Genomic DNA, 72089 nt, shown 5'->3' with positions numbered 1-72089 from the left:
GGTAGGAAAGCTCTGCAGGAGGATCTGGATAGGCTGCACCGATGGGCTGAGGTCAACTGCATGAAGTTCAACAAGGCCAAGTGCCGGGTCCTGCACCTGGGGCGCAATAACCCCAAGCAGAGCTACAGGCTGGGAGAGGAATGGTTGGAGAGCTGCCAGGCAGAGAAGGACCTGGGAGTGATGGTGGATAGTCGGCTGAATATGAGCCAGCAGTGTGCTCAGGTGGCCAAGAAGGCCAACGGCATCCTGGCTTGTATCAGAAACAGTGTGACCAGCAGGGCTAGGGAGGTGATCGTCCCCCTGTACTCAGCTCTGGTGAGGCCGCACCTCGAGTACTGTGTTCAGTTTTGGGCCCCTCGCTACAAGAAGGACATGGAGATGCTTGAGCGGGTACAGAGAAGGGCAACAAAGCTGGTGAGGGGCCTGGAGAACAAGTCCTACGAGGAGCGGCTGAGGGAGCTGGGCTTGTTCAGCCTGGAGAAGAGGAGGCTCAGGGGTGACCTTATCGCTCTCTATGGGTACCTCAAGGGAGGCTGTAGCGAGGTGGGGGTTGGTTTGTTCTCCCACGTGCCTGGTGACAGGACGAGGGGGAATGGGCTTAAGTTGAGCCAGGGGAGTTTTAGGTTAGATGTTAGGAAGAACTTCTTCACTGAAAGGGTTGTGAGGCACTGGAACAGGCTGCCCAGGGAAGTGGTGGAGTCACCATCCCTGGTGACATCCCTGGACAACATAGTACCATCTGCCTATGGCTTTAATTTGTACTTGAGCTGGTTCTGCCTGCTAGTAGCACACTTCAGTTTTTAGTAGTCCAGAAAACCTAAAAGCCTAATTACCGGGGAATCCACAATCATTTTTGCATGCTATTCTCATTACCAATACATGATAATTCTGTAGTGTTGGACAGGCTTTATTTCTGAAGTTTTTTTATAAGGTAATCTCTACCTTGTTTCTCTCCCCATAGTTTAACAGCACAGTCAAGGAGCTCTACTTTCACTTCACCAAGATAGGGGAAAATCAATTTGGTTGCTTCCATAAAAGAAGGATGTGCTAGTGCCATGGTAGTAAAATCAACAGGAAGCTTTGTATCAGCTCCAGCAGGGTCTGGATCCTACATCTTAACCAATCTGCATTTTACCTCTGTCTAAGTTCTTAAACATCCTTGACAGAATTGCATGGTAACTAGCAAAGCCCTAGAGTAGCATTTAAAAGAAGTAAGATTTGATTATATTTTGTTCAGTGAAAACTATGCAGCCTTCTTACAACTCAAATACGAGTTAATGTCACTTCATGGAAAAAGAAGGAAACCAGATCATTCGAATTACAAGATTGTTGATGGATTAATTTGTGACAGAAGAAAGTGAAAGTGAGGTGGTGACAAGGGGATTAGTTAACAAGATGCAGTAAGAATGTTAGAAGAGCTGCTCTTGCTTTCCAAATACACTAAACTTTTTGAAGATATTGCTAGCGTGACAGATAAAGGGAATGTAGCTGCATTATATATTTAAATTTTGCAAAGGCATTTGAAAAGATGCTGCATAAATGGCTTATTTTGAAAATAAAAGCCAATGTGATGAAGGGGAAGCCATAAAATGAATTAAAATGTAAGACGAAAGGAGGGGGAGGAAAAGAATGATGAATATAATACACTTAAAATGGAAGTTATTCTCCTGAGAAGTATCACATAGAGCTCTGCAGGCTTAAACCATGGCAGATGCACCTTGTTATTTAATCTGTGTCATGTTTTGCTTATAGACTCGTATTTGACTGAATTGATAAAAATAATTTACAGGAACGCTTATGTTAAAATATAGATATATTTTTACCTTATTCATGGAATTTGTACTGTATTTATATCATGAAGTTCCTTCCTTGATGTCACAAAGATGTAAACAGATTAAAAACAGCCTTATTATTACAAAACTTAATTGTTACAGAAATCATTTTCTCCTTTAGGCAAGGAAATGGCTTTTCTGTATGTAGTACCTGTGTTAGAGCTCATTTTACAGTGAACACCTGGAACCTTGAGAAAAACTACCTAGTGCAGTCTACAATACAGAGGAGTTTCTTTTTATTATTTTTTTTGTGTGTGTGAAACACTGGCTCATTATGTTTACTTGCTATTGTGTTACTAGATATCCATGCACAGAAGTTATACGGTCCCATTAACCTTGTTCCTGCAATTTTACAGTTACTCCTGTCCCATTATTATGGGCAAGGAACAGAGACAGGGAGAAACTTAAAGGGTTTATGCCCTTAAAAATCAGAAGATGCAGCACTGCAAAATTTAAGTCATCACCTAATGGCATTCTTGGCTATTAACCCTCCCTCTGTAAGACTCATGAATTTAAACTGGTTTGCCTTTTTGCAAAGAAAATAACAGAAAGAGCAAGTACCTCACCGCAGAGTAAATTGAAGTCTAAAGTTCTCAGACACAGGTAGGAGATCTACTCAGGTTCTGCCTGTGCTGTACCTAGACCGAGAATTGTCAGCATAGTTCTGCAGGTTTTCATTTGAGTTTCTAAATCATAACAAACTTGGCTTTCCAGTGCAGTGTAAATTTTCTTATTGGGCCTTGTCCTTTACAAACATTTTAGTAATAATAAAAGGAGTATTTCTCTAATCCAGCAATTTTTATTTTGGATGTGGAAGGACTTAGGCTAGCTCTCTGCCATGAAAAAGCAGAACAGGCATCTGAATCCAATTTTTCCCACACCCAAATGAAGTATTCTTATCATTTACGTAGTCTTGTTTTGGATGCACAAGTCCAAATACTGTGCAAGAAACATCTATTTCAGATGTGTGCAGTGTTAGCTCTAATCCTAAGCAACTTGACTGTTCTGGGGAAGACTTAATTCTGCAACTTAAAACTTAACTCTGGAAGACTGCAGGACAACAGAGCAAAACTTCAGACCCTCAGTGGAGGAGATGGCAGGAAACTGTGTTGTGGTGTTGTGGTTTCTATCATCATAGGCTTTCCCATTAAAAAAGGCTTTTTGGGGAGCTTTTTTTTTTAAAAAAAAAAAAAAACTCCTTTTTTATTTCTTTTTGGACTGCTGGACTGCTGGCTCTTCATTTCACACTATTGGCTATAGCATACATTTTAATTGCCTATTGCTCCCTTGGCTTCATCAGGCTTATCAAAGTCCTTTTGTAACAAACCGCAGATGTGCACTACAAGATGGAATGTATATCAATTTCATCAGTTTTTCTTTTGGAACACATACTAGGTATGGAATGGCATTGTTTTTAGGGAAAGTGTTAATTACTTAATAATAATATAAATCAGATTGGCTAATTTTCACATTAGTATACATGCAAAATTGTTGATGCTGGCTTATTGCTACCAGGAGGTGTTAGCTGTCGGATCCTATTGATTTCAGCTTAGATGTCTTAATTAGTCAATCTTATTGATTTCAATAAGGATGCCATGAAAAGTAATTACTCTACTTTCAGCTTTGTCATTTTTCTATTTTAACATCTCTTCTCTTTATTTATTTATTTTTTGAATTGCTAACAGCACTAATATCCAGAAGGCAGCCAAATTACATGGTTTAAGAATCAGACTAGACTCCTAAGACCGCTTATCATTGTTTTGACAGTTTGTGAAACAGACCACCAGAGCTACACTCAAAACCGTCAAAAAAAGTTGTGTTTCAATACTGTTTCTTCCCCAAGGCCTGATTATGGCTTGGTATCCTTAACTTACTTATTGAATTTTCCCTCAAGTAGTCTATGTGGCTGAAAATTGTTGAGCTGCTCTGTTCCATCATTTTAGCAAGAAGTGCTTGTTCTAGTATAGTACAGCAAGGACAACAAAGCTCTACCAGTGTTATGTCACTTCATCCATTTTTCACCTCTTTTCACTTCTGCATTTCATCTCTGGCAAGATCTTCTCTATGCCTTCGTATGATCAAGGTCAAGAAAGTTAGTTTTTGGTGCACTGAATATGGATCAAAGAGTCTTTTTATCTAAAAAGCTTGCATTTGGTTAAAATCAATATACATGTTTCATAAAACATTTTGGTTTAGTCTCAAGTACTGTTTAGGTCATTCTTTAATTTAAAATTAATCATATTTTGCAGACAGAAGAGCCCAAGTAAAAATATGAATTAATGGAAAAACACTAAACACTAGTTGCACTCAAATGTAGGTAGATTTATCAAAACTGTAAGAAAAGTTCTCCAGAACTAGGACAGCAAAAAAACATTTCTTTTGTTGTATTTATTTAAATAATATTAAAAAAAAAAAAAAAAAAAAAAGTACCAAAGATCAAAAGATCACTAGGAAGCCTTTTTAATGTACAGAAGTATAGCAGAAAATTTTGACCACACAATGGCCCTAACTGTGTGACTCTGAAGGCCTTTGCATGTCAGGTTAACACCTTCTTTCAGTTTCTCTGTTTTACTGAGCCTGCCCAAAATAATTCCAATTAAGGCCAGCTGTATATCAGTGGCTTTCAGATGTCAATACCAAAAGTAAACCCTGAGTTTTAGGAGTTGGATAGATTAGGGGTTAGTTTTGGAAGAAGAACTGCACAGAATTTATGAATATATATTACACATAAAAAGCAGCAGCCTGATTTCATGAAATTTGATGGCAAACAAAAGAGTCCTATTTCAGGGCAAATTTTAGACTTAAAAAGGAAAAGTTCCGTACTTCTTTGCACTTTACCTTTTTCCCCTCGTAATGTTGGGACTGGGGAAAATGAAACAGAATATTAAAAAGGGCATGCAGGAACCTAAGATTTTATTTATTTATTTATATATTTTCTTGACAATTTGGCTCACTGCAACAGACTGTTCTCTGCATATCCATGAGATTCCTTGGTTGTTGTTTGATTAATCCTTTCAATCTCACCGAAATATAAGCCCAACTCTTCCTGTTAGTCCAGAATTAGCACTGACAAGCTGCAAGGATTCTGCACTTACTCCTATTGTATTGTTACATGCCTGTTTTGAGAAGCAAGTGTTGAAATAGTCCAAAGAGATTCCCTGTAACATATATACAGGACATTGTGATTTTGTGCACATTCCTTGTTTTCAGGGAAAAGTAATAAGGTTCTTCAGATAATTTCAACAGAAAAGGAATGAGTTGATGGTAGTACATGGGCTATGTTACAACAAGAAAAGAAGAAGCACTGTATTAAAATCTTCTCAATTTAGACTATATTATGCTACTTTAAGAAGATAATACTTGTTTTTCATCATGGTAGTGAAAACATATTAAAGATTCTGGGAATGATAGACTCTACAGTATCTGCCAAGAGAATTACCATCCTGTAAGGGATGTTAGACCATCTTTATATCAGCAGTAATTCTTTGACTATGCAAAACTATGCCATGCCTGTTAAAATAAATGCTGACTTTTCATAAAAACAAGATCCATTTTTGAAGGTGTTAAGTTTATTGCATTAATGTTGAAGCATCACCTACATTTCAGCATTTGAATGTGATGTATTATATGGATTATATGGATTTGAAGGGTGGACCATTCAATAGACAAGGAATTGGCTTGAAGGCCACACCCAGAGAGTGGTGGTAAATTGCTCTATGTCCAGGTGGAGGCTGCTGATGAGTAGTGCTCATCAGGCATCTGTCTTGGGACAAGTAAAGTTTAATATTTTCATCAACAACATAGTAGGATTGAGTGCACCCTCATCAAGTTTGCAGACCACTGTAGTGGGTTTACGTGGCAAGGTTTTGGTAGCAGGGGGCTATAGGGGTGGTTTCTGTGAGAAAGATCTAGAAGCTGCCCCATGTTTGGGAAAGGCCCCATTGTTTTCCAGGTCTGAGCCAATAAGCGATGTTGTTTTGTGCCTTTGTGAGAGCATATTTAAGACAGGGAAAAAACACTGCGCCAGACAGCAGCCGGGAGAGTCAAGGGAGTGAGGAACAGCACCAAGGTCAGAGTAGAAGGAGGGGGAAAGGTGCTCCAGGCGCCGGAGCAGAAGTCCCCTGCGGCCTGTGGTGAGGACCATGGTGAAGCAGGATGTCCCCCTGCAGCCCATGGAGTACCACGGTGGAGCAGGGTTCCACGCTGCAGCCCGTGGAGGAGACCACGGTGGAGCAGGTGGCCCTGCACCGACGGAGGCTGCCGCCTGTGGAAGACCCCTGCCGGAGCAGATTCCGGGCCGGACCTGTAGCCCGTGGAGAGGAGCCCACGCAGGAGCAGGTGACCTGGCAGGAGCTGCTGCCCGTAGGGGAGCCAGGTTGGAGCAGTTTTCTCCTGAGGGATGGACCCCGTGGTACGGACCCATATCTGGAGCAGTTCTGGAAGAGCTGCTGCCTGTGGGAAGCCCACGCCGGATCAGTTCATCAAGGACTGCATCCCGTGGGTGGGACCCCACAGCACAGGGGACGAGAGTGACCGAGAAGGAGCGGCAGAGAAGAAGTGCTGTAGACTGACCATAACCCCCATTCCCCGTTCCCCTGCGCCGCTCGGGGGGAGGAGGTGGAAGAGGGTGGATGGGGGGGGAAGGTGCTTTTGTTTTTTTTTTCCTTTGTTTTCTCACTTCTCTCGCTTGTTAGTTGTAGGCAATAAATCTTACTATCTCCTTATGCCGAGTCTGTTTTGCCCGTTACAATAATTATTGCGTGATTTTCTCGTCCTTATCTCAATCCTTGAGCCCTTTTCACATATTTTCTCCCCATTCCTCTTTGAGGAGGGAGAGTGAGAGAGCGGCTGTGGTGGAGCTCGGCTGCCCACTCGAGCGGAACCACGACAACCACACCAAGATGAATAGTGTAGTCGACACAACAGAAGGAAGGGATGCCATCCAAAGGAACCTGCACAAGCTAGATAAGTGGGCCCATGTGAACCTAATGAGGTTCAAAAAGTCTCAGTGCAAGGTGCTGCACCTAGGTTAGGGTAATCTCAAACATGAGTACAGACTGGGAGAATTCATTGAGAGCAGCCCTGCAGAGAAGGACTTGTGGGTTCTAGTAGACAAAATGCTTGACATGAGCCAGCAATGTGCACTTACAGCCCAGAAGGCCAACTGCATCCTGGGCTGCATTAACAGAGGAGTGGCCAGCAGGCCAAGGGAGGTTACTGTTCCCCTCTACTCTGCCCTTGTGAGGCCCCATTTGAAGTATTGCATACAGGTCCGGGGCTCCCAGCACAAGAAGGATGTGGGGTTGTTGGAATGGTTCCAAAGGATGGCTATGAAGTTGATAAAAGGGCTGGAACACCTCTCCTGTGAAGAAAGACTGAGAGAGCTGGGGATGTTTAGCCTGGAGAAGGCTTTAGGAGACCTCGTTTCAGCTTTTCAATACTTAAAAAGTAAATATATAAAAAAAAAAAGAAAAAAAAAAAAGTGAACAACTTTTTGCTTAGGCAGATGATGAAAGGAAAAGGGGAAAACTATAAGACGGGAGATTTAGATTAGTGGTTAGGAGGAAATTCTTCACTCAGAGGGTAGTGAGGCACTGGCACAGGTTACCCAGAGAAGCTGTGGATGTCTCATCCCTGCAGGTGTTCAACACCAGTTTAAATGATGCCCTGAGCAGCCTGATCAGGCCATGGCATAGGGGTGTGGAACTAGATGGTCTTTGAGGTCCCTTCAAATTCACGCCATTCTATCATATGTTATCATATGATATATTATATCATATCATATATTATATATCATATCATATCATATATTATAATATCATATAGTATATCATATAGCATTACAATACTATTTTATTATAAAATCACCCAATTCTTCATATAGCACATTAGCTTACTTCAGTATGTCCTTTTCCCTCTTGAAATTACATGGCTTTTGTTTTCCAGACCTTTTTAGCACCTGCTGCTTGCTTTGAGATAGGCAGGACTGATACAAGAAGTACCAGTACCTCAGTATCTCAGAAGATACAGGGAAAGTAAAACCACCCAAACAAAAAACAACACCAAGAACACCTCTGGGAAATCCATTCTGACAGAAATGTATAGGAACTCATTTTGTATGGGTTCTTACATTTTTATAATATACATGTTTATTTAGTGGAACTTTCTCTAAAGGCTGTTTATGAATTTTCACGTTTTTGACTGGGATAGAGTTCATAGACTGGGATAATCTTCACAGAGGTTCATATGATGCTGTGTTTTGGATTTTTTTTTCTTTGATAATAAACTAATGCTTTTATTTGCTGCAGAGCAGTGCTTACACAGAGCCAAGTACTTTTCATCTTCTTGTGCTGTCCTGCCAGTGAGGAGAGGAGGCTGGGGATACACAGGAAACTGGGGGGGGAGAGGGGGGGACAGAGCCAGGACAGCTGACTCACACTGGTCAAAGAGATATTCCCTACCACATGACATCATCCTCAACAATAAAAGCTGGTGTAAACACGGGAGAAGGGGTGGAGGGTAGGGTGGGGGAGAATGGGATGGACATTCAGAATGATGGATTTTTTTTTCCCAAGAAACCATTACATGGCTGATGAGCCCTACTTTCCTGGAAGTGGCTGAACACCTGCCTGCCAACGGAAGTAGCAAATGAATTCCTGGTTTTGCTTTGCTTTAGTATGGCTTTTGCTTTACATGGTGAACTATCTTTATCTCAGCCCGTGAGTTCTTACTTTTACTTTTCCCATTCTCTCTCCTGTCCCACCTGGGAAGAGAGAGTGAGCAGCTGTGTGGTGCTTACCTGCCTACCAAGCTTAAACCAAAACATATATCTTGCTATACTTGTACTCTGTTCAGCTTCTTCTTCCTTGAAATGTCAGATCTTTCCATCTCTCTCTGCGCTTTGAATGTTCAGATTTCTCTACAGACTCAAAGTTGTGGAAGCTGTTTATGAACTTCAATGATACAATAAAGCAATTTTCTGTGACCTATGTGGCTACCATTTTAATACTATTGATATCTATTTTTAAATGACGTGCTTGAGTTAAGTGTAATATGGTCACTTAGATGTTTGCAGATATTGTGACAATTCTATTTATAGTGTGGAAGATCCAATAAACAATAGAATATTTTTTGATGGTGGTTTGGTTTGTTTTTGGCGTTTTAGTGGTGGTTTTATCTTGCTAGGCAGCTGAACTCCATCACAACCACTCTCTCAGAAGAGGAGGGAAAGAAGAAAAGGAAAGAAAAAACTCATGGGTTGAGATAAGGATAATTTAATTAAGGGAAAAATATTGTTAAGGGAAAAATTATTATTAAGGGAAAAAAATATTAAGGATAAAATATTATTAATTAAATAATTTGACTAAAGGGGAAAAGGGAAGAAAACAAAAACAAAACAAAACAACACACACACACACAAAAAAAAAAGTCCACGTGGAAATGCAGAGAGAAATTACTCTCTACTTCCCTACTTCCCTCCAACTAGCAATGCTTAACCGTGTCCTTGAAGTAGGGCCTCAACATGCATAGCTGTTGTTCAAGAGAGCAGACATTTTCATGACAAGAGCCCACCCCTCTGCTCTCCTTCCCTTTTTCCACCTTTTATTGCTGAGTGTGACACCATATGGTATGGAATATCCCTTTGATTGGTTTAGGTCAGCTGCCTGGTGATGTTCCTTCTTCACCTCTTGCCCACCCCCAGCCTGCTGTCTCTTGGGGATGGAGGGAGAGGGAGGGTTAGAGGGAGTCCTGATGCAGTGCCAGTACTGTTCAGCAGTAGACAAAACACTGGTGTGATACCAATTCTGTTCTAGCTCCAAGTGCAGAGCACAGCACTATATGGGCTGCTGCAGGTAAAGTTAACTCCATCCTAGCCAGACCCAGTATGCTTCTGAATACCAAGAATGTTGTTTTATATCTGTGTCTACAGTGAACACTTAGAGAAATGGAACATGCTTTATTGCAAAATGACTAGGCTGGAAATAACTTTCTGTGTGTTGGAAATAGCTTTCCATGTCTTAACTCCTGAGTTCTTTTAGGATTGTCCTCACAAGCTTGAGTATAGTGAACTGGGTGTGATATTCTAAACTATAGAATATCACTATATCACTATAGTGTGTGAACTGGGGTGATATTCTATAGCAAGATAAACTTTTATAATTTTACGAAAAAATAAATAAATTAGTGTCTTCATGTGCTACAATAAGCTGGAGTTTCCACAGAATAACAGGACATATGTTTTATCCTGGATTTCTAAGCATGAGTGTACATAAAATAGGAAAGCATACTGGTCCAGGAGGGAAGAGTCAGTTTCACTAACGTTGCTGACACAGTTAAAATAGTTCAATGTTCATTGTATAATTGATAACGGACCAAGATGTTGAATCTGGTAAGAGTTCCTAAAATATTCACAGAATCACAGAATTTCTAGGTTGGAAGAGACCTCAAGGTCATCGAGTCCAACCTCCAACCTAACGCTAACAGCCCTCCACTAAACCATATCCCTAAGCTCTACATCTAAACGTCTTTTGAAGACTTCCAGGGATGGTGACTCCACCACTTCCCTGGGCAGCCTGTTCCAGTGCCTCACAACCCTTTCAGTGAAGAAGTTCTTCCTAACATCTAGCCTAAAACTCCCCTGGCTCAACTTAAACCCATTCCCCCTCGTCCTGTCACCAGGCACGTGGGAGAACAGGCCAACCCCCACCTCGCTACAGCCTCCCTTGAGGTACCTATAAAGAGCGATAAGGTCGCCCCTGAGCCTCCTCTTCTCCAGGCTGAACAAGCCCAGCTCCCTCAGCCGCTCCTCGTAGGACTTGTTCTCCAGGCCCCTCACCAGCTTCGTCGCCCTTCTCTGCACCCGCTCAAGCATCTCCATGTCCTTCTTGTAGCGAGGGGCCCAAAACTGAACACAGTACTCGAGGTGCGGCCTCACCAGAGCTGAGTACAGGGGGACGATCACCTCCCTAGCCCTGCTGGTCACGCTGTTCCTGATACAAGCCAGGATGCCGTTGGCTTTCTTGGCCACCTGAGCACACTGCTGGCTCATATTCAGCCGACTATCCACCATCACTCCCAGGTCCTTCTCTGCCTGGCAGCTTTCCAACCATTCCTCTCCCAGTCTGTAGCTCTGCTTGGGGTTATTGCGCCCCAGGTGCAGGACCCGGCACTTGGCCTTGTTGAACTTCATGCAGTTGACCTCAGCCCATCGGTGCAGCCTATCCAGATCCTCCTGCAGAGCCTTCCTACCCTCAAGCAGATCGACACACGCACCTAACTTGGTGTCATCTGCGAACTTACTGAGGGTGCACTCGATGCCCTCGTCCAGATCATCGATGAAGATATTAAAGAGGACCGGCCCCAGCACCGAGCCCTGGGGGACGCCACTAGTGACTGGCCTCCAACTGGACTTGGCTCCATTCACCACGACTCTTTGGGCCCAGCTATCCAGCCAGTTTCTAACCCAACGAAGCGTGCGCCAGTCCAAGCCAAGAGCAGCCAGTTTCTTGAGGAGAATGCTGTGGGAGACGGTGTCAAAAGCCTTGCTGAAGTCAAGGTAGACCACATCCACAGCCTTTCCCTCATCCACCCAGCGCGTCACTTTGTCATAGAAGGAGATCAGGTTCATCAGGCATGACCTGCCTTTCATAAAGCCATGCTGACTGGGCCTGATCGCCTGCTTCCCCTTCAAGTGCTGCATGATGACTCTCAGGAGGATCTGCTCCATGAGCTTCCCTGGCACTGAGGTCAAACTGACAGGCCTGTAGTTTCCCGGGTCTGCCCTCCGGCCCTTCTTGTAGATGGGCGTCACGTTTGCTAGCCGCCAGTCGATTGGGACCTCCCCCGATAGCCAGGACTGTTGATAAATGATGGACAGTGGCTTGGCCAGCTCCTCTGCCAGTTCCCTCAGTACCCTTGGGTGGATCCCATCCGGCCCCATCGACTTGTGCACATCTAAGTGCCGTAGCAGGTCACCAACCAGTTCTTCATGGATAATGAGGGCCACTTCCTGCTCCCCATCCCCTTCCACCAGCTCAGGGTACTGAGTATCCAGAGAACATCCGGTATTGCCGCTAAAGACTGAGGCAAAGAGGGCATTGAGCACCTCCGCCTTATCCTCATCTCTTGTAACTAAGTTTCCCCCCGCATCCAGTAAAGGATGGAGATTCTCCTTAGTCCTCCTTTTTGTGTTGATGTATTTATAGAAACGTTTTTTGTTATCTTTAACGGCAGTAGCCAGATTGAGCTCCAGATGAGCTTTGGCCTTCCTAATTTTGTCCCTGCACAGCCTCACTACTTCTTTAAAGTCCTCCTTAGTGGCCTGCCCACTTTTCCAAAGCTTATAAACCCTCTTTTTCCTCCTAAGATCAAGCCACAATTCTCTGTTGAGCCAGGCCGGTCTTCTTCCCCGCCAGCTCGTCTTTGGGCACGTGGGAACAGACCGTTCCTGCGCCATTAAGACTTCCCTCTTGAAGAGCGCCCAGCCTTCCTGGACCCCTCTGCCCTTCAGAACCGCCTCCCAAGGGACTCCACCAACCAGTGTCCTGAGCAGTTCAAAGTCAGCCCTCCGAAAGTCCAATACAGCGGTTTTACTGGTCCCCTTCCTGGCCTCGCCAAGAATAGTGAACTCCACCATTGCGTGGTCACTCTGCCCGAGACAGCTCCCGATGATCACGTCCTCCACCAGTCCTTCTCTGTTTGTGAAGAGAAGGTCTAGCGGGGCACCTCCCCTGGTAGGCTCACTAACCAGCTGCGTCAGGAAGCTATCTTCCACGCTCTCCAGAAACCTCCTAGACTGCTTTCTCAGGGCTGTGTTGTGCTTCCAGGATATGTCGGGGAAGTTGAAGTCCCCCACGAGTACAAGAGCTGATGATTTTGCAACCTCTGTCAGCTGCCTGTAGAATTCCTCATCCGTCTCCTCATCCTGGTTCGGCGGTCTATAGCAGACCCCGACCAGGACACTAGCCTTATTGTCCCTGCCGATCCTAACCCAAAGGGACTCGACCTTGTCATTCCCAACCTCGAGTTCTACAACCTCGAAAGACTCTCTAATATAGAGAGCCACACCACCACCCCTTCTATGCTGCCTGTCCCTTCTATAGAGCTTATAGCCAGGCATTGCAGCACTCCAGTCATGAGACTGGTCCCACCACGTCTCCGTGATGGCAACCAAGTCGTAGCCTGCCTGCCGCACGATGGCTTCCAGCTCCTCCTGTTTGTTACCCATGCTGCGTGCATTGGTGTAGATGCACTTCAGCTGGGCCATTGCCTTATCCTCCGGCCTTGCCATTGTTCCCCCTGGCACAGCCCCAACAATCCTAGCCTCAGCCCCATCCCCCTTCCTACCTAGTTTAAAGCCCTCTCAATGAGCCCTGCCAGTTCCTGGCCCAGGATCCTTTTTCCCCTAAAAGATAGGGACCCGTCTGCGGCCATCAGGCCAGGTGCTGAGTAAAGTGCCCCATGATCAAAAAACCCAAAATTTCTGCGTTGGCACCAGCCCCGGAGCCACGTGTTTAACAGGTGGGCTTTCCGTGTCCTCTCTGAACCCCTCCCTGCCACCATAGGGATGGACGAAAACACCACCTGCACTCCCGCTCCATCCACTAACCGACCCATTCCCCTAAAGTCCCTTTTGATAGCCTTGAGGCTTCTCTCTTCGATGTTATCACTGCCCGCCTGGACTATCAAAAGGGGGTAATAATCAGAGGGGCGTACCAGGTTAGGAAGCTTCCTGGCAACGTCCCTGACCCTGGCCCCAGGGAGACAGCAGACTTCCCTACGGGTAGGGTCAGGCTGACAAATAGGGCCCTCTGTTCCCCTAAGAATCGAGTCACCAACAACAATAACCCTCCTGTTTTTCTTTGTGGAGGCAGTCCTGAGGCGCGGAGTCGACCTCCTCGCCCCAGGCATCCTCCTGGGAACATTTGCTACCTCTTCCTCACACACCGGCCTCTCAATCTCTAGGGCCTCAAACCTGTTGTGTAAGGGCACCTGGGAAGGTGGGGCCGGAAGGGGAGGGCATCGCCTGCGATGTCGAGCAGGGACCTGTCTCCATTCCTCCTCAGCTCCCAGATCCCCTCCCTCTGCCCGACGGGGACAGGGCGGGGGGTCCGCCCCCATTTGAGGAGTCTCACCTCGGCACCTCCCCTTGAGGCCCTGCAGGGAGTTACTCCAGAAGTCTATCTCCCGCTCACACTCCCTGATGGCCCTCAACCTCTCCACCTCCTCCTTGAGCTCCGCCACCATGCGGACCAGGTCATCCACCTGCTCGCACCTCACGCACGCAGTTTCTCTGCCTCCCGCCGATGGCAGCAACAGGCTCAGACACTCCTTGCATCCGCTGACCTGAACTGCTGCATCTTTTAACGGGTAGTCGGTCTGCGTGTGTACCGACTTTCTGGAGAGCGCGCCGTGCCTGGTGGCGACCATTATCGCCTAGTTACGGCTGTTGTTAACGAGGTGTTGTTTGTGTGTAGGGGGAGCGCTCTGCCCTTCCTGCGCGCCCTGCCTGCGCGAACTGCCGCGCCACTCCCTCTGACGCGCCACGCCCTGTTTGCCCGTCCTGTTCGCCGCGCTCCTGGTCGCTCGCGCTCCCTAGGGGCAGCTTTTGAACGGCTGGGGAGGGGGCGCTGCTGGCTCCGCCTTCGCCTCGTCAGCCTCCCTCACGAGGGCTGCCGGGTCCTGGCGGCTCCCTCAAGTAGGCTCGATGCCGGACAAAATTAGCCCTGCCTGGCCCGATCCCCCGCTCCGCTGCAGAACGCGTCTGCCCCGGAGCCGATCGCCTCGGCAAATGGCGATATTTATATTGTGACAGTCTTTACATTAATATAACAGTTGATTCATGTAATATAAAAATACAAATATAATTCATGTGTGTGAACCATAATACATATACTTTATTTAATTAAACTGACAAATTTACACATTTAAGACAAGTAAATGTCTAAAAATGTTGCAAAAGAACCTCTTCTATCAAAAAAAAAAAATCTGAAAGTTCTGAACATCAATATACATCAGAGTTCAATTATTTCAAGTAATATGAAGTTGTTTTTATTTCTATTTTAGATTGCTTTTGTCCCACTAAAATGAATTGGAGTTTTGGGTTATTTTGTGTGCAGATGCATATGAGAGTTATGTGTTAGAAATACGGCATATTGGTTCCTTATTCATCTCCTATATAAATCTGTGGCCTGTTGAGGTCTTATGAAACATTTGGGTTGTAACTTAAAAAGTTAGGTTATTGATATCCATCTAACACCCTATTATTTATAAATAAAATATCAAACCAGCAATTTTTAAAATCTCCATTTAATCTTGTTAATGACATATAAAATCAAAACCAAGGATAGTCAGAAGTAACACAAAACTAATGAGCAATGTCAGAGCAAAAATACTCTTTGCCTGGAGGCAGGGGTTCTATGTGTCCTGCAGGTCCTAGTCTTTCCTAATTATTTTTATTGCAAGCAGGGAAGACAGTGCTTGATTTAGGGCTATTCTGGGTGCTGGGCTGTAGCATGGTTCAACACTTCTCAGCCACTGCATTGCCACAGCTTCCCCAGTTGCTGGCCAGCAAGGATGGTGGCCAAGGAGCATGCTAATTCCTAGAGATGAGATGGAATGGGGGAGAGAAATGGGAAAGTGAAGCCTGTAAGTTGAGATAAAGACAGTTTATTAAGACAGGAAAATAACAATACCAATAGTACTACTACTAATAATGTGTACAAAACAAATGTTGCACAATGCAATTGCTCACCAACTGCTGACTGATGCCCAGCCTAACCCCAAGCAGCCGGCTCCCCCACCCCAGCTAGCCACCCATATATATTGTTTAGCATATATATTGTTTAGCAGTAGATGGTATGGAATACTCCTTTGACCAGTTTGGGTCAGCAGTCCTGGGTCTATCCCCTCCCAGCTCCTGCTGCACCTCCAGCCTGCCTGCTGGCAGGACAGTATGAGAAGCTGGAAAGTCTTTGGTTTGGTGTAAACACTGCTCTGCAACAATTAAAACATCAGCATGTTATCTGCACCCTTCTCATCCTAATCCAAAACATAGCACCCTACTAGCTACTAGGAGGAAAATTAGCTCTGTCCTAACTGAAACCAGGACAGATGTGATTTCACTTTATGTTATGTGTCTTGTAATATAATGAAGAGACCATTGAACTGGTTCACAATTGTGCATTTAATTTCTGGTTTTGTATGTTTGCTCTGGAGAGCTCAGAACTGGACACAGTACTCAGGTACAGCCTCAACAATGATAAGCAGAGTGGAAGGATCACCTCTTTTAACTTGTGGATTATACTTCTTATCTATGTAGATAAGAATACTGACAGACTTCTTAGTATCAAGGGCACATTGCTGACCCATGTTCATCTTGGTGTCTGCTAGGACTCCCAGGTCCTTTTCTGTGGAGTTGCTTTCCAGTTGGGTGGACCCCAGCATATACTGGTGCCTGAAATTTTTCCTCCCCAGGTGCAGGACTTTACACTTTCCCTTCTTTAGCTTCATGAGGTCCTGGTCAGCCCAATTCTCCAGACTCTCAAGGTTTCTCTGGACGGTAAGGTCTCTCTGGATGGCAACATGAACCTATGGTGAGTCAGCCACTTCCCTCAGTTTCATGTCAGCTCTGAATTCACTGAGGGTGCACTCTACCTTATTGCCCAGATTGTTAATGAAGATGTTAAACAGGAATGGACCCAGTATTGACCCCCGGGGGGGTCAATAAACCCTGCCTATTGCTGGTTTACAACTAGACTTTTCGCCAAAGATCACTACCTGGGTCCGGCTGTTCTGCTAGTTTTCAATCCACCTCACTGTCTGCTCATCCAGCTCATACTTCAACTTCCATATGAGGATCTTATGGGAGACAGTGTCAAAGATCTTACCGATGTCCAGGAAGACAATATCCACTGCTTCCCCCTTATCCATCAGATTGATGGTTTCATTATAGAAGCTTCTGTTTATCAAGGAGAAATACACATACCATCTCTGTCAGTTTTATCCTAACAAAGTTACATAAGACTCGTGGAAAGAAAAACAGATTCTCTTGGTTATAGTTAAAGTATCTTGCATGTCAGTACATCAAGCTGATCAACCTCAATGTTTCTATTTTGCAGATTACATAATCCTTATTCAGATTGATCACCTCACTGAGCAACACTTGTAGACTAGGGTTGTGTAGTCTTTTAGGTATGTATGGGCAGACAATCTTCTAGAGATAGAGGAAAGGTGGAAAAGAGACATGAGCTATATGTAACCTATGCTGATTCCCAAAGCACATCCAGGTCCTGTGAACCCTAGGGCATCAGACTTTTTCACCAGGTGAGAGAGAGGCCAAGATCTAGAGTGCAGTCTCAAAAAGAAGACCACAGGCTCACAGTGAAGCTCACACTGAAGCTGGCAGAATGCATGATACCAAATAGAATATCATATACATCCAGCTCTATTGCAATGGCCCTTGAATATCTGGCTGGAAATAAACATATTTTCAAGGCACAGAAAATTTGACCAAGCCAACGTGGGTTCATAAGGGGTAGGTCCTGTTTAACAACTTTGATTTCCTTTTATGATAAGATCAACCATCTACTTGATCAAGGGAAGCCAGCAGATGTGATCTTTTTGGATTTCAATAAAGCTTTTGACAGAGTTTCCCATAGGATCCTACTGGACAAAATGTCTAGCATACAGCTGGACAAAAACATATGATGGGTGAACAATTGGCTGACAGGTAGGGCTCAAATGGCTGTGGTAAATGGGGTTGCATCAGACTGGCAGCCAGTCACCAGTGGGGTCCTCCAATGCTCCATTTTAAGGCCAGTTCTCTTCAGTGTTTTTATAAATGATCTGGAAGTTCTTTTAAGTATGTTTGAAGTTGTAAGTTTTAAGAAGTTGTTTTAAGTAAGTTTGCTGATGATACTAAAGTGGGAGTTGTTGACTCTGTTGAGGGTGGAAAGGCCTTGCAGAGAGATCTGGACAGATTGGAGAGCTGGGCAATCACCAAGCGCATGAAGTTTAACAAGAGTAGTCCAGGTCCTGCACCTGGGAAGAGGCAACCCTGGCTTTACGTACAGACTGGGGATGAGATGCTGAAGAGCAGTCCAGCAAGAGAGGAATCTGGGGGTTTTGGTTGATAGCAAGCTGAACATGAGCCAGCAGTGTGCTATGGCAGCCAGGAGGGCCAATCGTATCCTGGGGTGTGTCAAGCATGGCATTGCTAGTTGGTCAAGGGAAGTGACTGTCCCGCTCTACTCTGCGCTGGTGCGGCCTCACCTCGTGTGCAGTTCTGGGCACCACAGTACAAAAAAGATGTGAAACTATTGGAGAGTGTCCAGAGGAGGGCTACAAAGATGGTGAAGGGCCTACAAGGGAAGACATATGAGGAGCATATGAGGAGCACTCACAAGCAGGAGTGTAGGGGCAGGCGCCGATCTATTCTCTTTAGTGATCAGTGATAGGACCCAAGGGAATGGAGTCAAGCTGCAACAGGGGAGGTTCAGTCTGGATATCACGCGCGCACTGGAACAGGGTCCCCCAGGACGTAGTCATGGCACCAAGCCTGTTGCAGTTTAAAAAACGTTTGGAATGTGCTTTTAGTTCTGTGGTCTGAATTTTTGGGTAGACCTGTGTGCTGCCAGGAGTTGGGCTCAATCATCCTTATGGATCCCTTTCAACTCAGGATATTCTATGTTTCTATGATTCTGAGCTTGCAGGGTTGCAAGTGAGATGTTAGTTCTGAGGCAGTACTACTATGTCATTGTACCTGCCCTAGAGACAAACTGGCTCCAGATAACTCCCTCTCCTGATGAGATTCTATTGCCACGAGTGAGAAAATCACCACAGTACAGGTGATTCATGGACTGATTGAGCACTTACTCTTTCATTTTTTTCATAGACAAATTTTGCTCAAATAAGTTATATCAGCTGCTCTGACTCCTCTTTACATGGTAAACAAAAGTACACAAAGATAATAAACAAATAAATAAATAAATAAATGAAATAAACCAACTCATCCAACTCAAATCTAAATCCAGAATGGCTCAGTTTTCATGAAACTTCAAGTCATATTTTGAATATGTTTTTAGATACAGAATGAGTCCTTTCATCAAAACTAAAAATTAACCTTTCTCTCTGAGAAAAGATCAGGGGAAGATGCCACGTAATTATGGAAATGCCTCCTGGGTTAGTCCCTTGATGTCTTTTGTCTAGTTACATGAACAAGTGTCTCCTTAACTCCACTGGCCACTCATTGGATGCCACTACTGCTGTCTCCCTGAAAACTGAGGTTTTATAGACTAGTTTAATTGTACCACACTTTTTTACCATTGCAGGCACCAATACAAACCTATCCTCTGGGAAAGATGAATAAGCACTGGAAAGGAAAGGATCTGTGCCAAACATTATTGTTTTTTTGTGGCACAGATGAATACTTGTAAAGAAGCAGTGTCCAAATAAAGTGTTTTAAGATCCATTAGCTACCACAGGAAATTTAATAAATAAATAAATAAATAAATAAATAAATAAATAAATAAATAAAAAAGTAGTGAAAGAAGGGATTCTTTCAGTCAGAATGTACATAGGCCAACCAGTCAACTGAATACTTGTCAGAGCAATTTTGGCAGGGAGCCTCTAAATTATCTTACTGTTCCATTGCTAACTCATCTTTCAAGTACTCTGGGGTTAGCAAATACTTATGAAGTTCATATACTATTGTCTGCTATTTTGCTATTGCTAACATGAGCTAGGACATTTGAACAAGTAGCTCACTGGGGATTATTGTTCTCATTTTGTGCTAGGTTTTGGTTTCTGCCTATTTGCATTGGTGCCCTGAAGCATTTTTTAGTTTTGTTGCCTGTAAAAAATCAGCTGCAGCAATACATTTACTTGATTACTCTCATACAACAAATTTGAATTTATTCTGCAGTCACTTGTTTATTTTTGATAGTGGTGTTCAATTATGCAATGACAATTATCAGGACACCAGAACAAGACTGTGTTCCCTAACAGGGAGGTCGAATGATATTTCAGCTGGTAAGTAGTAGAAGCTCAATTAGTACATGAGTCATTTAAAACGAAATTGAACACAGCAGTCGATAACATTCTTTTGGGAATAATCTTGCACTTGCAGAAGGATCTGTCTACTTAGCAAGGTAGCCTCAGGGCTGCTCTAACCTATGCCTGAGGGCTGGCCATGCAGCAGCAGCCCAGAATGAAGGCTTAGGCAAGAGTTCCTCTTCCTTTGTATTCCTTCCCTTCCTCTTTTCCTCCTTTCCTCTGTCTCTCTCTACCCTCCTCCGTCTCCCACCCAAAAAATACACTTAACCATACCTGCACATCTGGTTTATCTATCAGCATTTTGTTCTTCAGCCACTCCTTTTCCATTCGGCTGTTTAAATTGAATACCATGGGATTGTGGAACTGAAATTGTTCATCTTAATATCATAACAAAGGTTTCCTTCCTTGTTTGTTTGCTTCTTTTTTTTTTTTTTGTTTCCTTTTTTTTCCTCCCCACAACATCTGGAACAGAGAACTACTGTAATTCAAATGTTAACAGCAAGCAGGGATAGACCACAGCCATCAGACTTTGAAATCAGTGTCGCAGGCCACTACTTCCCATTTCTAACAATTTAGGATGAAACCTTCTCCCCACTTAAGTCTCACTCACAGATTTTACCACATTGTTTCCAGATAAAGATATTGCTGTCATCATGTTTTGCATTCTTTATCAGCTTGACTATAAGTTAGTATAACAGTTACAGTATTCATTTATTGTCAATTTTAAAATTTACTTGCTTTCTCCATCATGTCTGCCTCTGTAATCATTTGGATCAGTTAAGAAGTCAGACTCAGGGAAGTGGCAAAGAATCCTCTGAAGAAACCACTGAAAAGTAGGTCTATAAAGGGATCCAACATAATGCCATGTCTACCCTGTGCAATAACACGTGAAGAATACAAAGTTAGTAGAGAAATATCTGGAAATGCTGTCTTAGGTCTGATGGCAGTTTGTACAGAAATGTCTGGAAATGTTAGTTTAGGTCTGATGTCAGTTTAGCCTTATCAGCCTCATTAAATCACTAAGCTTATTGTTATACCAACAAAAGTATAATTATTGCAATATGACAGCTGTCAGTGAGAGCCCAGAGGTAGTTAGAGGCCATACAATCATGATGAAGAACACAGGACCAAAGAGGGACACAGGTCCCAACTCTAACCATCAAGATTCTGCTCTTCCTAACACCAAAGTCCCCTAGAAAAGCTCCTAAAGTCTAACTTGTATCCATACGCAGATGCATCATAGCCTCAATAACTTGGAACTTGATCAAGCTTTCCTATGGAGATCCACAGCTTGCTCAGGAAAAAGGCTCAATAAGGACACATCTTTTTCTGCCTTCTTTTTACGGTGGTTATCACTCATTCAAATTTCTACATGGGAGGTATCTGGAGTAGGAATATTTAACTTTCTACCTCACTGCCCACTAGTCAAATCTTCTGACTTACTTTAGGGGCTCTGTCCCTACCCTGCTTAGGGACATACCTTAAATTATATTGGCTATATGGTGAGACCCTTGTGTTAGCCAGTAAAACATGAAGAGGAGAGGTTTCATTCCTGTTCTTCAATGGACCTTTGCTCAAAGGACCTATCTCCACTCAGGATGCATCCTTCTTCAGCACTGGGCATTTGATGTAGGTCAGCCCCTTGAGCCACAAAGAGATTGTGTAGACACAAAATTGGGCTAGGGCTTCCATGAGGAAAAATATATCACTGCTTCTATAAAGATCTCAGTGATTTATGTACTGCCAGTGTATAAACCTTTTTGTCCCTATATGAACTGTAAATGGTAGACATATTTTTTTCAGATATGACAGTCTTGTGCAGTAGGTTACTTTTTCCCATTAAAACACATGCCATTAAATCCATTATCCTTTTAAGTTTCACTGTCAGTGCAATCTGTCTCTTTGCTTTGCTACAGTTAATGCCACTATTAATTAATCTTATCCTTAATTCATTCCTCGTGTATTTTTTAAAGCAAATGTAGAGCTTGTAATGAGCTGTACTGACAGGTTTGGAGATCAAAAGCACAGATCCTCAGAGATACATAGGCACATAATTACTATTTAGGTACCCAACTTCCATTGATTTCAGCAGTAGTTAGGTGCCAAAGAATCTTTGAAGATTAGTGCCAAAGTTCACATTTTCATATTAGCTTTATTGCAAAGTTCTCATCATTAGATTCATTTTGAGGGGTCCTATGTCTAAAGGTGTTATAAACTAGAGCAGTTTTCATAGCTGATTCAGTCACTGACCTTGCTGCGAGGATGTGAGTGTAACTCCATTTGCTACTGTAGCTTTGTGGAGAAAAGTGTCCACCCAGCTGATGGCTGAGCAGTCCATTCCACCAACATGTCATATGAAACTAAAAAGAACAACTTACTTCCTTCAAAGCTTTCTCAACAATTTCCAGTGATAAAAGTCATAATTTTCCATCTGTGATTTTCTTTTTGTGTTCAAAATAATGAGGAGATGGGGCAGTCTTTGCCATTTACACAAGACACTTGGCTCAGTCTGCATCTTGTCTTCCCACATGGGCTTCTGTGGCTAGGAGAGAGCAGCTGTTCTGCTGAAAGTTGCTGTGGTTTTGTAGTTTGTGTAGTGTTTTTGTTTTGTTATGTTTTGTTTAAATACTGTGGCTGAAATAGCAGTAATTTGCATGATGAGTTGCAGTACTGCAGTATCACCAGTTCTGCAGGGTGACATGCAGTGGCATGCAGACTGTCCCTACACAGCACAATGTGATGGAATGTACCTTTTAGCCCATGAGTAGCTCCAGTGAGGTCAACCATATCACTGAAGTTAAGCATTGCCTAACTGCTGTACTGGATCGGGTCAGAGTGCTAAGCATTATTCCAGATTATATCTCAAATATCTTAGCAGCCTGATGAGCTCTACATTACGCCCTGTGGGTGTGTGCTTCCTTGTATAGACTAGGCTACATTAGTGAGTGATACCCAGATACTCTAAATTTCTGTATGAAGGGAGATAATAAGACCCCTGTTATCTCTTTTCAAACTTGATTACTTATATAACAGAATTTGATAAAACTCCAACATAGACTTGCTAAGCTCTTTAGCTATTTTTTTCTTCTCATAACACCATAATATTTTGGATAGTGTCATAATATTTCCTTGTAACATTTTTCATATGAAAAATAAATAGCTAATTCATGAGTAAGGACTATTTAAATGGAGCAGGAACTTTAGTGGAGGCTGAGCTGTTATTCCACAGGAAAAGAAACAGAGAATAGTTTCATTCCAGTTACAGGGTGATGCAGCCCTACAGAGATGCTGGAGCAGGCAATCTGATGCTTCCTTCTCACATTAGGGGTCATCTGCACCACTTAGCCTCATTACCGCAGAGGACACTAGTCACGTGGGACTGACTGAGCACTCTCAGTTGTATTCCTCATCATCTGAAATGAAAGAATATTAAAGGAGCTTGACACTCTACTTTAAAGGTCAACAAATAATTCTCAGTGTCTCCATATATAAAGCAAATGACAGCGGACAACGGGCACAGCTTTGTTTCACATGGTGGTTGTAGTTTAAAGCAAAGTGACAGGAAATAATGAGGTTTAAATTGGTGAATTGGCTTGTGCATTCTGGGGATTAACCTGTAATGCACATTGCACCCAAATTACAGAACTTCAGAGAACAGCCTGTGGCACACATACTGATTGTAATGACACTTTATTTACAGAAATATTGTTATTCCTCATTACTGTCACATAGTCATGTCATAATCTTAAATAGAAATCTTAAACTACCTAGTAATAAAATTGAGTTGTATTAGAAAAAGAGCACTACTGAAAACTGATTTTAGTAAGGTGAGCAGTAGAGAAAGTGAAAAGTATCAACTAAGGATCTAGTCCAAATCTTACATTTTTGGTTATTTTAGCATTAGTATTCATGAACAAAATAAAGTTCAAAGAGACAAAGAATAACTCATGAATTTTGCTTTTTAAATAAAGGAATAGCATGAAATAACTTCTCTGCTTACATCCTTCCAAACACTCCCTATACTAGTCCAGATGTAGAATGCACAGAGAAGAATGGCAGGATATAGACCTTTGTGTCACCATATGTCTCCCTGTGACATGAGGAACTACCATGCAACTGCTAACATGTTCAGAGGTCATAAATAGTAGGCAATGAGTTCAGAAGCAGTAAGTAACAGAAATGACAGGATGTGCTGCATCCCTCTAAATCTGCTGCTTTCTCTTGCACTTCCTAGTTATTCTAGTAGGTGTTGTTTGTTTGTTTGTTTGTTTGTTTGTTTTCCCAGAGAATCTCAGTCTGAACTCACATGAAACCAGACTAACAGTGTGACAACACAAGTACTGCAAGCTTGATGGATTCAAGGATTCTCAAGCACGAGATTCAATATAAATTAAGCTGTAAATAAATAAGGACTCTTACTCTGGGAAAGATAAGATTCAGGTGAAAGAGGAGACAGAGTAATGCAATTAATAGTTATTACACTAAAGGACCTTTATCACCAGCAAATGATATTATTAGGGCTGAAGACAGTAATTTGAGCAAATTAGTTCCATTAACGTGCTTTAGTTGAAGTAGGTCCCATGAGTCTATTTAGTGTGCTGTTGAAGGTATATTCTTTAGGTCTGAGAGTTACTATTTTTTTGTGGTTCTTTTTTTGTTCTTTTTTTAGCCTTCTAATGTCTTCATTCCTCACACCGCCACCAGGCAGAACATGAAGATTAAATTTGAAATAGAACAGTCAATTCCAAGTATTTAAAACCTGGAAGCAGCATTCAAAATACCAGAAAGATTGACTTGTATATGTATATGTGTATATATAATTTATATATATATATATAATAATCAATAAACTAAATTATTTCCAGATCAAAATAATATGCCTTCTGATTTTCCTGTGTGTAAGTTTCATTTTTTGAGGAGGTTCTCTGGAACCACAATGCCTCAAAGCTCACTCTAACTGCAAAACAAATAAAAAAATAAAAAAATAAAAAAATCCTTTCCATATATTCATATACCTCTAGAAGCTGAGACATTGAAAAAGGCAATAGTTCTTATTTCCTTGGCTGATTGTCCTTCTGTACTCATCAAACCTTCATGAATTTATCTTCTCTGTTTTCCCTTGAGACTTACAACACTTCATTTTTCTAAGGCATTTTTCCCCACAATTCCCCTATCTTCTAAGTGTAAATTTCAATTTAAACAGGTGTTTTCTTCTGTAAGTTAAAAACTGAAAACTCCAGCAGTGCTTTTCTCACAATCAAGATGTAGATTCCTCTTCTTCCCTCCTAAAGGACTCCATTCCTATTTTCATTTTCAAACTATTTGTTGGTTAATAAGCACCACCTCAGGCTGTCAGTCTCTGAACAGGCACAGTGTCACAGGGATGGAATATCTGTTTCTGTGTATTTACTCACAGGATTAAATTTTAATTAACCTGCAAAAAAATGAGTTGAAATAGATGACAGATCGTTCTACAGTTAAATCATGAATTTGCTGTTGAGATGAAAATTGATATTAGTTCATATTGCAAAAGAAAATGTACTTCACAGTAAATAAATTAAATATTTATAATATATAATATAATTTTGCTATTCTATAATACACCAGTCTGCATATTTTAGAGTATTGTTCCCTTATACTGTATTTCTGATCAAGACTAATCCTCATTAAAACAAACAAACAAACAAAAAAACTAATATAACAATGAAAAAAATTATATGGAAAATTCTTGTCCTCTGTTACAATTATTATCTCCTTCACTTTTTGGCAACCACAGCAAATTAGTCTTGGGTCATGGTAAGCTTAATTATATCTTGGAACAGATGATGTTGGAAATATATTGAATAAACTCTATTGAGATTGCCTTTGCCTCTTAATGCAAAATTTCTATGTTCACATGTTTACATTATTTAAATTACAAAAGGCAGGCATCTGAAAAATGGGATATTTTGTTAGGCAGTCATATTCATAAAAATTCATTCAGTTGTGAGGGGGTCAAAAAACGGTGAAAAACAAACAAACAAGCAAAAAAAACTTGCTCTTCAAAATGTAACATAAGCTGCACTATTTCATTTAAGCAGGAAAATGCATATATGATATCAAAACTAGGCTTCTATAAATTTGGCATACATTTAGCTAGACAGTATTTTTAACTCGAACTATTGTGTTTTATTCCAAACAGGTAGAGAATGAGGACTATTCTGAGGCAACAAAAGGGACCTGCCGATCAAGTGGTTTGCCTTTGGCCAGTACCACTTATGGATGTAAGAGGTCAGCAGATTGCCAACTTCAGTGCTTCTCTTTTCTCCACTGTTGTATCAAAGTGTTGACTTTGTACGCAACTAAACTAAAAATTGGCCATGTATTTATCTCACATTTGTTGGCCTGTGAGAAATATAAAATAAAGTATAAGTTAGCATATTGAATCAGCTGCTATCATGATTACTTTGCGTGATTACTTTATCAGCAGTCCTGGCGATCGGGGGAGGTCCCAGTTGACTGGCGGCTAGCAAATGTGACGCCCATCTACAAGAAGGGCCGGAGGGCAGACCCGGGAAACTACAGGCCTGTCAGTTTGACCTCAGTGCCAGGGAAGCTCATCGAGCAGATCCTCCTGAGAGTCATCACGCAGCACTAGCAGGGCAAGCAGGCGATCAGGCCCAGTCAGCATGGGTTTATGAAAGGCAGATCACACAGAATCACACAGAATTTTCTAGGTTGGAAGAGACCTCAAGATCATTGAGTCCAACCTCCGACCTAACGCTAACAGTCCCCACTAAACCATTTCCCTAAGCTCTACATCTAAACGTCTTTTGAAGACTTCCATGGATGGTGACTCCACCACTTCCCTGGGCAGCCTGTTCCAGTGCCTCACAACCCTTTCAGCCAGTTTCTTGAGGAGAATGCTGTGGGAGACGGGATCCTGCTTGACGAACCTGATCTCCTTCTATGACAAAGTGACGCGCTGGGTGGATGAGGGAAAGGCTGTGGATGTGGTCTACCTTGACTTCAGCAAGGCTTTTGACACCATCTCCCACAGCATTCTCCTCAAGAAACTGGCTGCTCTTGGCTTGGACTGGCGCATGCTTCATTGGGTTAGAAACTGGCTGGATAGCCGGGCCCAAAGAGTCGTGGTGAATGGAGCCAAGTCCAGTTGGAGGCCAGTCACTAGTGGCGTCCCCCTGGGCTCGGTGCTGGGGCCGGTCCTCTTTAATATCTTCATTGATGATCTGGACGAGGGCATTGAGTGCACCCTCAGTAAGTTCGCAGATGACACCAAGCTATGCGTGTGTGTCGATCTGCTTGAGGGTAGGAAAGCTCTGCAGGAGGATCTGGATAGGCTGCACCGATGGGCTGAGGTCAACTGCATGAAGTTCAACAAGGCCAAGTGCCGGGTCCTGCACCTGGGGCGCAATAACCCCAAGCAGAGCTACAAGCTGGGAGAGGAATGGTTGGAGAGCTGCCAGGCAGAGAAGGACCTGGGAGTGATGGTGGATAGTCGGCTGAATATGAGCCAGCAGTGTGCTCAGGTGGCCAAGAAGGCCAACGGCATCCTGGCTTGTATCAGAAACTGTGTGACCAGCAGGGCTAGGGAGGTGATCGTCCCCCTGTACTCAGCTCTGGTGAGGCCGCACCTCGAGTACTGTGTTCAGTTTTGGGCCCCTCGCTACAAGAAGGACGTCGAGGTGCTTGAGCGGGTACAGAGAAGGGCAACAAAGCTGGTGAGGGGCCTGGAGAACAAGTCCTACGAGGAGCGGCTGAGGGAGCTGGGCTTGTTCAGCCTGGAGAAGAGGAGGCTCAGGGATGACCTTATCACTCTCTATGGGTACCTCAAGGGAGGCTGTAGCGAGGTGGGGGTTGGTTTGTTCTCCCACGTGCCTGGTGACAGGACGAGGGGGAATGGGCTTAAGTTGAGCCAGGGGAGTTTTAGGTTAGATGTAAGGAAGAACTTCTTTACTGAAAGGGTTGTGAGGCATTGGAACAGGCTGCCCAGGGAAGTGGTGGAGTCACCATCCATGGAAGTCTTCAAAAGACGTTTAGATGTAGAGCTTAGGGAAATGGTTTAGTGGGGACTGTTAGCGTTAGGTCAGAGGTTGGACTCGATGATCTTGAGGTCTCTTCCAACCTAGAAATTCTGTGATTCTGTGACTGTGAGTCCTGACTATCATCAGTGTTGTGCTTTGTGTCTTGCGATGTTCCCAAAATGAGGAAACTTGTAGAGTTGCTCCATCAGGGCATATAGTTCAGGCCTATATAACTGGCAGGTTCACCTGTGCCACAAGCATGTGTCATGGTAAAAGTGATTGATGACTTCTATGGGTTAGATGGAGAGTCTCATTTCATTCCTATGGTGTTAGTACCCATTGATAAGAAATATGTTTAAATAATGCTTAGAGAAAGGATCTTTGAACATTGATGCAGAATGCACACATGCCTTCCTGTACAATCACCCCACAGGGGGCCAACAAGTTGTCTGAGGGTATGCTAAATTGCTGGGATATGCTTCCAGACCTGCTTAAATAAATAAATAAATAAATGGATAAATAAATAGAAATAATCTGTTCCAAATTAATCTGATGTTTGCAACGAACAAGTGACACACTCGACCACAGACAAACAAACTGTCTTGAGCAAGATTGTCTAAGCTCTCATCTCTATTACAGAGGTTCTGATGATATCTTCACGAAATCAATGATGTTACCAGATTTGTGAAAGCCTTATTTTATTCATTTTTTTCACTATTTTCCTTGAAAGACTGTAATACCTCTTATTCTAGTAAAATTTTTTTTTTCTGTAAACAGTCATAACCTCATTTTATTTCATAAGGTAATTTCATTGAGAGTACTCTCTTGTTACAGTAAGATTTGTTACAAAGAGACCAGACAGTGTTATTCAGACACAAGTAGAATGAGTGGATGTCTAAAATGTAAAAATGTGAATGTCTAGGCTTTTTTTTTTTTTTTTTTCTCAGAGCACAGAGCTTAAGCTCCAGATTAAACTACCCCTTGATCAGCACTTGCTACTGTTCACCCTGTGGACTTTTAACTCATTGTGTTAACTCATTGTCACACTAGTGACAATCAACTTCTCTAAAGGTAAAAGTGGTGTTAAGCCCAGAATCACCAATGGTTGCAATGAAGAACTGCTGTGTAGGTCATACCACCATGGTGTAACCTGGAGCAGCTGTTACATCAGGCACCCTCACTCCTCTTTGTAATCAAGTTTAGATTTTGACTTTCTAGAAGGCTCATTATTGACAAGTAGACTTTAGAATTCATTAAAATGTTTGGATTTACTACAGGACAGTAAGGAACCAGATGGAAGTAGTGATAAACACCAGCTTTGATGAGAGCTTTATTCCCTTTTTGTATTACAAAACTGACAGAAGAGAAGGAAACCTGTTAACAAAATGACTTAAAATTGCTGTAAAAAAGAATGTACTACTTTCTTTCTTTCTTTAGGAACATGAAGAGAAAGATGAAACCTACTGTCATGAAAAAATGAAAAATGTAGGCATTTGCAAAACAATATAGAAGATGTATGAAATAATTCATGGAAAAGGTGGTGTTAAAAATTTGCCACAAATATGAGCAGATGAGAACCTCTCCTATGAAGAAAGGCTGTGAGACTTTTGGTTATTTAGCCTAGAGAAGAGAATGTTCCAGTGAGAACTTACAGCAGCCTTCAAGTATTTTAAGGGGACCTACAGAAAAGATGGAGAGGAACTCTATCAGGGAATGTTGAGATAGAATATGGGGGAATGGTTTTAAACTAAGGTGGTCTGTTTTGATTAGATGTTAGGAGGAAGTTCTTTATTTAGAGGGTGGTGAGGCACTGGAACAGGTTGCCCAGAGAAGCTGTGGATGCCCCATCCCTTGAAGTGTTCATGGTCAGGTTGGATGATGCCCTGGGCAAACTGATCTTGTTGGAGGTGTCCCTGTCCATTGGAAGGGGGATGGAATTAGGTCCCTTCCAACCCAAATCATTCTATGATTCTATGATGCTATTATTTTGTGATTCTAAGTGACACAAATATTGGAGGTGAGCAATTAGAAATAGTCTGTTGGAAAGACACATTTTACTCAATCACAGATGGACAGACATTATTCAGGTGAAAACAGAACTACCAAGTACACAAATATTAAACAAGAGTTATAATGGATTTTCTTCCTTTATTCCGACAATGTTAAACTTTCTGTCACAGAAGCATCCTGGAACTCAATACCTTTACCCACATTCAGAATTCCTTAGATGGGAGGAATTTTATGCAGTGATTAGACCTGAAAGCTAATACATCCATCTCTCTCTGTAAAATATACACTCCTGATTCACCTATTGAAGCTGTTGGTAAAATTGATTTATGGAAATCCTTTAAGAGTCTGTCTGTCAACGTTTCATGGCATTGAAGATTTAGGGGATTTTCCATGTTTTCTCCATTTTAAGCTGAAAAACAAACAAACAAACAAACAAACAAAAAACTCTTCTGCTCCTTAAAATCATTAACTTATTTCAACTAAGTCAGTATTTACAAGCAAATAGCAGAGAAATCTTTAATCTAGAATAATCAGCCACAGACAAGTTTCTCAAAGAGACCTGAAGATCTCCAGCATTCAGAGAGAAGCCTCTTCTGCCTCCCATGACAGCTTTTTCCTGAAGCTCTGCACTCCAAATTAGAGACCATTTGAACAAAAGCAAATAACCCAATTCATTGTGCTATTCCCCCCCCCCCAAAAAAAAAAAAAATCCTCACACTCACTTGTCGTGGTTCCGCTCGAGTGGGCAGCCGAGCTCCACCACAGCCGCTCTCTCACTCCCCCTCCTCAAAGAGGAATGGGGAGAAAATATGTGAAAAGGGCTCAAGGATTGAGATAAGGACGAGAAAATCACGCAATAATTATTGTAACGGGCAAAACAGACTCGGCATAAGGAGATAGTAAGATTTATTGCCTACAACTAACAAGCGAGAGAAGTGAGAAAACAAAGGAAAAAAAAAACAAAAGCACCTTCCCCCCCCATCCACCCTCTTCCACCTCCTCCCCCCGAGCGGCGCAGGGGAACGGGGAATGGGGGTTATGGTCAGTCTACAGCACTTCTTCTCTGCCGCTCCTTCTCGGTCACTCTCGTCCCCTGTGCTGTGGGGTCCCACCCACGGGATGCAGTCCTTGATGAACTGATCCGGCGTGGGCTTCCCACAGGCAGCAGCTCTTCCAGAACTGCTCCAGATATGGGTCCGTACCACGGGGTCCATCCCTCAGGAGAAAACTGCTCCAACCTGGCTCCCCTACGGGCAGCAGCTCCTGCCAGGTCACCTGCTCCTGCGTGGGCTCCTCTCCACGGGCTACAGGTCCGGCCCGGAATCTGCTCCGGCAGGGGTCTTCCACAGGCGGCAGCCTCCGTCGGTGCAGGGCCACCTGCTCCACCGTGGTCTCCTCCACGGGCTGCAGCGTGGAACCCTGCTCCACCGTGGTACTCCATGGGCTGCAGGGGGACATCCTGCTTCACCATGGTCCTCACCACAGGCCTCAGGGGACTTCTGCTCCGGCGCCTGGAGCACCTCTCTCCCTCCTTCTACACTGACCTTGGAACCTGCAAGGCTGTTTCTCACTCCCGGCTGCTGTCTGGCGCAGCATTTTTTTCCCTGTCTTAAATATGCTCTCACAGAGGCGCAAACAACATCGCTTATTGGCTCAGATCTGGAAAACAATGGGGCCCTTCCTAAACATGGGGCAGCTTCTAGATCTTTCTCACAGAAACCACCCCTATGGCTCCCTGCTACCAAAACCTTGCCACGTAAACCCACTATACCACTTCTATTCAAAAGCTACTCACTAAAAAGTATACTAAACGTATTTACTTACAAAGTAAATAACTTCTTTGTTGTAACTAAATTGGTCTAAATAACAGTGCACTAGAGCAAGGAAAGAGTGATTTCTGAAGTTATCCCTGTCCAGAAAACAAACAAACAAACAAACAAAAAAACAACCCACAACTGTTGAACATATGCTTCATTTTAAACACATATGGAATTAAGAACAGGCTTCAATACTTTTCTGAGGCAGAACTAAAAACTGAAAACCATAGCTATGTATTACTTTGTCATGTTACAGTAGAATCAACTAAAATGTTGCCATCATATTCTTTCATATGATTTCAATATCCTGGTTGAGCTGGGTTGGACTAGATGACTTCCATAGATCTCTTTCAGTCCCAACCATTTTGTGATTCTGTGAACACTGTAGAGATGAAAGCATGTATGGTTTTATACTTATTCATAAGATAAGCAATATAAAGCATCATAATTGTTTATGTAAATAGTAAAAAAAAAAAAATACCAAAAGGCAAATGTGTAATTTGCATCATTCATTTTTCTTTATTGAGTTTTGATGAAAAACAGTCCATTTGAAATATTTCCAACAACCATTTCAATTTCAAACACAAAAACTTAGTATCAGAGTTCAACCATATAAAGTTACATCTTATTATAATTTAATATTTAACAAAGCTAATCATTTTTGATTTTTCATAATTAAGTTTACAAAAATAATGTTACATTTATAAAATAAATCAGCCTTTCCCAATAAATTATAGTGGTGTTCTTCTTATTCAAAAATGTAATATATCATACAAAATAGATAACACCTTTTAGCAAGATAAAATACTAAAGTATATTTTTCATCTAGTACATTTTGGCAGTGTGAGAGGACATTTTATTGTACATTTGATACCTAAACTACAGTGTGAAAACTAAGCACATTCAACTATTATGTGCATATAAGGCACAACTTGTGGACTACTTTTTATTTCCACTTAAATGTTTTTAGTCAGACCAATGTTGCCATGTTCTTGAAATGGGCTTAATTAATCTGATCCAGTGAAGTCATGCAGATCCAGCTAGAGACAAATACTCACCGTCTTTCTATGACAGGTATATAAAAGTGACCCCAGACAGTCAACTTCTGGGTGTCTCTCATGCATGCTTTATCTGTTTCTGCACAAAGTGATAGTGAACTGCTTGGAGAAATAGTACAGTCCTGATCCCTCTAAAGTTGATGGGAAAACTTTGGTACTTTTTTTTTTTTTTTGTCATAAAAACTCATACTAAAAGGGTCTTGCAAAAAAAGCAATGAATTGAGAAAAAATAAATGGTAACCAGCAAAAAGAAAAACATTCTCTAAAAAGCAAAGTAAACTTCAAAAGCTACTGTGTGCAGACTTAAGTACAAATGCAACTACTTCAAAATAACATAAGGAAAACCAGCATCTACCTGGTGGTAAATGTATTCTCATTAAAAATCTTTTGAACAGTTAGGTCAGCTCAGCATTTACTGTGTATTTATTTTCTGCTTGCAAAATAGTATCTGAAGAATAGTACCCATTTGTTTAAGTAACTTTAAAAATCAGAGGTTCAATGCCTTTATGCCACCTTTGGATGTTGTGATTAAGGCAGGTGTCTGATTCAGGATGATCAACATCTCACCTTGAAGAATTTCTGACTTGTCTGTGTTTTCTTTTTGTAATAATTCAGCAAACTGCAAAATTTTATTCTCTCTTTTCTGTTTCTTTCCTTTACAGCTTCTGGGAATAAAAAGTCTAAAGTACTAAAGGAAAAACATTGCTGTTTGGAATAAATAAAATGTGCGAAGTGGCAATTTTCTTATGACACCAGTACTGTATGAATAGCATAATCACTTTGTATATCATAACGAGATCATTTTCACACACTGTTACTGAAAGATTTGCACAAGGTGTCCTTTGTGCAAATCAACAGCGCATCCATATCCAGATGGGTTAATATAGACTCCAGACCCAAAACTTTAGTCAATGCTAGATCCTTCCAAATTGTAAAGGAAGAAGATGGTAAAGGGGGCTCTTCATAGTAAGTCAAATCGTCCCAAGCTTTTGAAGACTATAAGAGTTTGAAATCCACAGAGCAACTATTTGATGTGCTGGCTATTTTCATGGTTTGAAATACCATGGCTCAAAACAGGAACATCTGAAGGTGAACTCAGACATGTCTGTTGCTTGGGTTAGTAAGCCACCTCTCTCTAGACAGAGAGCTACTACAAAACTACAACTATTCTGTAGGTAAAGTTTAGAGTGATTGCTGAAACACAAGTTCACCAGTCAGTTAGGTAAATAAACACAATGGCTACATTTACACTATTAAATTAAACAGTACAAAGTCTCCAGCCCTGAGGTCAAGTGGTGTGGTCTGGCCACGTTCCTATAGTTATACTCTGTAAAGAAAGTTGGCTATATTCAAAGTGCCTAGTGAAAAGACTGGCCTAATTCCCAAAGTGTGCCCATAAATTGTTTGGGAGACCAATAGTTAGTCCTGACGACAAAACATTATAAGTCCCCTTCTAACGTTTTAGCAATATAAATGCTAGCAGTCTGGTGTCTGCACCCATGCCTAGGCACTGTCCAGTTGAGTAATATAAACATTACTGTGTATGCAGATTTTTAAAAGTCCCCAAACGTCTTTGCATGTGGCAGATTCTCTGATTCATACAAATAGGTAAGCAGGGAGAATTCAAATCGTTTGTGGGAATTTTACTTGAAAGAGATGCTTCTTTCAAATCAGGATATTAAAGAAAAAAAAAGGGGGGGGGGATGTATATTTCTATCCATTCAGTATTTTCTCCTTTTTATTTAATACATGTGCTTTGTTTGATAGCCTACTGCCTTATTATTTATGCAATCTTGTCTTTGGTTTGATTAACCCATTTTTTCATGTCTACAATTCACAGCTAAATGAACACTAACCAGTTAAGTCACAAAAAAAAAAAAAAAAAAAAAAAAAATTATATACACATCTAAAACAATAATATTAAGGCAACTACAACAGGAAATTAATAAAAAAAAGATAAAAAAAAAATCTGTGCAGTTAAAAGATCAGAAGATAGTATCAACCTTTATACACATTTTTCACACTTCAGTAGCCACAGTTACAGCTGCACATGTCAGTTAGAACAGCGTATATTACTTTCTAAATCATGAAGGGTTTTAAGAAATACCCACAGTAGTGGCTGCTGAGGAAATAATCTCCTTTATCATCCTGAGATTTTTAATGTGCAAGTGTCCTATCAATTTATTTAGTGCATAAAATGGAAGAAAGAAAGAAAGGAGGGAGGGGGGAAGAAGGGAAAGACTGGGATAAAGAAGGAAGGTATGAAGAGCAAGACAAAGAGATAAACATTATCACAATGTTTTTTGTTTCAAAATAGACTGCTGTGCGATTACTGAAGCCTGGTTTGTAGACATTTTGTATTCTTGTCCAGAGCCTTGAGGAGGGGAAGGTAATGGAGTTTCTGGAGTAGCTGGAAAAGAATTCATAAAGAATTGTGCATTTTTATATTCTTGCCTATTCTGCATACATATATACATACTACTGCCCCAAATGGATGTTCTTCTGCATTTGGCATGCTCGGTAAATAGGACATTATCAGAATTTCTCAACTTATTAAAAATTGTTCATGTGAAACCAATGATATATCAGAATGGTGCTGAATTGTTAAAATTAGATTAAATTCAAGTCAAAGTCTCTTATATAACATTGTTTATAAGTACCTGTTTCTAATGTACAATTACTTTAATCTAGGAATGATGATGAAATAGCTCTATGAGCACTGACAGCTCACCAATATAATTAATATTTTAATCTCTAACTTTGAAATGTTATGTTAGAAGGCTAACTTGCAATTACTTACAAATCTGTTCTGCATGTACAGGAGTAGACATTGAACTTATGAGGATAGTTTGGCCAGTTATTGGATCTTGGGCTAAATGAGGATGTACTGGATGATGCAGATGACTGGCATCATTAGAAGTACCTGCAAAAATACATGAGCACATAGCAATTCAAAAGAACATGTTGTTGCCAGCAATTTATATTGCAATAATTACATTTCTGTAGAGCAAATATTTTGATTGGCAATTTGAATAATTGCTTCTGGGTATTCATTAAACAATTTAACCAGACTTGAACCACATTAAGCACTATGTTTATTTGCACAGTTTTGACTGCAGTAACAGTGGATTTATTTAAATATTTGCAAGGGTTCTGCAATCTACCTAAGGAATCTGCTCCCAGTATAACAACCAGCGCAACTAAGTAAAAGCAACAGGTGATAGTAGTAGGCACTTCTCTTTTGAGAGGTACAAAAGCACATATTAGCCGACCTGAAGCATTCTCTAGAGGGGTGTGATGCTTAATGGGCATTTGTATCAGGGAATTAAGTCATCAGGACACTATCAAGCCTAGTTCAGTTCACTGACTATTATCCACTGTTTTTGTTTCATGTGGGCACCAGTGATAGGAGTAATAGGAGCAGTCAAAAGAATATCAAGAAAGATTACAGAGCCCTGGGAGTGGCAGTAAGGGACTCAAAAGCAAGTAGTTTTTACAGTCAAAGGAAAGAGGTTTGAAAGGGCCAATCAAATCTGTTGAATCAACAAACAGTAACACGGCTGGTGTCACAGACAGGGGTTTGGCTACTCAGACCATGAGATTCACCTTGACAAACCTGGCCTCCTATGAGATTCATCTGTCAGAGGAGAGGAGAGTGTCTTTGTTAGGAGACCTGCATGGATAAGCAAGGAGCCCCTGGAAGAACTCAAATAGAAGAAGGAAGTATATGGAATGTGGAAAAAGCAATAAGCCACATGGGAGAAATACCAGAACATTGTCAGAATATGCAGGGATGCAACAAGGAAGGCTAGGATCCATGTGCAAGGGATATCAAGGACAACATGAAGGGCTTCTTCAACTACATCAGAGAGGAAGACTAGGGAAAATGTGGGTCTGCTGCTGAATGGGATGGGTGTCCTTGTGACAAAGGATACAGAGAAGGAAGAATTACTGAATGCTTTCTTTCCTTCAGACTTTATTGCTAAGGCCAGCCCTCAGGAATCCCAGGCCCTGCAGACAAAGAAAAAGTCTAGAGAAAGAATGACTTTCCATTGGTTGAAGAGGATCAGGTTAAAGGTCATTTAAACTAACCTTATAACCACAAATCCATGGGCCCAGTTGGGATGCATCCACAAGTGCTGAGGGAGCTGCTGGATGTTATTGCTAAGCCACTCTCCATCATTTTTGAAAAGTCATGGAGAACAGGGGAGGTGCTTGAGGACTGGAAGAAAGCCCATGTCACCCCAGTCTTCAAAAAGGGCAAGAAAAGACCCACAAAACTACAGGCTAGTCAGCCTCAGCTCCATCCCTGGAAAGGTGATGGAACAGTTCATCCAGGATGTCATCTCTAAGTATGTGGAGAAAAAGAAGCTGATCAGGAGTAGTCATCATGGATTCACCAAGGGGAAATCATGCATAACTTACCTGATAGACTTCTATGATGGAATGACTGATTGGGTAGATGAGGGGAGACCAGTGGATGTTGTCTACCTTGACTTCAGCAAGGCTTTTGGTACTATCTCCCACAACATCCTCACAGGCAAGCTCAGGAAACATGGGACAGAAGAGGAGCCAGCGTGGAGGACTGAGAACATGGATGGATGGCAGAGCTCGGAGGGCTGTGATCAGTGGTGCTGAATCTAGTTGGAGACCTGTAGCTAACGGTGTCTCACAGGAGTCAGTACTTGTTCACTCTTGTTCAACTTATTTATCAATGATGTGAATGAACGGATAGAATCAGTGTATCCACAACAAGTTTGCTAGTGCTACAAAACTGGGAGGAGTGGCTGATTCATCAGAGGGCTGTGCTGCATTCAGAGAGAGCTGGACACACTGGAGAGGTGGACTGACAAGAACCTCATGAAATTCAGCAAGGGAAAGTGCAAAGTCTGGCACCTGGGGAAGGACAACTCCATACACCAGTACAAGTTGCTGGAAAGCAGCTATGCGGAGAAGAGCCCAGGAGTCCTGGCAGACAAGCTAACCATGAGCCAGTGGTGTGCTTTTTGGACAAGAAGGCCAGTGGTATCCTGGGGTGCATTAGGAAGAGTTGCCAGCAGGTTGAGAGAAGTAACCTTCTCATTCTACTCAGCCCTGGTGAAACCACATCTAGAGTACTGTATCCAGTTCTGAGCTCCCTAGTACAAGAGAGTTATGGAGCTCCTGGAGAGAGTCCAACAGAGAGCTACAAATATGATTAGGGGACTGGAGCATCGTTCTTATGAGGAAAGGCTGAGGAAGCTGGGCCTATTTAGCTTGGAGAATAGAAGGCAGAGAGGGGATTTTATCAATCTATATAAATATCTTAAGAGGGTGTCAAGATGATGGGTCCAGTCTCTTTGGTGGTACCCAATGACAGAATGAGAAGCAATGGGCACAAACTGAATCACAGGAAGTTCCATCTGAATATGAGGAAAAATGTCTTCACGGTGAGGATGAGTGAGCACTGGAACAGGTTGCCCAGAGAGGTTGAAGGGGATGGGTGATACCTTTTCAGGAGATATTCAAAACCCTCCTGGACATAATTCTGTGTAATGTGCTCTAGGGGACCCTGCCTGAGACTGGCATGTTGGACTAGATGATCTCCAGAAGTCCCTTCCAACCTCAAATACTCTGTGAGTCTGTAAATTCTGTGTTTAGATATCCAGCGATGACTGAGAAAAATACAGTAAAATCAAGTTGTAGGACTGAGGGAACAACATGAGCAGCCAAGACTTTAGCCAACAATTATATGACCCAAAGCTCAGTCGTTGTCACAGTACTCACAGTACTCACAGTGCTTGCTTACATCATGATTCTCTCAACATCCTTGTATGCTAAACTCAACAGAATAAAACATGGTAAATTTGAGAGGTTATTATCTTACCTCCCAGTAACATTTCTTGAAGTAAACTGTCAATTTTAACCATTCCAAATAGTTTAACCAACTGTATTTGCTCAATCATTTGCCAAGTGATGCTCTGGAGTGTAGGCAGTAGAAGCAGAAGTTCTCCAAATCTTCCTCGGGAGTCATATTGACGGTCATTGATATAATCCTCTAAACTTATTTGGACTTGGAACCGCATGTTCTTAATCTTTACTGGATTACTCAAGCCCTTTGCATCTGAAAAAACAAACGGACAACAAACAAACAACAACAACAAAAAATATGAGCACTTGCTACATGAACAAAGATTATTTTCAATATAATCTTAACAAAATTAATAATTGGCAATAATTCTCAAATATTTTCAAATATGTACCTGGGTCAAAAAACACAATTGCTTTCAAGCAAGCGTATTCATTGTCATCTATTTGAATTTCCTGGAAGGGTCGAACTAGTTCATCTAGAATCCGATTTGCCACTCGACTGATCTCTACTTCAGTACTGTTGCGATGGATTATGTAATTGTTACCTTGGAGAGAAAGAAGACCAACATGTTGATTGATATAAAGATTTAGATGTAACATAATACATGAGGAACATTTTCAAAAGTATTCTTCATTTTGCTTAATCAAATTGTTTTTTGTTTGTTTTTTATTCAATAGCTCTCCATTATATGATACAAAACTGTTATTTTGCAAATAATTACAGCTCTCACCTAGTCAATAAGCTGTGTGGATGAATATGGCAACATGTGTAGTTACTGTTTAGTCTACAGGACTAAGATGGACATTTGAATGCATGAACGTGGAGGAAGCAGGCCTTTATATGAAAGATAAATGCAATGTAATGCAATGTAATCTAAAAATTCTTCCTCCTACATTACAATAACATATCCCAAGCTAAATGATCAGGATTTGTCCATGGACAAAGAAAACTTCTTTCACAGAAGGCACCAGGAATGCTTCTTTATCCAACAGATGATCCTGTTATTCCTACTAAAATGTAGAAGCATCAGAAAATTTTCAGTAAAGAACCAATTTTCTCTGCTCTTATCATTTTAAATTTTGATATTGGGTAAGTGACCATTTTTGGTATCTTCATTCAACTTCTGTGCAGAAATGATCTAACATAAGTAATGAGAACAGTGGGAAAAACATAGAGCTTCCAGAAGCCACAAAGCAGTTTTTGAAAGAAAAACGGATGATTATATCACAAGAGATCTATGCCAAAATGACTCATAAACTATATAGACATCTACTTCTAGGCATCGGAAATACGCCTTAGAGCTTCAAATTGTTTCTTCTTTTTGTATATATGCTGATTCTGGTGATGCTGATTATAATTTTCTGTTTATTTTCTCATTATTTGTCCTTATTACTTACTAATCCTAACGAAAATGTAGATATCTCATTTTTATTTCATTAATTTTGTCAGTAAAACTGCAGCTAGAGAAAGAAGCTACATCAAGGAAGTCATTTGTATAGTTTCTAATTTGAAAATATCACTGGTGCCAGTAACATCTCCAGAGCAATCTCTACTAATATCTTTCTGTTGCTTTAATGTTATGGTATGTGTGAAAGTAAATTCAAGATGATTTAGAGCTATGAAAAGGCAGTCCCAAAGAGAACAAGTAGCAGAAAACTTTCTTGTACCACGACACTGATAAGTCCATATTCTTCATAATCTTGACACACATCAACATTCCAAGAAGACCTACATGCTTTCTCACAAAACAGCCAAAGTACTGCGCATATTCAGCGAGACCATTTTGGCAGGGTGCACTTGAGACTGCCAGAGTACTGTGTCAGACAGTGCTAACATGTCATAATCCAGGTCATTATGCACACAGGCACACATCTCATCATATGACTGTGCTTCTCTGTTGTGTGAATGAATGGAAGACATATTTCCACCATGTGACAATGCCCCTTTATCCATGGTCTCTTTATATAACTCAGAAAAGGTGACCATCAATAAGTTTGTCTCATGATTTGTTACACATGCGATACTCCTTAGCATGCCATGGATGTACCTGTCTCCCACACAACAGGGGACAAAAGGATTGCTCTTTACGTGATGAACATGTGATGACTGTCAAGGCAGCAGTGAAAGACCTCTTGGGAAAAATAGTTGCAGGGAAGAAATAGTTACAGGCTAGAAAAGCTAGCCTGTAAGATCTCTGTCTAAAGAGCTCTCAGGAAAGTGCCAGATAAAGAGTTTTCATGAAAACTGAAATGACTCTCTTTAAGAGACTCCTCTCTTAAATGGTTTCTTATGTGTTTTGGTTGTTGTTTTGTTTTGTTTGTTTGTTTGTTTTGCTTATTTTTAATGGAACAAAGATGCCAGAAATATTGCTAGTATAAGGAAACAATTTGCTAGGAACTCTGAATTGTTTCTCATATCTGATCTTTATCCATGTTAATCCACACAAAAAAATGTCCTGCTTTTGCTAAAACAGGACATGTGATATTATGTCTTTAATAGCTGTTTCGCATTCACAGAATGTATAGCTTTAATTGTGCCAGAACAGTTGTTCCACTCAAGTGATTACATGGTTGCTAGTGTACTATAACATCATTGTTATTAATTGAAATAAAATCAATATTTACCTAAAAGTAAAATGTCCTTATACCCCATAGACCGTTTTGCTGCTCCAAGCAACAGGTGTTCCCCAGCATGTGCTCTTAACAGGGCAACCTTAAACAAAACAAAACAAAACAAAACAAAACAAACAAACAAAAACAAACAAACAAAAACAAGTAAACAAACAAAAAACAGCAGATTCATTAGAAAATAAAGCAAAACTTCTAAAGAGGGGAAAAGAAATGAGGATGCATATTACCACAGGTACATTCAGCTATAGGTACTGTTAAGATTCCAAGATACAATGTAAACTAAATGAAAAGACCTTCCATTTTGTAGCACTGAATTAATAACACACTATAATTAACTTGTAATACTTTCTCACTTCTAACCATTGGTCTAGATTTTAAACTTACAGCTCCGCAGAATACTTCTCAATAGTATTTTGTACTTGCATTTCCTAGTGTTTATTTTATTATCAAATTTTGCTCTGGAATTATAAATTGGTACTAAAGACTCCAGTGGGTTGGAATGAACTAAGGTGGTAAATTTTGCAGTATTGCTCTTTCATTTTTATCACATTGAACCAATAATTTATGTTACTTAAAAGAGCTTTTTTCCCCAACACAGCCAGATATGCTAAAATATCTGCTACAGTCAACAACAAAGAAACCTGATTCATACCAGAAAGGCAGTTCAAAATGTGATCATTACTTTACTCTGTCACATATTTACTCTCCTTTTTAATGTTTGCTCGAAGCACTGACCTCTATTTCCTCACAGAATTTGTGTCTTTGCATGCAAGTCTTTTCTTATGAACACAAGTCAATACTTTATGGGTAACGTAAAGGAACACAGCACCTAGAAATACTTAATGTGTTAAGACTTGACAGATTCTCAGTAGAGTTAACTTATCCACATTGACATGCTCCATGGTTTGACTCCAAGATCAAGAATCATTTCTCCCAAACTACTTGATTTGTTGTTTTTTGTTTTTGTTGGTGTTTTTTTTTTTTCTAAATACTTTATAAATTATATATATATAATAAACTTGATTTATATATATATACGTAAATTTGATAATTTACTTGATAAGTAAATGCACAATGCCTGATAGAAAGAGGTTATCACAAATGAAAATGTGGCATTTGTTTTAACTCCCAATACATTTGTCATTGTTTTTCTAAGGTACTTAAAGTTCAGGAATATTTCCCAGACATACTCTTTGAGCACTGCAAGGGTGTTTTCAGTCTTAAGTTATCTCTTATCTTTCCACACAATATATTTTTTTCTTTTTAAGAAAACCAATAACTTTTTAATGATGCCTGATCCTTTCCATATTCTTTCATGCCATCTAAACAAGTTAAAAGCAGCAATATTTATTGCTTGCTTTTGTTGCCCTTATGGAACCATTGTATTTAAAGATCTAACATTATTTTTCTCCCTCTTTTACATGAACAGATTTTTAACTTATTTCAGTACTTTGAGCATGTGCACACACATATTATGTGAGTTTACTAAAGCATCAAGAGCCTACTTTGGAGGGAATCTTCTGTTGCCTGAAACAACTCCATATACCTGGGAAAGAGTATACCAGCAAATGAGCTCAGTTTGAGTTTCAAACCGAAGGATGAGCTAACTAACCTTCTTCATGGGACTTTGTTACAAACTGAAAGACTGAAGAGGCAAAAAGAATTTCTTAATGCCACTTCCCAGAGGCATTTTCAAGCAGAATCAAATGTCAGTGGACTGGAATCAGGAGATCCTGAGCCATGAATTCGCCTACTAGCCAGGCGGCCAGTGAAAGGACTGCCTACATGAAGACAGTTCTAAGTGTGCCAACATGGCTGACTCTGAAAACCACTAAACATTAGGTGTATTACAGATGTGATGATAGGTCAGACCTCTGTCACATAAAAACCCTGAAGAACCCATCAAGGTCTCATGATTTTTTCCCCACACTCTTGTTATATACAATATAATTTGAGTACATTACATCATATGAAATATTACTTGCTATAGAATGACATAAATACGTGTTTGGCAATTACTCGAGATTCTGATGACTTTTTTTTTTTTTTTTGTAAGGAAAACATGCTTCATATTAAATAGCAGAATGTCTTAAACCATATTATAAAAAAAGATGGACACAAAATAAACATTTTGCAAGATCAGAAAAAAAAAAAAATGTTCTTTTTTTACAAGATTTTTTTTTTTCATTTTTACATTCAGCTTGGTATCTCCTTGCAAAACAATGCAGAAAGCACAAAATACTGACGGATGTATTGGTTTGCTGAAGACTTGATTTCTTGATTTAAAAGGCTGAAGTCATATAAATTTCCTCTATTTTTGTGGTGGTAATGTTATAAAACTTAAAAAATAAAGGGGGGGGGGGGATCTAATAACAAACTATTTGATCAGAAAAAAAAAACAAAACAAAACAAAACAAAACAAAAAAAAAACATGACCGTTTACTCATAAAATTTAAAAATCACAGAAAAGACACAACAGTAATTAAAGTTCTCTCTTTGGTTTCCTCTTGTACCTGGTCATCCAATGGTAATTCACAGAAGCCTGGAATATATTTAGCCCATTCTACCAGGACCAAAAGTTGTTGCTTCATAGATTCACAGACATCACTAATACCAGCAATTTTCTTAGAATTTATGTCAGTGCTTGCACCAGGACTGGAGATTGAGATCTGGACATATTGAAAGAAAAAATTAATAATGTTGAACTTTGTATAATTGAATTTATATGACAGCTTAAAAGCATAGTAAAAAAAAAAAAAAAAAAAAAAAGTTGGTTGTTGTTGTTGTTGTAGCTTTGTTTTATTGTTGCTCCTTTTTTCCTCTGAAATGGTTATCTTGTTTTAGAAAAATGAAAGAGCTCATAGAGACAATAACATTAAGGGCAAAGAAAAAGAGAGATAGAGGGAGAGATAAAGGAGAGGAGAGGAGAGGGGAGAGGAGGGGAGGGGAGGGAAATACTGTATGAGGCCTCTGAATCTGAGTTTCACCTTCTATTTAACTTAGGAAAGCATCCTCAGGAAATCTGGTGATTTGGTTATAGCTGCTGCCCCCACCCCAGTTCCAAGATAAGAAAAGATTGTTTTATTTTTACATAGCTACAAATTTGAGGATGCTGGATGCTATTTGCATTGACTCCTACCATATTCCCCTCATTTGCAGATCCATGTTAAATCCCCCATTGGGATCCATGGTAAAATACCGTTTTACTTGGTGGGTCAAAGGGAGTTGCACTTCTGAACTAAAGCCCAACACTTCCTACATAATTCACTAGCCTAAAACCTTGAAAACAGCTTAGACAGTAATGGCTGTTAACCATCTGAACATTACTTCTCAGGGGAATACAGCAGCCAGGCAGGTGAAAAAATCCTCAGACATAATTCAAAGGCTATCATGTAGGAAAAACATTAGAGACATTGTCTCTTTGTAGGCAGACCATTTATGAAATCCCTGCTGTAATCATGAATCCATTTCTGGTATCTGTTCTACAAAAACAAAGTTGAAAATACTGAATAGCATTCAGGTAAGAACTACCAGAGTCATTCAATCTAGAAAACCCACAGTACAGTAAGAGAATAAAGAAACTCAACATTTCTTTTTTTTTTTTTTTTTTCCAGAAAAGAGGAGTCTTGATCATGATTCAAAAATACCTACACAGGAAAAAAAAAAAAATGTTTTGATAGCAGGATACTCTCTGATCTACAAGAAAAAGACATAGTAAAAAAGACATCCACCAACCAGTTGGTGGGAAGGACCACCAAAGAGGGGAAAGAACAGGCAGTTTAAATCATTAGACTTATCGACTCATGAACCTGATACACTCTCCATCCTTTAATCAAAGCGATACAACTTCATAAATTACACCTTCTAGGAAAAAATATGGGCCGTGTTCTGAAATTACTTTGTGAACTTCTGTTGGGGATTCATAATGAACTCCTAGGTTTGCATCTCTTTACAAGGACATGAAGCTGTGAACTTTCCTTTTTCTATTTCTTCATTGCTTTGACATGCCCCTCATTTCTGGGGTTCAACATGGGAGTCATCAACTTGATGAACATGACAATATGACACTATATCCCCACAATTCTGAGAAGCGTCAGTGACTCATATCTTTACTGATATGAGAATCTACCATGTCCCTTTCACAATTACATGATCCAGAAAGCTTCTCCTGTAACTGTGAGAAAAAACATTTTACTTGGACAATTTGCCCTCATGAAGCATATTAGGGGACAAGACAATTTATTTTCCCTATTTTAATATGAAAATTAAAAAAAAAATGGAAGAATGCGATCTTCTTCCTCATTTTCAAAGCTGAAGGACTGAGCCAATTATTTGTGACACTACCTCCATTTCCAAGTCTCTTCTCAGGACTGAATTCATCTTACAGGCCCGTTTGATTGAGGAGAAAAAAAAAAAAAGGACTTGAAGGATATCACTTTTCCGTCATGTTAATGTCACCTCTTGGTCTTTGAGGTGACTTTCATATATATCTTCATACGTGCTTGGCTTATTGGGAGAAATTCTCTTCCACTACAACAAGTAATAAGTATAATACATTCATATGTATGCACAAGATGATGTTTTAGGACAAGAAGCTAACAGCTGAAAAGAAGTTTGTGACAGAAAAGACTCAGGACATGATTCTGTTTAAGATAGCTCTTATTTCTGGACTGCAGGTGTCAGTTGGAAATGATTAAGGGAGTAACACACACACAAAGCACAATAAGCAAGTTCAAAGCATTACCAAGGAGGTAAAAATAGGTATATTTTTATACTGTATAGTATGAAAGGTAGGAAGGTACATTACGTTCATCTAGTCTGCCAAGACATGCAATATGTGCCAAAGACTATCACCCAGTAATTCCTGCATCAATTCTTTACAGACAGTTTCACCCTAAGAGAGATGCTGATAAAGGATGAGATTACAAAACATTTGGGGATGTATAAATCATTCATCATGAAATCATAAAGGTGGCAGTTAAATTCTAAGTAAGTTAGTAAGAGGTGCAAGAATGCAGAATCAATGACCATGATTTATCTGAGTTGCAGAAAAGGACTGGAGACTGTTACAGTCAGTAATTGACTGAACATGGAAAAAAAAGAAAAAAAATGGAAAAAAAAAAAAAAGGAAAATTAAATTCAGATGAGACAAATAAAATTTAAAAGTGAGATATGAATAGACTACAGTTGGAACACTTTTGTTTGCTGCATTTATAATGTCTAAGGATATTAAAAATGGGATTTTCAAAAGAACCTAAGGAAATGAGTGTCCACACCCCTTTGAAACCTAATGGCTTTGGACAATTTTTTCCCTAATTTTTCATGAGAAAGCCAGTCTCAAGGATAGATAGATGCCACAAGCTGCCTGAGACAGCAACTGATTTAAAAGCAGTAAGAACCATAAAGCTTTATTAAGAAAGGTGCCTAGGACATATTGTCCTGGACAAAGTAGAATTTTTTATTGACTTTGCTTTAAGAAGGTATTATATTGCTGATTCTTTCATTAGGAAGTCGAAGATGGGTGCATTTTGCAAGTAGGAGAAAAAATAATCTTCATTTAATACAATGAGAAACTGAAAGTATTTAACTATTGCATAAATGTTCTTAAAATCAGGAAATAATTTTATGGTGGATCTCAGTACCTGACGGGAGAGTGTCTCAGCTTGTGACAGTGTGCTAATAGATGGAATGTTGCAGCCATCAAAATTGTTTCTTCTTGTACTTATTCTGTCCCTTTCGTTTTGTACAGCTGTAAGAAAATAATTTGTCTCATTTATTAACTTGTAGACATTACCATACAATATCATTTCAGAGGTTTACTAGATAAGCATAAGAAACAAAAGATACGACACTCAAAAAATACTTTCTGCTTTTAGTTCTGTGTAATGAGGAAAGATGACAATACCTGTTCATGGTCCTTATTCATATAATGAAGTTTGCCTGTAAAACTAAATATAACTACTTGCATCTAGATACTGAATTGCTAGCACTTTTGTGACTGTCATTATTAAAGTTAAATATATATATATATATATTTCTTCCTTTAGAACATATTCTGTCATTTTTTTTTTATTTTACCCACTTCAGTAAATGAGGCTTTATGACAATGGTAGAAATTGACACTTGGTACTGCTGAATAGGTCAAGAGGCACCACCTCTGACAAAATGTCTGAGTGAGAGGAAATATGAAAGTCCTACTCTTGGATTTCTGTGAAAAATCCTGAAACAGAATGAATGGCTAAATCCTCTAGTAATGTAATTTAATGGTTTAAATCTCATGCTCCTCAGTGAAAATGAATTCTTAGCCAGTTCACAGAACATTAGCTAAGTACAAAATATATATAATGTATTTTAAAAAGCAAGAAAAAACTTCCAGGAAAGTAAGTTCTGTCTCATGGTGTCTTAAAAAAAGACAGTTAAAAGCACTTTGGATAAGAAATCCTTAATTAGTACACAGAAGGCTCAGGAAGCAACAAGGCTTACTTTTGAATTCAAGGAAGAAAAGAAAATAAAACTCCCAATCAGATTTTTCTAAACCCCAGACCATGCCCAAGATTAGGCCAAGAAGGAAAAAAAAAAAAAAAAAAAAAGAAGAAAAACAATAACAACAACAAAAAAGAATGATACTGATCAAAATCTTTTCATTGCACAAGGGATCTCATCATCTTTTAAGAGCAGTAGCTTTATTTCCAAAGATATGTTTGCTGTTTTGTGGGAAACAATCTACATTACAGAATTTAGAAGTAGTACCAAAGGCTTCAATAAAAAAGAAAGTAAATAAATAAAAAATCCATACACTGAATAGTTTTCAGGGTTTATCTGAACAATTCACACAGTTTATTCCTGAGGTGTAGTAACTTTTTGCCAAGGACATTCAATGATGGGCCTTTTATTAAGGTCACAATAAGAAATGTTGCACAGTGATAAACACAAAGTGCTAAATGTTTGTGCAGACGTGAAACAAACAAACGCAAATAGCATTTTTTACAAGAATGAAGAATAAACATTCACTTTGGATCTCTGCAGCTTAAGTGCTTAAAATAAGGTCAAAATAAGGTTAGCAATGATTGGTATTAGAAAAATAGTATGTTATTCTGACAATCACTAGTGAAAGTCACTAGCAGAACACTTTGATTTACATAGGTAAATGATTCTATTTGCTCTTGTGTATGTATAATTTCTGATGGACTGGATTGTTTGTCTTCCTAAAACTTTTGTTCAGACTCCATCTGCATATTAAGTGGGAATATTTGCTCAAAGACGGCTTGTATAGCCTCTGCCAGCTGAAGCCCTTTTTCACTTTCACACTGAAAGAGAGAGTCGCTGAAAACAAGCTGAAAATACATCATATAGACTATATTACAGTTACAATATAAGATTTAACCTGATGGTGTACAGAGGTCTAAAATAGAATATGAGTAGTGAAATTTACAGTTTAGTCTTTTCAATTACTTTAGTAAATTGAAAAATTTCAAGCCTTGAATAAACATGGCTCGGACACAAGTTAAAAATAAAGTTCTGCAGGTAGTGGGATCAGAAGAGGCAGAACAATGTAAATGAGACTAAAAGTTTTGAATAGGATATATCTTTTCAGTTCCTAAACATAAGTCAGCAGCATGTCTTGTTGTGGTGTCAGCAAACCATGCACTGGGCTCACCAGTATATGGGAGACACTGGAAAACTGGGAGGTGTCCAGTGGAGGGCTATGGTGATGTAACCCACAGGCTGTCCAAGGTGAAGCAGGGAAATGTGTCTTTGTTTATATGGCAGAGGACCAAGGTGGAAGTGGAGGTGAGGTTCTAATTTTTGTAGAGAAATTCTTCTCAGATGCACAGTGAAAAGACAAAAGGTGATGGACACTACACTACTTGCAATATAATACATTCCAGTTAGATATGAGGAAGAAAATGATAATGAGGGTGGTCAAGCACTGGGAGAAGTTGCTGAGAGAGCCTAAGAAATCTCCACTATCAGGGACTGTGTAAACCTGGCCAGACAGGGTCCTTAGCAACCTGACGGAAGCTAGAAGTTAGCCCCGCTTTAAATGGGGGCCTGGACTTACAGATGTCCCTTCTGAGGTAAACTGTTCTTTAATTCCAGTTTTTGAATGTCTGTAAAGTTCTGCTTTTTGCAGAAGTTTTACAGCTGCTATGGACTTGAAAGTCTCCCCTTTTCTTCGTTTTAGATTGATGATATATACCCAACATTACTAATTTTATTAATTAAAATTTCAGAAGATTAAACTGTGCTCCACAGAAATTAGCAAACCCATTTCATATATTCACAGCACTATTCTATTTAGAATATTCCCATGTGTTTGCAAGGAAAAAATTCTTTTTATCTCATACCACAACTTGATCACTAGCAAAGAAATACTACGGTAAAAATGCACACACACACACACACACACAAAAAAAAAAAAAAAAAAAAAAAAAAAAAAAAAAGCCTCATATTAGGAAAGCTGTGTCTAGACTAAAGCTAATATAGACTAGTTACAGTACAGGAGAGCCATGTGCTCACATTGCAGACTGGCCTTCAAGTGGACATACCATGTTACAAATAAAACAGGTTGCAAAGAGTATCACAGCAAACATAAATTTTGTGATGAAAGAACCATTTTAACTGCTTATTTGAACCAGATTAGGATGTCTTTTGCCTCTACATTATAACTGGCAGTGAAGCAACAGGCCCAACAACCTGGTACAAGAATTCTCTGATATTCTTACTGCTTTTCTTTTGCTATTGCTTTGTAGTGATCTAATCCTTCCACTTCCACAAGAAGATCACTGGGATAACCATGTTTCTTCATGTCTGCCATGGAGATGCCTAAATAAAAATCTTCCCATACACACGAATGAGAACCCCAGTGAGGTTAGAAGTCTTTCTGATTATGGACACTCTACTGACAGTTACCTCTATTAATCTCATCAGTACTTTTTCTCTCAATTTAACAAAGCTTCCTCTTGTTTAAATGTTTCAAACATCAAAAATTAAGGGAAAAACAAGTAAATTGGCACTGTAACTTCAGTAATGTAGAAACAAAATCCTAGATGTGGATTTTATTATTCAAATTTGGTTAAAAAAAATAAAAATTTGAACTAAAATCTCATGCTTTGAATTTTTCCAGGCATACAGCTCAATGTTTAGAAATTAATACATTTTAGTGCCAAGATTCATGCATTAAACAGTTTCAGATTTACTTTAAACCTATAATGTTTTCTAATGCCCAAAGTGTTAAAACTTCTTACCTACCTGAAAATTAGATGATGCATATGTCACCTCAGTATAAAAGCAATTCTCCATCATTCAGGCACTAGAGCAGACTTTTCTATTGAATTATTCTGCTGTTATGTTTTTTAATTTTGATCAAATTTTAGAACACATTCAGATTATTTCTCTTAGTATATCAAATAGTAAATGACTATATTACCTTCTTTTTTCATTCCTGCTCGAAAACATTTTTTTAAACGACAATATCTGCATTGATTCCTCTTGTCCTTGTCAACAACGCATTGTCGATTGAATCTATCAGATGAAAAAAAAGAAAAAAAAAAAAAAAACAAAAGATAAATATACAGAGCATTAACAAAGCACCACCTTGATTATGAAAACTAAATAATCTGTCCTGACAGAATAATGTCTATAATCACTTTTTATATGCATTTTTTTTCCATTAGCCAGTCTTGAGAGGCATTTCATACCTCCTTATTTTGTAGGCATGTGTGTGTGTATAAAGTGTGTATTGGAATGGACAAGTGTAGAAAAATTTGGAGTTATGTGCATTATTTACACCTCAGTCTACTTGTAAACTAAGCCAGCAACTGCCTATACAGAAAGGTGGTGGGTAGGGGAGGGAGGGTAGGAAACCTACTAATAGGAAAAAGATGGGACAATTGATGTAAATGTCAACTGTTACAAGCACGGAGGAGCCCATACCTGCAACACTGGTACCTTTGTCTGGCAGAGTTTACTTTTTCCAGGAAATACCAATGAACAAGTTGTGTCATTACAGATGACAACTTAAACAGGAAATGTGAGAGAAAAAAAAATGAATACCACAATAAAATAAAGACATGAGGAAATGCACAGAGCACTACAAGAAGAGATTGGACTGTGCACTTAGTCACACGGTCTGAACTTTTGGGTAGACCTGTGCGGTGTCAAGAGTTGGACTTGATGATCCTTAAGGGTCCCTTCCAACTCAGGATATTCTATGATTCTATGATTCTATGATTCTACAAGTAAGCTTACCTAGCTTTCTCATTCACCCTTACAGATAGATGTACTTACAGAGAATGGATATGAGATATCCTCTCCTCTCCATTTGTTTTTGCCTTTTTGTTGTGCATGTATTAGATAAATCACAGATAAATATATAAATAGATGTATGTTTTCCAGAGCTCTGCTTGGAGTCAGTTATTGTCACACCATGTCACACCACTTTGGAAGCATGTCTATGACATATCAATGTAATCTACTTATAAGGCAGATACTTCCTTATAAGAAAGCTCAGTGTTCAAGGAAGAGCTGAGCAAACATTTCCAGCAATAGCTTTTAGCATTTCCAGGCTATAAATAAGTTTTCTGCTACTGATGTATCTAAACTCACAAAGTACTCCTGTGCATGACTTAAAACTGGTATATTACAGACTTGTGCATGCACAGAGCAATTCCTCAAATATGGTACACATACCTCCAATATGACAATTTGGGCAGCTAAGCATCCAAATATTAGGAGATTGCAATTCATACTGACAGGGGGGAGGGGAGTGGAGAGGGGAATTGTCACTAAAAGGAGCAGTGTGTCACCAAAGTGGAAAGATGTGTAGATGTGCTTGAACTGTCTTCAGAAGACTCATAAATTCTATTCAGAAACTGCCTTCTAAGGAACAATTTTGAAAGAAAAAACAAAACCAAAAAAAAACAGTTAAGAATCACACTTTCCACATTACCAGTGAAGAGACAAGAAAATATATTGTTTTCTTCTTTCTTTTTTTTTTTTTTTTTTTTTTTTAAGGAGATCCCTTTCTGGACATGGTTCAGGGCAACCTCTTCTAGGTGTCCCTGGGGGGTTGGACCAGATGGCCTCCAGAGGTCATCCAGAGGTCAACCTTCCAACCTTAACTATTCTGTGATTCTGTGATGCCTTTTATAACCATAAAAAAGTAAGCTCTTTAGTCTTTAGTAATACAATGACAATTTTTTTCTAGTAGAGACAAAAAGAATATAATTCATAGCAAAAATAAATAAATAAATAAATAAAATTTTACATGTTACAATCACAAATAATAATAATTAAAAAAAAAAAAAAAAAAAAAAAAGAATTTACGGTGTTACAGAAATTTCACCTCAGAGAAGCCATTTATAGATAGTCCAATTCAGTAGTCCTGAGTGGAAGGTGTTTTTTTTTTTCCAAATTTTGAGAACATACCATCACTTACATACTCCATTAAAATGTTGTTTAGAATTCCTTCAGATAAAGCTGAAATACCCCTTACAAGTTCTGAAAATTCTGAAAAAGTCTGAAAGTAATTTTTGGTACATTCATTAATTTGGTGCATCTAGAGGAACTTCTTTAATACCTGCATGTATAAACATGATTTTTCCGTATACTTCGTCTGAAGAATCCCTTGCATCCATCACAACTGGAAGCACCATAATGTTTTCCGGTTGCTCGGTCTCCACATATTGCACAGAGACTGCTGACTCCACTGTCAACAGTATTCATGTTGACTGCTTCACCTGAACTATCTGAGGAGAGGCAAGAACAACATATGTAGTTACAGACAAGACTTTCAACAACGACTCCATGACCAATTTATACTTAAATTGAGGGGTTTTCAGGTCTTTTCTCTTTTAATTGACACTTGCTATTTATTTACCACAGTACGTGTGATTATATCTGGTTGTCATTCTGATGAACACTTCCAAATTGATAGAGTCAGATTAGCAGAATTTATGAAGCTCACAACAGAAATAATTTTATTCCAAACTCTATCCAATTGAAAGGGGTTAAAAATTAAAGTATAACTTTGTAAGTATAATTACACATATGTTCTAACTAACATGATGAGTAACTTTGACATTGACTAGTGTTGCCTACTTAGCTGGCAAAGATATATACTGTCTTCGTAGTCACAAATTATTGCCAGCTCCTATCATATAAAGAAACAATTGCATGCATGACATATAAAAAAAAAAAAAAATATTTGCATAATAAATGATAAAATGAATGTTAAGATGACTTGGTTTAACTTCCTTGAAGAAATTTCCCAAAGGAAGACTTGTGTAGACTTTACGGTTCCATGAGAGATTATCTACATATGATTAACATTTAGTCACTGAATGTGGTAAACAATACTGAAGAAATTTACCTTAAAACAGAACAGTCATATTTATTCTCTTTTGAGTCACAAGGTTTAACAGATGTTTTCTGAGTATGTTTCTAGTCTTATGAAAGGAAAACTGTTTGCAGTATGTCTTAAGCATTTGTAGTTATTCAGTCAGAGAGGAAAGAGTTTCACATTACTTAGATATTCAAGCCTGCATTAAAAACTCAAGTACCTCAGTTCATGAAGAATGGTCAGATTGAAAAGTAAAACTATTGATATTGATAAATATAATTTGTCATGTCATAGTGGATCCATCTGAAATGTATTATGCAAACATATAATATAATTTTGCTTGTGTTCCAAGGATCTTAAAATTTAAATCGATTTTTTTAGACAAAGAGAGAAGAAGCACCAACTTTTCCTGTTTTACAGAGATGTGTTTGATGAAAATTATAAAATGCTCATATAAAAATAAGAAAGTTAACAATTCAGTTATATGAAGAACTTATTATTTTAAAATTGGGTTTGTTTGACTGGAAAACTATTTTTAAAATGGTTTACAGAATAATTTAGCTGGAGAAATATAAAAGTTTTCTTTGTAAGCTATTATATATATAGTATATATAGTACATATAGTATATGTATATGTTTATAAAGAATAAAATTGTATCTCTTTGTATGTGCATGTATGTGTTTGTATATAGACACATATAGACACATAAAGAGAGAGACGGAGATACTTGTTTTCCTTGTTATTATTCTGAAACAAAATATCTGTGAAATCGACCTGATTTTGTAAAATTCTCAGATTTCAACAGAACTGCATAATCTGTCTGAATGTGGACAGTTAACATTCTCTGAATAGTTCTAATTAATGAAGTTTCAAAAATACACATATGAAAGTTCAGAAGAGACATTCTGTTCCAGACTAGCACTGTAACTCGAAGTCAAACTTTTTGATAAATTCTATCATAAAGCACATAAGCTTAGCTCAAAGCAAATGCTAAACAGAAAAGGACTACATTCAATAACTAATAATTGTCAAACTAATCATTTACAGTGAATAATTTAACTGTATCACCAACACATAATGCAACACAGCATAACCTCCCTAATCTGCTTTCCCATTCTATGTAACATTAACAGATCTGAAGGGTGCAATTCAGCAAAACACAAATGACCAATGAAATCACCCATATTGAAAGAAAAATCAGATAAATCATCTAAAAGTTACATAATCATTGTTGATAGCTTCAAAATCATTTTGGCAGTGAAGGTTTAAATGAGTAATGAAATCACCTATATTGAAAGAAAAATCAGATAAATCATCTAAAAGTTACATAATCATTGTTGATAGCTTCAAAATCATTTTGGCAGTGAAGGTTTTTCTTCCTAAATCAATAACCAAATCTACTTTTCTGTTTACTAAGAAATTCAAATAAAACTTCAAGCTCAACAACAAAAACTAACTTGGGCTCCCTATGGCAGGAATTTATATATATAGGAAATGCAGGTGCTGAATATTTCCTGTAAATCACTAAATATTTGTTTTGCCTTTTAACATATATTATATTTCATGTATATTACATACACTATAATATATACACTATAACTATGAATTATGCTTTATTATAAAGCTAAAACAATTTTTTAAATACATTAGAAGATTTCGAAAGTCATTTTAGTTTAGTTTAGTTTAATTCACCTGACACTTCACTTTAATAGTCTGAGATTTCCTATTTTTCTCATCAGTGTTAAAAGAAGGCAGAATTAAATGGTGTGCTTTCTATTTCAAGCATAACTGACTGGTTCAATTTCTAAAAAAAAAAAAATTGCATTAAAAAATTCCACCTAGAGTAAGTAGAGTGGTTAATGCTATATTAGCCAAATACCAATGGGTTTTCTCAGCTAAACTGTACCCTGTAGAAAGCCAACATGATTTAAAATAATCACTCTCATTCACAGATACATGTATCTAGAATGGTTAATTAATATTTAAATAAGTAAAATATTAGTCCAATAATTAGAAATTAGGCATCAAGAAGCAGTAGACTTTTTATTTATTTTTTTTTTTCACAAGCCTCTGGACAATTTTGTACTGTCCTCATGAGTGTTATATACAAAATAGACTTCATGTCCAAATCATCAATACTAGTTATTCATTTGTCTTACAGCAAATAAAACAACTGCTGAATACACCGTTTTCTTCCTTTGACTAACTGACTGATGACAGTTAGTTCAGTTAGTTTATTACATATAACCTCTCGTTTATTTCCCTTAATGTTAAAGAATTATAATATTATTAACTTAGAGTTAGCGATGAAGTGTAAAAGAACAGATTTGTAGTTTGAAAACAATCCCCAAAAGCTCCATAAATAAAACATTTAGCTACCACCCTATAACATTACTAAACTTCACTTTTTCTGCTAACTGTCTTGATTTTGCGTCATGGAACAGAACTCACCATTGCCATTATACAGAATCTGCATAGTTTCAAACTCCAGAGCAGTATACGTTGGATCTAAAACTTCACTGTAGTTTGCCATTTCCATGTCTAATATTGGTTCTGAGAGCCTCATCATTCAGTGCAAAAACAGTGAAAAAGCTACTCAAATGTACAACCTTTCCATTCTGTTTCACAGTGATTGATAATCCAAAGTTAACTATAACCGTGTCTCTTGCGTGCTGCAATGGGAGGAGCTGGAAAACTGCTTCTGCATGCTATATTCTGTCTGCATTTTTTTTTTCTTTTATGATACAGTGCAACCCTTCTGATAATCTTGGAATGCTTTATGGAATAACCTTATCAGGAGTTGCACTGGCTCCAATTCTTCCGTGAACCCAAGTACATCCAGGAAGCTTCCTATCTCTTACGACCTTCTACACATTTTGTTGTCAATTTGCAGTGTAAAAGGTCCTAAACAAACCACACTTGCTTGTAAATGGATTGCATGCCATTTTGCTCTCTCTGTTCTCAACAGTAAATAAATGTGATATGATTATGGACTATGCTGAAGCCCCATATATTTATCGTTATTTAAAGAAAAAAATATACCTATTTCTACAGTTGTTATTTTTTATATATTAACAATATTTATTTATTTATTATTAACAGTGACAACAAGCAACTGTGTAGGCACACTTAACCAAGACCTCAAGCAACACAAATGCTACAGCAAGAAAGGAAACCTTAGAGATTCCCTCCATCACATCCTGTGTCGTAATGGCAGCAGTGGATCTTGCACAGTCTTAGGTTATGATGAAAGCATGTTGTTTTCAAGTAACATTCAGAGACACAAGAAAAAATATAATTCACCTTCTCTAAAAAGAAGACAGAGATTTTAGGTAGGTCCACTGCTCATCGACTGGTGTACATGGCATATACAAATCCAGTTAACCTCCACCTTTGCCAACTGCCCCCGCCCCCCCAAAAAAAAAAAAAAAAAAAAAAAAAAAGTTAATTGAGTATCAGTGGGAAAGCTGAATTTCATTTGCTAATTAGCAAAATGTCAAATGTTTTTGCTTCCCAAGTAATTCTGTACAGAGAACTACCCTTTACACTTCAGAACAGTTACATTAAAGATTATGTACATAGGAAAACTTTCCAGGTTGCTTAACTAACAAGGGCAACTATACATACAGCACTGAAATGCTTATTTGAATGGAAAGAGTGCCTGCAGTTGTTGTTCACTATAGGTAGCCACAAAATGTCATCATAAAATAATTCCTTGACTAAATAAATAAATAAATAAATAAAAAGACAGCAATCAACATCAGTCAAACTATCAATGAAAAATGGACATTCTCAGAAGACAACCTAGAAAAAAAAAAGTTTCAAAATTCATCCTTCTAAATTCCCAGTCCTTATTATTACATGAGGCACAAATTGTCCTGTTTCCTTGTGGACATGGATCCCAGCAGACACCACGGGCATAATTATGACAATAGGATTCCTAAAGAAGTGGCTATCCCAAAGCCATCCCCAAATTGAAGAACATTTCTGATCGTGTTCCTGATTGCACAAATTCTCTGCAAATTTTGGAGGGTGTCCATGGGGGCTATCCTTTTCAACCTACTGCTGTACTTCCTATACACTGCAGAAAATAAACAATAGTTGGCAAAGTTATAAGATATTTAGCATTATGTTAAACAATTTCAGGTCTACAAACATGAAATTCTATTCAGAAAGTGCCATTTCACAAATTTCTAGTGTATAGTTTCACTATCTTTGATTCTAACTACTATTTTTTCCCTATTTTTAAAGCATATTGGTATCTTTGCAAATTTAGATTGACAAAAAGCTATTTTTTTATTGACATCCCTTATTTGTTTAGGAACTCACGGTAGTTTCATCATGAGATAGAATCCTATTACACTCCAATGGTTCAGCTTGAAGTTTCTTCAATAGAATTTTTTTCAATGCACTACTTGCTACAAAACTAGTTACTAGTTATATGAATAAAATGATTCATTGCATTAAATAATATACTATATATAACTAAAATAATATACTAACATACATAAAGTAATATACTAATTTTTCATGTTAACTAGAATTATCTTTTGTTCCTTCCTTATATTTTCCTTAATTCCTTGATAAAATTTTCAATTAATAATTTCTGGCTTTTTCATAGCAAGACTGTGTGTTGCTCAAACACAAACATAAACTATTTTATATCATTTTATAAAAAATATATTTTATACAATTTTATATATTTTAATATATCATAAAGTAGCTGTGTTTTATTTCAAAACTCCAGATCCAAAACCACGTTGGCATACAAATAACTTTGAAATACGAAAATGAATGTAAAATGGAAGATATCACATATGACATGATCAAATCCTAGTATTCTTTCCACTGTTAATAGAACTTCTTCAATGCTGCTAAAACAGGCCCCTCAGTGACTACTAAAGAGATGGAATTAATTAGTGCCTCTGTCATATAAAAACTAATTTTGATTGATTTTTTGATATGGAAAAAAATATATAATGATAGGAAAGCTGTTCTTTATGCCATTTTAATGTTCATTATACTTCTTCATGTTTTGCTAAGGAAATTACTTGCAGTCAAATCTTAAATTCATAAAAAATCTGCATTCATATGGGGATTTTTGGCATCATGAACCATTAATGTATAGTAAATGACTAGTCTAAAATATTAATATGTTTTCTTTATCTCTGAAGTGGATCACAATGCTGTCCCAAAACTAGAGCAGTTGAGGAGGGAAGTCAATGATCAGCTTTTGGTCCTGTCAGTCCAAACTTTATAAAGTTCATTAGCATTTGAATCAATGTACAGCAGTATTCTTTTCATATTAGACACTTCCATTGTTTTTCAAACTCTTTGTGACCTTGCAGCTTGTAGTATATGTTCTTTCAAATTCTAAGTCATCTACTGCTGACAGCCAAGAAATATTAGCCTTAGATAAGCAGATATTTTAAAGTTGTATAATTGGACTGCAAAACAGACCTTTCAGGTAAGTGATATTGCAAACTTGAGTAAGAAGTTATATTTCAAAATTAATTTTACACTAATTCTGAAGAAGTAGAAAACTGCATAATATTTTCTTCATATGTTTTTGTTTTTATTTTTATTTTTATTTTTTATTATTTACATCTGACCTCACTGTGACATACAGAAAGCATTCCTATCTTATCTTTAGGACTGTTAACCCTGTTAATTGTTCAGCTCTCCATACTAAATGTAATCATTCTTTCTGATTGTGGTATAAAATAGAGCACAAGCTAATAAAATCAAGGTTGTTTCCATAAAAGTCTTCATGAAAATAAAAACAAATCTCAGGTTACTATCACTATTGATTTTTTTTTTTTTTTTTATAAGTAGCAATACATCCTTTTATTATTCTAGCTTAGTAAGAAAAGTAGGTGCCTATAATAAGGTCTTTATTTAAATGTATGTATTCCTATTTCCCATGTGTTCTGAAAAAGGAACACATCTTCACAGTATCTCTTTGTTTTGCATGTACAGTGAGTTGTAATGGACATCCTACTTATGTCAATAAGTTGGCATACTTATTCAGTATGTTAATAACGCATGTTTTGAAATGTCTTTTCTCCCATTTGCTGGCAGTCAGGGAGCCTGTATAACAAAGCCTAATGAAATCATATGAACTTATGCCATAACAGCAGCTTGCAACAGTCAACGTAGCCAAAGATCTCCAAGTCAGAGTTTATTTGCTAAAAGCTTGATATGCGGGAAGCTGATCATAAATTTCCTCACACCAGTGGAGAATTTCACCTTTGGTTCATAAACATGAACCTAGCAGAGACTGAGTGTCCCTCTTCTGTAATGCATCCTCAACACCAGGTATCTTCACAGGGAGGCTGCATCAGCTCTGCCGCCACCCACCCCAAAGTATTTCATAAATTATCCATGAGCAATGGCTGGGAAATGTTTGCTTATATTCCATTACACATAAAATGATTTGAGTGATTGATATGAAGATATCTGTAATGCTGCAGTATCACTGTGCGTGATAGAGATCAGGTTGTTTTTATTTTTTGAAAACAAAAATGTCAAAGGTGAATCACATCCAAAAAAAAAGACTGATAAATCCAAATGTGTTATTACCCAGTTTCTTGGACTTCTTGGAGCATAAATTATCTCTTGCGCTTAAAACCTAAATATCATGATGGAAACATGGCTACAGTTTCTACACAGCTACAGCCATGTCCTCTACAGTTCTAAAACAGTAAAAGTCTCTAACGTAGTGGTGTCTTCCCTCCCCTTCCTCCCAGTAAACAACAACATAGTTCCAAACCACAAAAAGGACAATGTTGTTATCTCAAAGAGATAGTTAAGGTTAAAGGAATTTTCAGAACAATTTGTGAATCATGAGAGTAAATGCACAGCACAACTGCTTCCAATAATCTGATTAAAGGCACCATCGTACTTCTGAAACAGAGCATCAACTATCTGCTTTACCGAGTAAATTTCTAGCACTTACAGGCTTCTGTGTCTTTTTTCATTTTACATCTCCATTTTCACTGTGTCCTGAAAGAACAGGTGTTAAATAAAATACAAGAAAAGTGAAATGAGAACCAGAATAGGTTTTCATGACACACGTATTAAACAAGGTAGTAAGATTAGCTGCGACAAATCATGCCAGGTGAAACATAAGTATAAATCTTTCTAGGAAATCTAGGCTAAGCCTGTTTCTATTACACACATTTTTAGACACTTAGACCACCCCAGGCATTCTATAAAAATGAGATACTTGCACATACTGAATCTGCCTCTTTTTTCACTTGAATTGGTTATTCATTACATTGAACTCCATCATACAGCTAAAATACACAGACTTCTTTAATAAGTTATGAAGAGGGTTGTGGGGTTTTGTTTTGTTTGTGTGTTTTTTGTTCGTTTTGTTTATCTGTTTTCGTTTTGGAGTAACAGGAAACACAGTTACTGTGAGGTGTGAACTGTCTTTATGTTTTTAGCTTCATAAAGCATCTAATGCAACAATCGCCTACTTCAACAGCCATAAATATGAATACACAGAGAAAATAAAGAACATGCCTGGCTTCTGACTTGTCAAATGGTATGGACCCACACTATTTAGTATGTTTTGCAAGCTGGAAATATTGCCCAGACTGTTATGAGGATGTCTATGACTAGTCTACATCAGAGTTTCAAAGGTCAGTTGCTGATTTAATATTCCAAATTCTATGAAGTGCAATTTACAATTTTAATCTTGCATCCACTGGGGGCTTGTCTGCACTTAAGGGGAAATATCAAAGGAATATGAAAGCAGTAAAATATTTTAAGCCTGATAAATTGTTACTGGAGCATTTGAAGATAATTTACACTAGGTGAGCATATACTCTACCTTCAGATCCTCTCACCATATTCCAATATCATCCTCTGCAGCTTATTCTAAAAGATAAATGATTTATTCATTCTGGGCCCTGCAGCACAAGAAGGACATGGAAGTATTGGAATGAGTCCAGAGGAGGGCCACAAAGATGATCAAGGGGCTGGAGCACCTCTCCTATGAAGAGAGGCTAAGAGAGTTGGGGTTGTTCAGCCTAGAGAGGAGAAGGCTCTAGGGAGACCTTAAAACAACCTTCCAGTACCTATAGGGGGTCTACAGAAAATCTGGGGACAGACTCTTTTGTCAGGGAGTGTTGTGATAGGACAAGGAGTAATGGCTTTAAACTAAAAGAGGGGAGATTTATATGAGAAGTTAGGAAGAAATTCCTTACTCTGAGGGTGCTGCGGCATTGGAATAGGTTGCCCAGAGAATCTGTGGATGCCCAATCCCTGGAAATGTTCAAGGCCAAGTTGGATGGGGCTTTGAACAACCTGGTTTAGTGGACAGTGTCATTGCCCATGTCAGGGAGGTTGGAATTAGATGACCTTTATGGTCCCTTCCAACCCAAACCATTCTATGATTCTATTCCTCTTACATTCCACATTGTCACTGAGGAGATGTTATACTAGCATAGCAACACTAATATAATGCAGCCATATGCAAAGTGAAGACATTATACCCACTGTGTAAGGTCAAGGTAAACAAAGCTATTTGGTTTATCTGATTTTATTTATCACATACACATGCTCACATATATCAGTTTGCCGTGAGTGTCTTGAATAGAAACTATCAAAGTAGAAAACATTTTAGATAAGAAACCCTTAGTAGCTCTCTCTCTCTGTAAGAAAAAGGCATGTTTTGAGGATTATTCTCATGTTGGAAGTACCTGCTTTCTGCACAGATCAAAATTATTAAGAAAATATCTTATGTGTTTTCCCAATGTGCTCTGCTACTGTCAACGATCTAGCAAAAAGAGTGGTGTTCCTGTGCATGGTGGTCCTGCAGTGGCAGCCACCAGCCCTTGAATAAATACCAAAATCAGGAAGATTTTTGCTATTATTATTTCACTTCTTCATTATCCTCATGTTGCAGTGAATTTCTTCAACCTAGGAGAGCTGGATTGCACCTAAAATAATTCTATGTCATCAACTGAAACTTACAAACTTTCTTCTGAGATTACTTGGCTTCCATCTTAGCATAGGTTTGGACAGCCTTCCACCAAATAATAACACTATTGAAGAGCTAAAATTGACCAGGAAATGTTATCTCATAGCCTAGAAGTCACATACGGACCACTGAATATAAGCCACCACAAAATGTCAGATAGCAGCTGTGCAACCACACTGGTGGAGAGCAGTGTGTCTGTGTGAAGGAGAATCTGATGTCATGATAGTGCCTCTTGAAGAAGCACCTTTCTAAGGGAAGATTTAGAGGGACAGCTAATGGTGAAGTGGAAGCCTGATGACAGTCATGACATAGTGTTCCTGGTTAGGAGATTAGGGGTTAGGAAGTGAAGAAGACTGAGGACACAAAGTAGTTATATTTCCTTATCTAGCAGTTCCAGGAGGCATTTGGAGACAGTAGACCTTGAGACACATGTAGATACCAAAAGATAGTTTATGTAATATACACATGTATATGTGTATGTATACATACACATATGAATTTCTTTTCAGTGTTTTTCTAACAGTTGGATTTGGCTCCTGAATTATTATCAACTATAGCTGTGAATTATTATATCTGAATATATTATACCTGAATTATTATATCGACTATATAAAATGTATTTGGCAGGGGAAAGCTTTCTATTTTGTCGTAAAAAGTCTCATTTGAGACTTTTAACCTAAATATTGGATCCCAGTGATTCTTGATGTTATATTGTCTGCATGCAGATTTTCTTCATAAGCTAGTAGTAAATCTGAATTTTGCCACTTCAATCCATTCCCGTGCTTGCTTTGTGTCCAGATTAACAGTAAATTTGCTAACCCTATCTGGTGTTAGCAGGCAGTATTAGATAATTGTACTTTTTCATGGGGAGGTAGGATAAAAAAATAGGATACTTTTGCTTTTACATAGCAACAGATAAGGCTTACTGTTAGGTATGTGGATTATTATTAGGTAGACTTTAGTATTTAATATTTCTATTTTAACTGAATATTATTCAGTTCATTTTATTCTTGAATACTCAGAATAGCCATGAAGTTTTGCCAGTTTAGAGGGCTTAAAGGATTTTTGTAGCATACATTTTTTGTGATGAGATTTGCTGAGTTACTGTTAAATGACTGAAGTCTCTTGTTAATTATTTGCTTAGATCAGGTAACTTATTATTTTCTGATACACACGGGAAAATTAATCAGAGACTTGTCTTGAAGAGCAGAATGAACTGAGAAGAAAAGAGGAAAGAATTCAGGCATAAGATAAAAGCAAAACATCATGATATCGATAAACAAGATTAAACATTCTTGTTCAGTCACCCTCAGGTGATTATTAATTTCTTATTAAGCCTTCTTGGCAGGTTTTTATTCAAACTTACTCAAAAAAAAAAAAAAAAAGTTTTACATAGCCGGTTATAGAGCTTATAATTATCAATGTTTACCTTGATAAATACCATATAATGATACATATTTTATATATTTTTTTTCTCCATAAACACCCTTGTCTTTGTCATACACAATAAAAGAGTTAAAAAAAAAAAATGTTAACCAGTATCTAGGCAAGGTTTATTTTGTTTTGTTTTGTTTTCAAGCTTGCCTAGAATCTTTCTTTTCTGACAAATCAATCACAGCAAGTCTTCTATATTCTATCCCTTGCTGAATAGGTAATATATTCTACATAATGTTTCAGGACAAATTCAGTAAACTTCTGCCCATGTTAGTGACTGTATAACTCTCAGTCCTACGTAAAAAAAACTACTTAAATAACTGGATGGTCAGAAATGTCCCATTATTTTCAGTTACTCTATCTAAAATTAAAATTTTTAACTAGAGTCTGAACTGACTCATCACATTTCTGCAGAGAGAACCTCATGTCAACACACTTGGCGTAACTCTTCCAAGTCATTGGCATAGTTATGCTTAGCTTGACAACTTCTCTCATTTTTATTGTTACAAAACTCAGTTAATGAAAAGTTCAGAGTGTGTTAAAGACTATGAGGTTAAACTGAAAGTACTGCAAAGGGACGGAAAAATCAAAATACTACATGAAGGCACAACAAGAATAGAGAAAGCCGTATATTTTGTTTCAAGGATACTTTGGATCATTTTTTTAAAGTATCAAAATAACTCAGTTTTATGCACCAAATAAATATTAAAATTTTTAAAACAACTAATCTTCTGTGGGGCCCTGTATGTAAATACCCTGACTTTCAAAAGGATATTTTTCCTTGTGAGAACAATAATATATGACAGCATTAAATACTGGTGAAAATCTAGCATCCAAAGTGTGTCAAAACCAACAATCCAAAGCTTCTAGAAACCCTAAATTGGGCCAATAAAACCATTATGCTAGCTTTTAAACCAAGAAATTTCACAATGAAATTGTTACATTATTTTCCTTAAGAGAACAAAGCCACTCTTGGTTTCAGGGAATACATAAGTACAACAGTGTCTCCTTGAAAATACAAACCTGGCTTTCCTAAGAGTTGGGAAGGCCCTGGACACTTAATATGTTTATGGACAGAGGCATCTGCATTGTACATTCAATAAACTCACAACCCGCTGTGCATAAAAAAATAATTATCTGTAGAAGGAAATTTAAGTCTATTCTTTGCTGTACACACAGAGATATCAGCTCTGCAATTGGCCAATGTTTAACTCTTAATTTTTAAGTCATGCTCAGTTTGTTCTCAGGTAGTAATAAAACATTAACTCTCATTGCTTCTAAGAGATACAAATGAAAGTATTCCCAACAGAATTTTTGACAGCAATTTTAATAAGATCAAAATGAGCAAAATTCTCTATTAGAAAGCTGATGATTAATATTTGAGAGCTAAAATGGACTTATCTGTCTGACGAACAAACCAGAAAACTGATCAAGATGAACACGAAAAATTCATTGGTATTGGTAGGGAAGCAGTGCTGCAAAATTGAACTTCAGCTTACCTTTATGTCCAGGTAACTTTAGGAAACAGTCAATTGAGGAAACTTTAAGAAATAGTCATAGGTGCAGTTATGACCAAAACCACAACGCAAATCATCAAGATCAATCTATGTGTAACTACAATAGTGTAAGTTACATGATCAATTCTGTGTTAAATTTTATAGATAACTCTTGTGCCTGGGTGGTTTTTTAGACATCAGCTATATTCACATGGTCATATTCCTTTTTTATTCATGTAGGCTTCATCACTATATTTGAGAATCTTGGAGTCAGTAAAATTATTTCTGTATCTGTAGGAGAGGGTCAAACTATATTCCTCTTTTTACAAACAGAGAACCAAAACAAAGGACAATTAAAGGTAGTGTTTATCACATGAGTCCATGTGCCTACAACACAGTAATCTGTATGCAAACTAGAAGTCTAACTGCCTTTAGATACAATGAACAGACACTGGCACTTCTAAACAGATTCATCAAACCTGTCTTTGATTGTGGGTTGAACTGAAATGTCAGAGATCTCTTAGGCAAATTTGAAACCCACAAATCCATGGACCCAGAGGAGATGAATCCACGAGTGCTGATGGAGCTGGCAGAAGTTATTGCTGGCCCACTATCTGTCATCTTTGAAAGGTCATGGAGAACAGGAGAGGTGCCTAAGGTTTGGCAGAAATCCCATGTTACCCCCATCTTCAAAAAGGGCAAGAAGGAGGACCCAGGAAACTACAGGCCAGTCAGTCACACCTCCATCCCTGGAAAGGTGATGGAGTCACTTATATTGGAAGTCATCCCAAACACATGGAGAAGAAAATGATCAGGAGTAGTCAGCATGGGTTTACCAAGGGGAAATCATACTTGACCATCCTGATAACCTTCTATGATGGAATGACTAGCTGGGTGGATGAGGGGAGAGCAGTGGATGTTGTCTACTTTGATTTCAGTAAAGCTTTTGACACTATTTCCCATAACATCCTCAGAGGCAAGCTCAGGAAGTGTGGGATGCATGAGCGGACAGTGAGGTGGATTAAGAACTGACTGGATGTCAGAGCTCAGAGGGCTGTGATTAGTAGCATGGAGTCTAGTTGGAGGCCTGAACCTAGCAGTGTACCCCAGGAGTCTACACAGGGTCCAGTCCTGTTCAACCTATTTGTCAATGACGATGATGGAATAGAGTACATCCTCAGCAAGTTTGTGGATGACACAAAACTGGTAGGAGTGGCTGATACCCTAGAGGGTTGTGCTGCCATTCAGAGGGACCTGGACAGGCTGGAGCAGTGAGGAGCCTCAAGAAGTTCAACAAGGGCAAATGCAGACTCCTGCACCTAGGGAGGAATAAGCCCATGCTCCAGTACAGGTTAGGAGCTGACCTGGAAAACAGCCCTGAGAAGGACCTGGGAGTCTTGGTGGACAACAGGTTAACCATGAGTCTGCATTGTACTCCTGTAGTCAAGAAGGTTAATGGTATCCTGGGGTGAAGTCAGAAGAGTGTTGCCGGCAGGTCAAGGGAGGTGATCCTGCCCTGGTGAAGCCTCACATGGAGTATTGTGTCCAGTTCTGGGCTCCCCAGTACAAGTGCTCAAGCCAGTCAAGAGAAGGGCAAGGTGAGGGGTCTGGAGAACAAATCTTATGAGGAGTGGCTGAGGGAGCTGGGCTTATTCAGCTTGGAGAAGAAGAGGCTCAGGGGCAACCTTATTGCACTGTATAGGTACATTAAAGGAGGCTGTAGTGAGGTGGGGGTTGGTCTATTCTCCCATATGCCTGGTGACAGGACGAGGGGGAATCGGCTAAAGTTGCGCCAGGGGTGTTTTAGGTTAGATATTAGGAAGAACTTCTTTACTGAAAGGGTTGTGAGGCATTGGAATGAGCTGCCCAGGGAAGTGGTGGAGTCACCATCCCTGGAGATCTTTACAAGAGGTTTAGATGTAGAGCTTAGTGCTATGGCTTAGTGGAGGACTTGTTCGTGTTAGGTTAGAGGTTGGACTCGGTCATCTTGAGGTCTCTTCCAACCTAGACAATTCTGTGATTCTGTGTGGTCCTCTTAAATACTTCCAGAGGTGGCAACACTATAAATACCTTCAGGGATGGTGACTGTATAGTTTCATTTGGAAGGAACACCAAGCATGCAGACAAAATAAGAGTCCAGCCAGTACCTTCTACCTTGAGGTCTCTTCCAACCTAGAAAATTCTGTGATTCTGTGTGATTCTTGGGTCTGGGGACAAGGCATGCAGCAAACGCAGGCCAGTTCCCCAGTCTGCTGGTACACCGTTCAGGTGCAATTCCTGAGGAAAGGACTGTTATGCTTTCAACCCAAGGTATAAATACAGCCACAGGAATCTCCACTAGAGGTTAAGCTGCCTTATCAAAGCTACATGCTATATTGAACAAAAGGAGAAATCACAACTGATTTATTAAATATATTTCAGAAGAGACACAAAAAAAATTGTTGTACCCCAAAGTTTTAGTTATTTTTCAAAATAATGCTGTCAAGACATACAATTTTTCATTTGATGTAGGAGGAAAGAGCATCTGTAAACTGTATTATTTAAAATTAAATGCCTTGGCAACCTTCTCTATCTAAAGCTGATTTATTATCCAGGTAATGATATTGCTTTAATTACACATGAGAAAATATTCAAGGTAACAGTCTACTTGATCAGTAAGTTTTATACATACATCAGCACATAAAACACATTTGTATTTAAATATCACTAACTGATTTGGGAGCATGGTAAGAGTAACTTCCTGTGAAAAGTTAGTCTTTCAGTACCCAAAAACAAGTAAAAGCACACTAGAAGAGTGTCTCCTGGTAAGAAAGAACCACAGAACAAATATATCTGTTTAGGAATCAGGAAGTCTGTTTCTGAGTCAGAAGAGATGGGGTGTAAGGAAACTAAGATGACAAACTAGGCATATGACAAAAAGGTCATTAATGGGCGTATCTAACCATTTATGTTAAGGTTTTCTTACAAATAAAACAAATTAATTATTAAAAAAAAAGTTCAAAATCTGCAGGTGAATTGAAGTGTTAGGTGTGACAGGATATTCTTTTTCAGGTGATGTAAGGTCTAGAGCTGCAGGCACTGTTTAGTAGACTGACTGTTATACCTAGCAGCAACAATTTCTGCACCAGAGGATCTCCTCACACGTCATACTAACATTTGCTGTTTGAAGCAGCTTGGTCTAGCAGGAAATGTGATCTCTTCCTAAAACTTTGCTAACTCCCAAGTTTGAAGAGAATTAAACTGACTAAAGTAGTATTGCAGCAGATTGCTGTGATGAAGCAGAGAAGGAAAAGTAAATAAAAAATAAATAAAACGTCTGGCTTTTTCTTATTTCCTGAAGGGGATCAGAATATAAAATGCAGCCAAGAAAGAAAAGATACAGAAGTGAACTAAAAGGCTGTCCATTTGTATAGCACCCAGTAATAAGTTTTATAAATCCGACAAGACTCATGAAGACTAAATTTTCATATAGTCTACAGGACTATATGAAATGAAACTATATATATGAGGAATCCTGAATGCGTTCTTAATCATTAATTTCAAGGACCTCAGGAGATCATCTACTTCAACTTCCTGCTCAATGCAGGTCAAACCAGGTTGCTCAGGGCTTTATTCAGTCCTATCTTGAAGTACTATGAAGGATGGAGATGGCCCAAACTCTCTGGGCCATCTTCTGACAGATCTTCTGTCAGATCTGGTTTCACCCACTGGGGTATTTTTTTCTCCTTACACACAGACTGAAACTCTTCTGTATCAACTCATGTCCATAGCCTGTTGTCCCCTCTCCCTCACCACAGTGAAAAGCCTGGCTACATCTTTTTTACTTAGTTCTTTGTCTCTTTGAGGTACTGGGAGCTGTTGTAAAGCTCCCTCCACTAAAGCCATCTCATGTCCAGGCTAAGACATCCCTGGTGCCTCACTCAGTGCTCTTCTCACTGGGCAGGTGCTCCAGCCCCTGACCATCCTGGTGACCCTCCACTGAACTTGCTGCAGTTTATCCATGTTTCTTCTTGCATGGCAGAAGAGGAGAGGGAAAACTGGATACACAATTTTAGATAATAGCTAATAAGTGCTGAATGAAGTGGAGAAATCACTTCCCTTGATCCTATTAATACAGCTCCAGCACACACTACTGGCTCATGCTCTGCTTCCTATCTGTCAATACCCCTTGGATTTTTTTCAGCAGAGTTGCTCCCCAGCCAGTCCCCTAATTCTCCCCCTAGTATAAGATTATTCCCCAGTTCTCTAAGGACCATAATGCCTTTCCAGCCTCCCCTAGCTAAATTGCTAAAACATTCTTTATGCTTAAGATATATACATAAATTAAGTTACCATGATGGATTCAGTTTGAAAAGATTGATTTAGCTGTTTCAATTTTAACTAAAATACTGTAGCATCCATCCATTTAGCCATGATAAAAAATCAGACAGTTTCTTCTACCTGTACTCCTGGGCACATTTCATAGAGCCTGAACTCATCTACACCTCCTGCTGTCACTCATCTGAGAGTGTACAGTATTTCTGATTCCATCTACACGGGGGGAGGGCTTAAAAGCTACCATTACAGCTGGAGTTAAGGAGCGCTAATGGCTTCCCAGCCATGTTCAGAACATGAGAATGTACATACTACAGAAAGAGGCTAAAAGGAGTTGGTTTGCCCATCTCAGGGAAGTGAAAAGTGAGAGGGAAGGTTTTCTGGAAATAAATCATGCATGGTGAATGCTGTAGGGGGAAAAATATTTAGATAATAAAATAGTGCCATCAAAAGAACAAAGGAATATTTTTTAGGCTGGCAAGTGAAAACTCTCTAAATGTGGAAGGCTTAGAGCACTGTAACAAACTTCCACTTCGGTGGCAGAGGCAAGGAACCTAACTGGTTTTAAGAGACAGAGATTTATTTATGAAAGGTATTATTTGGGTTGATGACTTCAGCCAAAGTGATGATTTAGGAAATATCTCTTTGTCTTATGGTTTGCAACACTTGTATCGTGATTTATTTTTTTTAAGTGGTCACTGAACAATATCAAGTGTGATATTCCAAGTATGTGTTAAACAAATACAAATGACAGAAAGTTAACCTTAGTGTGATAAGCAATTAACAGAATTATGCTGTGACTGCAGCTGATACATAATTAACAAGTGCTGTAAGTGATATCCATCTAATTTGCCCAGATTGGAGTAGCATTATTCTTAGGCATGCTTAGAAAGTTCTGTGCTAATGTGCACTTGAGTGAAGTGCTCTTTACTAACGTGTTCAAATTCACAAAGCTGTTATTAGAATTGCAAATAAGATATACCCCAGCATTATTTTCTCTGCCCATCATTTTCTCTTCTTCATACTTATCCTTGACAGAAAATCAAATTGTAACAAGTCCAAAGGATGTTTACACAAACTGAGCAAAAGAAGCATTACATAATTAAACAGGAAAAAATGTGCAAAAAAATCATCCTGATGAACCAACTGTGATTGAATTAAAACAGTGAGTTTCTGCTGGGTAGGAAAAATGGGAACTATGGAGTTCACTGGGGACAGAAGGTCACGGTAGAATTCACTTAAGAAAGTGGAAAGAGGAAAAATATTTTTTGAAATGTTGTATATCTAAGGCCTCAAACTGGAGAATATCTGATCATTCAAAGTCTAATGAAAACAGTATAAAAAATAAAAATAAAATATTTGCCCTTCAGTGCTGGGTCTTCAAGGGCAATATTTATTGGATTTGCAAAGTAATTAGCTGATTAAAGCAAGACAATTAAAGAAAAAGCTAGTGATTCATAGGTCTTCTGGTCACCTTTCTCAGAAAGATATTAAAGAATCTGGACAGGTGGAATAGTAATATATGATGAAGGAGCAGTTGTCTCAAATGGAACACACAACAGCCTTGGTTGAACAACATATCAATCATGTATAATTGATGCATAGACATATGCAGTACAACATTTTGGTAAAAGTCCTTGTGTTAGGCATATCTTCCACCAACCTACCACCAATTTCTTCAATTTCATAGATGTTTATGTGGCTTTCAGGAGCACATGATCATTCAGACAGCTGTGTCTTCAAATAGTCACAATTTTCTGAGAGAGTGGCATGTCAAAATAGAACAGCTAACTATATAATCTCTAACAGGCAAGAAGGATATTGAAGCATGCAGTAAAACTTACATTCAAGCACAAAACAAGAGTGCAGAACCTTCAGTTCTCCATATACAGATGAGGAAAGGCTAATTTCCTGGGTTGTGTTTCCATCCTCACTTGTAGATAACACCTGCAGTAAACAAGAGTAAAATAAATGCTAAGCTACCTGTAACGTAAACCAACCACGCTTCTAAAACGTATGTATTTTGATTATAAATGCTGAGAATACAGTGCATTCATTCAAAGTACATAGGCATTTCAGAAGATTAAAGAAACTTCAAGAAAATGCTTAAGTCATCAGACAATGTTGCTATATTTTCTTCCACTTGTAGAGCGAAAAAGCATAGAATTTATTCAATTTCTTGAAATACTATCTGCAAGGATTATATATAGTGAAAAAGAGAAAAAATGTTTTT

The 72089-nt window shown here is 38.9% G+C and overlaps 1 protein-coding gene across 1 annotated transcript; it reads right to left on the bottom strand.

Annotated features, from left to right (window-relative positions):
* Positions 1-35086: 35086 nt before the first annotated feature.
* On the bottom strand, positions 35087-56189 carry HNF4G (hepatocyte nuclear factor 4 gamma). The gene is made up of 10 exons (XM_032182637.1): positions 56072-56189; positions 52858-53026; positions 50707-50801; positions 46919-47025; positions 43790-43945; positions 41271-41358; positions 39038-39190; positions 38662-38898; positions 35596-35718; positions 35087-35205 (listed from the first exon to the last, which is right to left on the bottom strand). The coding sequence occupies exons 1-10, from the start codon at positions 56187-56189 to the stop codon at positions 35087-35089; spliced, it is 1365 nt and encodes a 454-aa protein (XP_032038528.1).
* Between the last annotated feature and the right edge of the window lie 15900 nt (positions 56190-72089).

This window comes from Aythya fuligula, chromosome 2 (assembly GCF_009819795.1).
Source record: "Aythya fuligula isolate bAytFul2 chromosome 2, bAytFul2.pri, whole genome shotgun sequence".
In the NCBI taxonomy this organism is placed as follows: Eukaryota; Metazoa; Chordata; class Aves; order Anseriformes; family Anatidae; genus Aythya; species Aythya fuligula.
Note: the sequence above shows the minus strand (reverse complement) of the source record. Positions and strands in the feature narration are given on the sequence as shown.

Bases quoted from the DNA above. Each gene is read 5' to 3' on its own strand.
- HNF4G (XM_032182637.1), bottom strand. From the start codon at position 56,189: ATGATGAGGCTCTCAGAACCAATATTAGACATGGAAATGGCAAACTAC. The intron at 35,719-38,661 runs GTAAGATAATAA...GTATTTTTGCAG, and splicing joins TCAAGAAATGTTACTGGGAG to GTACTTCTAATGATGCCAGT. The intron at 35,206-35,595 runs GTAAGTAATTGC...ATTCTTTTCCAG, and splicing joins TGTACATGCAGAACAGATTT to CTACTCCAGAAACTCCATTA.